Below are 65809 nucleotides of genomic sequence, written 5' to 3' on the forward strand. Positions count from 1 at the left end.
AACAAGTGATTGAATGGGCTTGACTGCCACCTGGTGCCGCAGGATCGCATTGCAGCACACTGAGCAAGACGAGTGCAAGATGAATGAGCTGACTGATGGGAAAGAGTGGACGAGCCAGAGGGGTTCGAGCCAAAAAGAGAGGTCTGGGAGAAGCAGAAAGAGAGAGAGAAAGAGAGTGGAAGAAGATAAACAGACAGATAAAACACTTAATGAGACTTTAGTACATCACCGAACGCACCGCTGCAGAGCAGAGCGCGCCGCTGGGAAATAAAACAGAGGAAGGTATAGCGGAGAGAGAGAGAGAGAAAAAAAAGCATAACAGGGGAGGGGGAGGTGAAAGTGAGCAAATGAGGATATATGAGAGAGTAAGAGAAATTGAGGGAGAGAGAGAGACAGGGAACTGGCGAGAGAGGTAGAAAAGAGAAAGAGGAACAAGGGAATAGCAGAGGATCAAAGCGTGCATTCATCTTTTGGGCAGCCACATGCCCTTCCCTCCTCCCCCTCTTCTCTTTCTCCTCCGCCTGCTTTTGTGTCTCTGATTGCCGGGTGCATTCTGTCACAATCGCTCGCCCATCTTTAACTCGTCGCTTTTCCGTTCGGTTATCTGTCCAATCCATCTTTCCCCCCGGTCGTTCTCAACCCCGCTCTCTCTGTTTCTCTCTCTCCTCTTGCTTTACCTCCTGTCCTGTGTCTCTCACTCACTCTCTCTGTCAGTGTCTCTCCCTGTCTGTCTCTCTCTCTCTCTCTCTCTCTCTCCCACCCACACCCCCCCACACACACACTCACACACTGTCTGTCTTTCTGTATCTATTTCACCGCTTCACTCCCTGTCTCCCTTCATCCATCCCCCCGCTCTCTTTATAGTGATAGCAGATAGATACAGGCAGAGCTTCCTCTTACTATAGGGTGCAAAACATTTCCATGAATAGAGCATTGAAATGCATGGTACCGGTGCTGCTGCACACCGAACAGCAATCACATAATTCTACAAAATCCCCAATCCTCAGGCACACGTGCCCCCGCATCCTACTAACAGGGAAGTATGAAAGCACATGCAGCCTCACGCATACAAGCATGCTCACTGCATAAAACCCTTTAGTGCAGCTGAAGGGTTTCATTCCCAAAACACTCTGTATATGCAATGATTATGTAACGATTACCCGATATCAGTGTTTCGGAAATAAAGACGATTGCATATCTTCAGTAATAACTTTTACTTTCATGTAAGTGGTCGTTGCATCAGAGAGGGTGTCAATTTCCAAAATGAAGTGCATATCTTGATTTCGGAACGGAACTCTTTAATTACAATTTAGGCATTTGGCTGAAACTCTTATTCAAAGCGACTTGCAGCCAACAGTGAGAACAAGCCTGCGTTTATGAATCCTGTAACTGCAGCTCAGACAGAAGCAAGTGCAAGGGACTCTATCATATCTTGCATAGGCGGTTTGATCCGAGACACTTACATCTCTATTTCTGACATAGCGGAAGATCATTTGGCCACGGCGCCGCAGCCAGGATAGGCTACTCTGTTCAATATTTGCCGATGATATGAGCCTGCATTGTGATGTGAACCCGCTGGATGCTGGGTCTCTCATCCCTCCCTCCCCTGAAGTGATAACAGGTGGGAGCCAGCCAGCTAACAAGTGTTTCAAACATCCACCTAGTGTGCTGAGAAATCCCAGTGCAGCAGACAGCCAGGCAGGTGCTATTCATAGAGTCTGGGAGATAATGAGGGGAAAACTGTGGAGAGAATAATGCAAGAGTGTTACTGTGTCTCTGTGGCGGTGTGTGTGTGTTTGTGTGTGTGTGTGTGTTGGAGGGAGGGAAGAGGGGAGGGGGGCAGAGAGAGAGGGTGTTTTTTGTATTTGTTAAAATGCACATTAAAAAGTAAAACCAGAGGCTTAATCAATAAGAAATTCTAGTACAAAGCAATCTGCTGAGGGACACGATAAGAACAGAATTGCTTTCTCACGGCTCTCTTATGTCTCTCTTATGTGGCAATAAGAGATGATGGTGCAATGATGGCGTATGAGATACCCATAAAAAGGTAGAGAGGTTAAAGAGAATGAGCAGCAAATGGAGACTGCCGCACTGTATGGGAAGTGGGATCTTGATTTACCCTTTATCAACATCTACAGAACTTCAACGCTGCAGAAGTAACTCTGGAGTTGTGGTGCAAGTGTCGGAGATAGAACGCTAAAGAAGCAGTTTAGTGAGCATAATTGGTGCTTAGATATAGGGTAGAGGATGTAGGGCAAATGCAAACCTGTGCGGAACAAAGCATCTTTAGAGAAGAGGAAAGGTAGCAGAACAAATGCGTTGCCGGGAGGTGGAAGCAAGGTGTACTGAAGCAGTGTCAAGCTCAGCAGGGGAAACGGATGAACTCAGCACATGTAGAGGGGAAGGGGCTTTGTTGTAGGGAACTGTGGACGATAGTTGCGTTTTTGGGATGATATTCATTAATGGAGCAACCTGTGCAGTGCTGCCAACACACCGAAATCTCAACCGGCAAAGACTCCCACAAGAACCTCAGTGTTCAGACACAGCAACACTTAAACATGTCCTATCAACATGCGAGGTAGCTCTTTCCCAAGGTTGATGCACTCAGCAGCAAACCAAGCGCTGAAGTACTTAGCAGCTGCGACGAGGGAACTGAAACAAACAAAAAATGCATTCTTTACCTGTTAAGGAGACCGAACCCTACACATCAAATTGGTTTTGTATGCGAAGAGGAACAAGTCAGGAAAGACTTATTACTGAGCAAGCACAAATTAGGGCGGCTGAGGGGCGCGAGGGATTGGGAAATGCGAGCGGATGTAGACCAAGAGCTTAGAGCGCCAACGGAGATAGTCGGCATCGGCCCAAGACCTGAACTATTACGTGGTCCGATGCTCAGTGGCAGTCTGTTTACTTTACAGAACACGCTTCGCCGTGCCATGGGAGGGGGCGGCCGGCGAGGCATGAGGACAGAGCGGAGAGGAAGAGGCTTAGATACACTGGAAAGCCTGGCTGCACCCCGCGGAAGCCGGGTGCCATGGATTTGGAGCCACATCCACTAACACTCAGTTATCACATTTTATTATTATGACTGCTGCTACCACTACTGCTATGACGGCACTACTACACTACGCTGCCTCAGACCCCACTTGAAGTCGCTCCATGAGTATTATTGTAACTCAGCAGGTCGGCCCAGATCAACCCAACACCCCCCCGTTTCAACCACCATCCCGCTCACCCCCCAGTGTCTAAAGCGTGTCAGGAATCAGTTACATCAAAATGACTTTTTAAAGAGGGTCCTTTGAAGCCGTGCCTCTGTTAGGGACCAGACCAGACTCTCATGTGGCTTCGCGGCATGACAGCAGCGAGAGCAAAAGAGAGAGGAGTAAGAGAGAGAGAGAGAGACAGGGGGGGGGACTTATCTGCTTTCCATTAGGTTGTTTTCACCCCATGCTACTAAAAGTGAAATTGTGTGTAATCCTCTTCGGTTCTAGAGGAAGCCGATAAGGCCAGTTCTCACATTTTAATCTAGAGGAAGAAGAAGAAGGGGATGGGAAATGATGACTATGAGAGACAGAGGGAGGCCAGGGAGGGGAGGGAGGAAAATATGGAAAGGGGGAACCGAGCGAAAGAGAGGCAGAAGAATCAAAGTGAGTTAGATATGGCAGATAGGCAGAGAAATTAAAAAAGAAGGATGGACAGACAGTAGGGATGAGAAAGTGAATAAGAGAAAATGCAGACATAGTAAGAAGGGAAGAGACAATAGAGAGACGCAAGGAAGAGATTGAGAGAGAGAGGGAGAGAGCAACAGACAGTGAGACAGAAAGAGAGAGAGAGAGAGCAACTGCGAGCAAGAGAAAGAGAGCAGACAGCATCGCGAGAGAGGGAGAGGAATACGACTGGGCGTTTTGAATTGAAAAGAAATGGGTAATGAGATGCTAATGTAACAACAAAGGGCTGAGTGCCCTCCGGGGGGAGCTATGCTACAGCAAGCCGCTCAGTATGAACACAGCAGAGAGGGGAATTGAATTTAAAAATGCCCTTTATTAAACTACTGCAATGCACACAGATTCATTCAGGTGCATATGCAGTGATTAAAGTCAAACCAGATTTACATCATCCTGCCTCTGGCCCTAAGAACAAATAAAAACAACAGGCACAGCCCTTGAGAGCGGGGGGGGGGGGGAAGAAAGATTAAGATGACAAAATGGAGAAAAAAAAATAAAAAGGGGGGGGGGGAAACATCAAAAAGAAAAAGACAATGTGCCGACATCCTTAGCTGCACACCACACACCCTTCTCCAGAGACTCTATGTGAGGCCTGAAAGAGTCCATGTTACCCTCCGGTCTATGATGTGCATGCTCTCTGAAACAGTTCTGTCATCATCAGGACATGGTCTACTGACCCGAGCCTTCAGAGAGAGAGAGACAGAGAGAGAGAGGGAGAGAGCGAGAGAGGGAGAGAGCGAGAGAGGGAGAGAGCGAGAGAGGGAGAGAGAGACAAGAATATGGATGAGAAGAAGATGGAGCTTTTCCAGAGAAATGGAAAGAAAGAGGAAGAAGACGAAAAAGCAGCAATGAGGCAGACCCACGTGGAAAGATAGAGATGAGAGAAGAAAAGGAGGAGAACGGCCCCTTTGCAAGGAAAGACAGGCTACTGAGTGGGAGGAGATGAAGCTTTAAGAGTAAAGGAGAATAATGGAGAGATCCATGGTGCAAAAGATGTAATTACACAAGGGAATGAGCGCTTGAGAGGAGCCATGCAGAGGATCTGTATAAAAAGAGTGACTGGGCAGTACTCAAGAGACCGTCAAAGAGAATACTAGAGGAAGCTGGGAGGAGCGCTACAGACAGATATAAGTCTAGAGATATTATAGGACACACTATAAAATATTAGAAAGCTGGAAAATCATTATAACAAGTCCTCAAGAGGATGTTGAGAATGAGCCAGTGCCAAAGCACAATGAAAGAAAATAAAAGCAAGCTTAAGATTGTGGGGAAAACCTTAAGGGATTGTGGGATATTTATGCTCTAAAGAGATGCGGCGGTATCGGAGGTGTGTTGAGATGGAATACTGTTATGTGAAAAGAGAGGAGGATTCATGTGACGGATTCGGCATAAGGAGCAGAAGAAAAAAAGAAAACTGTAATGCGCTCTCAAGAGAATGTTATTAATGAGTGAATGAGTACATTGAAAGAGAAGAAGAGAAAGAAAACACCTCCGGGGGGTTCACATCAGTAGGTGGAGCGGTATTGCAAAAGATGCAGTTTGCTAAAGACAGTGTACAAAAGCAGCATTTATAGAAATGAATTGAATGGGAAAAGGCTAACGCTGAGTGAGGCCACCAGAAGATGTGTGTTTACTTCATTTTCTCTCAGCTGGTGGGACAGAAAGACATTCAAACCCACCCGCAGCTGTCGTGTTTGCCCGGAGGTTATATCTGCTATAGCAAAATCTGAAATGCTAACATAGCCGGTTTTGTTTCTCTGGCATTTGCCTCAACATTTTTCAAACTATCGAAGAACAAAACCCTACATTTCATATGCTACATCTATTTTTTCACCCATATAAGAATGCCACAGCGTATCCAATGGCTAAATTCAAACGCAAACACTGAATGCTAACGCTAAAAAACGGGCTAACTCGGCTCATTCCGCTAACGTCGCTGTAGCTCGGAGGACCCGCAGGCTTCGGGCGCGCTAGCGGTGCAGCGGGCTAATTGGGTTTCCGTTCTTAATGAGCTCCAATTAATTAGGAAGCGCAGCTGCGGCCATGAGCGCTCCACCAGGTCATTTAGGGATTACAGAGAGAGATGGAGAGTGGCGGGAAGAGTAGAGGAGCGGAGGAAAGGAATCGAGGAGATGCGCGAACAAAAAAGTCACTCAAGAGGGTCTTTGTTGCAAAAAATACCTCAGGAATATACCCCCCCTTCCAACTTTATCATGACTGATCTGTAAGCGATTCATGAGCTGAGGGTAATTACCGTATTGTAACGACTGAATCAAATCAGTCATAGCCTATCTGTTGAGAGCCAGTGAACTGAAAACAGAGCCCGCTAATTTGCACAATCTCCCGTTTGACACTTTCATTTTCATTGTCACTGAACTGTCATGAAAAAAAAAAAGTGTGAAATGACAGAAGAGGAGAGATGTGAAATGAAATATGTGAAATGGGCAGAAGAAAAGAGCAAGGCAGAGGCATTCAGAGGCAGACGGCTGTAAAATGTGCTTTTCATTTGTCCAGCACATTGCTCTGATCGAGTGACACAACCTCCGAGAGCTTTCTAAGAGTTCCAATACCCGAGCAGGTACCAGTTCGCTTCAAACCACGTTCAAGTACAACCTTGCTTCATTTACCCGGCGTACTGCCCAAAACTCAGCCTTGGGTTTGGGTTCATGTTTACCAAAAGCGAGAACCACACTGCTTTCAATAAGGTTCAGGTTGGAGCAGGCTTAAATTTTCAGACCCGAGCCAAACTCTATGAACACAACCGATGACCACTGTACATGATTTCCCGTCAGATATAAATCTGTCCAAACACTCACCTCCACAAAGAGGAAGCAGGGCACGATGTAGGTGCTGGTCTTCTGCAGACCTCTGTCTCCAAGGTTCTTCATCGCTCTCCTCTGTCCTGATAGCCGACTGTCAATCATCTGTAGGGGAAAAGTTCAATCTTTTGTAAAGCTTCATTCTATTGGATTCGCTCTTTGTGTCAAATAGAAATGCTTGGTGTAGAGCTACTGTACAGTAAGAAGACAGCGCATTTCATATCACCCAAAAGCTAAAACTGCAGACCGCAAGCTTATAATTATTTCTATCTGGGTGGAGTGCAGTTCTGAGATATCGAGCATCAAACACTTGACATACCAATTGGAAAAAATGATGTATTTGCAATCTTTTTAAATATTTAACCCCAAAAAAAGGCTCTTCTTTATATAAAATGACACCCCACAAGCATAAAATAACATTCAAAGATCATGAAGATGTGGATAACTCCATTTTGCTAAAAAAAAAAGCCACATAGAGCCTTATAAATACAAGCTCAGGAAATGTCACCAAGAGACTCTTTTAAGAGATGCTCCATTATCGGTGAATGCGGCACCTACTTTGCTGACACTGTGACAGCAGCCAGGATGATATTCCAGAGCTAAGAGCACATTATTTGTTGTAGTGCCAACTAAGAAAGAAAGGTTATTTGGGTAAAAGGTCACATGTTATTTGTATAGTCCAATGTTGCTACTCAACCATCAAGTGACTATAATATGTCACTAGACAGTCTACTGAGTTTCAGGTGAAACAGTAGCCTACCCATTGTCTGGGTTAGGATTCATTTAGGGTTCGGTTTGAAATGGGATCAGTGTTAGGGTCACATCTGTAGAGAAGTGACTCATTGCTGAACATCTACTTTTTGTCACCTAATAGCTGAGTATCAACATTGGACTATCCAAATAAAATGGTACCGGCTAAAACACTGTAAGTAAAAACTGTGTAAGAGAACAAAGTAAGTCTCTCATTCTTTATCAATGGGCCAACTCAAGGAAATGTCGCTTAATGATTCACATATTGGAGGTCAATATGGCCATGTGTTGTACCACACAAGTACAGTTAATACTCTCTGAGGATCTTGTTTGTAGAGCATTTATCTGGAGTGGATAACGTGTCATCAGTTCATTAATAAACCAAGGATCTGTCTTTAACACTACTGTTGATGCCCTTGCTTCACATAGTCGATTTTACTGATAAAAACTGTGTCAGAGCAGCGAGAGAGAATCCTTTTATCATCTGTCATGAGCAGCAGCACCACCTATTTTTGTGCACACACACACACACACACACTCACCCTGACACAGAGGTGCCCACAAAGATACATGTACATTCCACATCATACTTCAAAAAGTTGCACACACACAACACTCACAGGCACATGCGCACACACGCACATACACACCTCAGTACTGGTAGACAATCAAAAGAATAGGGGGAAAATGAGGTTGAAAGGAGGAGAAGCAGAGTGGAAACAGAGCAGCGATGATCAAAAACAAAAGCATGACAGAACGAGATAAGAGAGAGACAAGTCATGACGCAGATGTTCGGAGACTCTTCAGAAGTAAAGAGGGTGGGGTGGAAGCAAGCAGACTCAGCAGTGGGAATAACAGCAACTGGGGGAATACAGGTGGAAGTTGCAGAAAAACAAAGCCAGTCCCCGAGCTGAACTCAACTCGAGCTCGCCGGGCCGAGAACCAAAGAAAACTGGCATGGGAGGGAAAGATGGAAGAGGGTGGGTAGGAGGGATGAGGAGGTGAAGAAATGGGAGGCCAACTCCGTGAGATGCCCAGGGGGGGTTTCGGACACACAGCGGGCGCCAACTCGCACTCAACAGCGTCGGCTTGTGCTCTTGCGAGTTTTGGGAACACGTCAAAAGTAGTTTTTATTCCGCTAGACATTAAGTTTGGGTTCAAATGCAGTTCCTCTTTGATTCAAACAGCAAATGTCATTTTTCTCAATACCGTGAACTTGAAAATTGTGCTCTTTGTCAGTCATAAAGAGAACGCCTTTAGCAGTGTTGGAGAATTCAATAGTTTAATTCGATTCATTCAAACAGCAGCTTGGTTCGCTCCTCAGATATTGAGCCTATTCCCTCATCTCCTTGACAACAATTATCTCGCTGACTTTATGGCTGAAGGCAGTTCTCTGCTGCCTTGTCAGCCCTTTCCCCAAATCAATGGCCGTTAAGGGTGAAAGGAGAGGAAGCCAGTTCACAAGGTTGGAATGGGTCCATTCCTTCATAGTACGCTCAGAGACCTTTCAATGATACCTTCAAACGTTAAATCTATGTTAAGGACGCAGTGAATGGAACCACACTGTGAATGTGGGACTAAAGCCATTCCTTCAAAGCACTTTTTCCAACCAAAAGTCTTCAAGTTGAATTATTCATACCTGTTAATCAAAACACAAAGAAAATATTGTTATTTAAGATGAGGATCCAGAGTGTATAATTGTATGCAGGACATTTTAAGGAGAGCAGGGAGAGAAACCTATTAAATATTGCTGGAACAAGCCTTATAGAGCGCTATATGCATTAATGACTAAAGCATTAAAGATGTAATACTCCCAAAAATTTAATTCACAAAGTATTACTCCAACATTTCATCTCATCTGGAACAGCTTAATCAAACAACATTTTTTTTTTTACCTCTTACACATAATTGAATTGTTACTAGACTTCTGAACTAAGAACAAGCCTAAATGTACAAAAATGAGAAATCTATGAACTAAGACATTTTACACCTATTCTTACAAATCGATCGGTAGCAAAAAATTAGAACAAAAAAATGGTTGATTTTACAGGATAGCAGGTGACTTAAAATAGTCGGTTCCTAAAATGTCCACACTCCTACAGACCAAGGATGCAAGGCTCGTCTATATTTTAGAGACGCTGAATGATGATCCATCCAAATTTAACATGTAAGATTTTGGAATAGAACTCTTTATTTCTGGAAATATCACCCGGGGTGCTGTCACAGCGTCCACAAACTTGGATTCCCATTATCTGGCAATGGAGCCCCTCCAGGCAGTGACTTTTCCACGTCATAGACTTCTCATCACGGCTCTCTATTTATAGCGTAGCGTGAGGCGTGTTTATGGCCGCAAATGGCTGAAACGTCCAAGAATTTCTTTCAAGAATGCTCTTTCAAGGTGTCTTTCCACCATACACATCTACACATGTGCACATACAAGCACGCACGCACACACAGTTCAATGGCTGGATTCCTGTCTATGCGTCATGCAATGTAGAGCTGAGTGTCAGCAGACACACACAAACACACACAGCTTCACAGGCTACATGCATTGTGTTTAAGTGTATTAATTATTCATGCTGTGGTTCATATACTCGTTTTCACCCCCTCGTTCTCCACCGCTGCCTGTCTTTTCTCAGGGGAGACACTATCCCACTATTCCACTATAACTACAGGCTTCTATAGTAGAGCCATAGCCTCAGCATGGAGTGTGTTGGTAGGTGAGAGAGAATGAATGTGTATGTAGGTGTAGGAAAGAGAGAATGCATCACACTGTAAGGTTCTGTGTGAGAGACTTTGTAGTCTATCGCAGGAAAACATGCACGCACACACACACACACACACACACACACACACACATACACGCACAGGCGGTTGTATGCTGTATATATACAATATAGACCCATCTCACTAAGCGGTGAGAAGCAACCAGGCATAAGGCTGGCATGACTGATTGTCTCTTGTGTTGCTGTCCATGCCGTTCACTATGATGTGCATCCTGAAGCTTCGCGCTGACACAACGGCAATAAACGACTCAAAGACCTGCTCATTCCCACTCGCTCTCTCACTGACACACACACATGCACACACATGCACGCAGTGACACGCACACATACGCGCAGGTGCATGTGCACGTGCACGCACCTGGCTCAGGCTCAGTCGTCTTACATGCACATACAGATAATGACCCAGTACTCTTTAAATGCCAACCTAGATGTCAGTCCAACAAGTGGTGTTGCACAAGTGATGCATGTAAGAGAGCATGTGTGTGTGTTTGTGTGTGTGTGAGAGAGAGAGAGAGAGAGAGAGAGAAAGAGAGAGAGACTGAAGAGAGAGAGAGATACTGACAGAATCCTGCTGTGCTGCACCTCAGGTTCAACAATGTGGGTCAGGGAGATGCGCGCACACACACACACACACACATACACACACACACACACGCGCACACACACACACACACACTGACAAACCCCTTTGAAAAAGAACCAGAAGAAAGAAAGAGCACTAAACGCTTTGCAGAAGTCTCACCTTAAATCTCTGTATGCTGCAAGCTGCTACTCAGTGACCATCGCCTCCTCCAAGCCCCCGGTCTCTATGATGACTTGCTCCTCCAGCAGACTCCCATTCTGTGGCTTCGTTGTGGTCTCTGCTCCGCTCCTCTCTCTTCTCCCCCTCTCTCCTCTCCTCTCCTCTCCTCTCTGTCAAAGCAAACCACCCCGCACTTCCGCTGCTCCGCCGGTAAGAAGCCCTCGGCGGTGAGTGTGAATAGGGAAAGATAGAGAGCTTGCCCACTGCCAGGCACCCAGCCTCCAGCCAGCCTAGTCTATATCTGTCTGCACTCTGCCGCTAGGTCGCTAAGCTAAATATGATGATCTTCAACAGCACTTCAAGGCTAATTAGTCAAGTGATGGGATCCACAGGCTTGGCGAGGGAGGCTGCCGCTCAGCGCAGTTGCCGGTGGATACGGGGAGAGGAAGAGAGAAAGAGAGAGAGAGAGAGAAAGAGAGAGTGTGCGTGCGCGTCTGCGTGTGTCTGTGTGTGTGTGCGAGAGAGAGAAAGAAAGGAGAGGGAGAGAGGAAGAGAGAGAAAGAGAAGGAGAGGGAGAGAGGAAGAGAGAAAAAGAGGAGAGTGGGATCAGGGGATAAGAGAATGAGACAGCGGGAGACTGGGAGCAGAAGACCCGGCGTGTGTGTGTGTGTGAGGGAGAGAGAGAGAGAGAGAGAGAGAAAGAGAGAGAGAGAGAGAGAAGGAGGGACTGTATGTGTGTCAGAGGAAACAGTGGCTAAAATAGTAGACACAGTGCACTTTAGTACGCTCTACCCCAGGAAACCACTTTCATACTTGAGAAGGCAGACATCAGGGGCTCTGTGAGAGTGTGTGTGTGTGTGTGGGTGGGTAGGTGTGTATGTGTGCGTGTGTGCAATTATGGGAAAATGGAAAGAGAAAGTGGGAGAGTAAAAGCCATAGAGAGAGGAAGTGAATGTGTAGGTACAATATACGTGTGTGCGTGTGTGTGTGTGTGTGTGTGTGTGTGTGTGTGTGTGTGTCTCTGCACTCTGCATGAATGACAGTGTGAGCTCAGGTGAGCAGCGAGCTCTGCCAATCCACCTCAGCCCCCGGACAGCAGACAGTGGGTTAATGATGCATCGCCAAGCGGAAAAGTGGGACGCATCAGGCACCGGCACACGGCCCTATGTGGGTCAGAGGCCCTCAGGTGCAAACTCACCAGCAGCTTTTGGCACTGTGTGTGTGTGTGTGTGTGTGTGTGTGCGTGCTTTCAATGCATACTTGCATATGGTGTATGTGCATGTGTTTGTGCAGGTTTATGTGTGCGCGTTTGCCTTTAACAAAAACTTCCCTAAGGACTATATCTGACCATAGGCGGTGTTTGTGTGTGTGTGTTTTTGTGTGTGTATGTGTGCATGTAGGTGATGGTGTGTGTGGTTTTGTGTTCATGCATGTTGCAATGATACCAGTGGACTGGACATAGGCAAATTCCCTAAAGGCGTTGTTGCAAAATTCTTTCTGTATTTGTGCTGCAATAGAATACAATACACAATGCTAACAGACCTTGGACACATCCAAGCCAAATCCTACTCACAGTATATACTATATTCATTTGAAGATCACAGCATAGAGATGTATGCCTTCAATATCAATGTGCTAAATATGACACTAATTGGAATATTATACAATGAGTGTAAAACGTGTCCATGTGTTAACATGTTAGGAATGTAAATATAATTTCTTTACACATTTTATAAATTATATGCAAAACATGGGTTAACCAGAGAGATGACATCCTCCTCCCCATCCTTTTCAAATCCTCCTTTGAATAGAGGAATAACTGGTATAGCTTAGTCAGAGAGTGACATTGGGAACAGAAGGACAGGGAAGAGGTAGGGCTTACCACGTAATTTTCAAGTCAAATGTGAGAGGAAACACCGTTGTAATTCCCCCCCTACCCTCTTGCTGAAAGCTTGAGAGGAACCACGGACCACTCAGAGGAAAGTGTTGGTTTTTTTTTTTATTGAGACTGATGGATAAAATCATGAGGCCGTCACAGATTTCATAGTTCCCATGGTAACTCTGCATTCATGGAGTGGAATGACAGGCGAGGAAATGCACATACACAGAAATACACACACACACACACACACACTCAAACATGCACACACACACGCTGGGTGAAACAAGTACCACTTAAAGAGAATGGCCTTGCTCACAGACTATTGAATTCCCCAATACCTGAGTGACACCCTTCTAGAAAACCTCTCACAAGCTCTCATAAAAACACTCCTAATGTAACCGTCCTGTTCCACTGCTGTCTGGGGGGACAAAATAAATCAATCTGCAGAAGTTGAAGTTGAAGACTAAATCATACGGAATTAAGCTAAAAAGTAAAAGCCTAAAATTTACTGTCTCAGTGCATGATAATTATAATTAATCTACATTCTGATCTACAAAACCTTAGACTGAGATAAGTCTCAGTCTAGTATCAAATGTGTTATGGTTATACTTTGATGTCTTCTTCTTCTTCTTCTTCTTCTTCTTCTTCTTCTTCTTCTTCTTCTTCTTCTTCTTCTTCTCATTATTACAATTATCACTACTACTTGAATCGACCCTGGAGCCCATAAAAGCCATTCCCCAGTGTATAGTTTCAATAATGCAAAGCCATAAACGGGAAAATCAGCCGCTTTGTATAAACTCCGAAGAAGGTTACATTTTGGAGATACAAGGTTATGATGCAACGGCGGCGATGACCTAAACACCACCTGGTTGCTGTGAGGCGATAGAAACTACCGCAGTATATTTTAGTGACTACATTAATATCTGTCTTTTACAGCCTCCCAAAGGACAGCTATATTATCCGCCCCATCACTTTAACTCGTGCTTTGCAGGTGTGCAGTTTTCAATACCGTGTCGTCCGTGATGGTGATGCCTTTAGATGTGCCTGTCTGGTCCTGTAGAATAATGTATACGATAAAATAGCTCAGGTGGCATCATGCATTAAGACTGTAAAGAATGAGAGGAGTTGTCAAAGTCAAGGACAAAACAGGGAAGGTATAAGACACCGTAGGACTCTGTAAATAGAGCATGCACACAGGGGTGGGCGTGTGTAGCCTGCAAACAGATACACACACACACACACACACACACACACACACACACAAGTGCGGTCATGCACACACACACACACACGCATGCACACACATATCTAGCATTCCTCTCTCCTCTCTTGACTTTCTTTCACACACACTCCTACACATATGCACGCAAACATACACATACAAGTGTGCTTGCATTTTCCCATTCACTTATTGGGGCGCCAGTATGGCCGAGTGGTTAGAGAGACAGGTTTTCAGCTGGAGGACAGGAGTTCAAGCCGCCTTGTCAACAAGCACCTGCCCTGTTTAAGTGTCCTCCAGCAAGGCATTAACTCCTCAGCACCTCGAGGGCTGCTGCTCTGTAGCCGAGCCTGACCTCTGACCTCCCTGGAGGGGGCGGATAAGAGAATTTCCCTACGAGGATCAATAAAGCGTCACATTACCATCATATCGCTCTCATCTCCTCTCTAGTGCTCTGCATGCACACACACACACACACACACATACAGAACACACTCTCTTTTTCCTTCACACACACAAAAGCACATACAAATACAGACACAAAGCACTGTTTAGGAGGTGCTCTGCTCATACAAACACACACACGTACGCAAGGACACACACTATTGTCAAGGAACGGCTGGTATACACACACACACACACACACTGGCACACAAAGAGACAGAGATTCACACTATTGTTGAGGGGAAGGCGTGTGATATGAGTGCTGTGAGCTTGCAGCATTTGGCTGTTCATGTGAAGACTCTCTCTTGTCTTGGGGAATCAGAAGTAGGCCGAGTCAGTGGATGTGCTCATTTCATACACTATCACTATGGATCACAGCCAAGGACATTCTCGCTTTAAATTGCCATGCTAGGGAATTTCAGCCGTAAAGAATTAATCAGATTTTTAGCAAAATGGGATTATAAAGAAGATACAGCACAGGTCAGCTAAGCTGTAATTTATGTGGCTAAAATACTGACCATCTCTGAAGACATTGTTACTCTAGTGCTCTGGGGGTACATATCCTAGATTTGGGCGAATTAAAAAAGCAATTAAGAGCAAGAAATTGAGCCTAGAGTATATTGTAGTATAAATGAAATATGAGTAAGCTATAATGAAATATACATAAAAATAGCTTGGCCTAGTTTATTTTGTGAAGCTATAGTTGATTATAGACTTGTGCCTTTGCTCTGTCCTTCCTTTCACTGTTGAACAAAACTTTGTATCCTTCCCACTATAGGGGTGAATTTAGGGAGAATGGGACATGAGGTGGTATGGGACATAATTTTGCTTATTTTTTGGTCTGAGTGGTTCCCCATGAACTCCTTCAGATTAAAGATTCCAGAACGTTTTAATAAATAAAGTAATCTGATAAGGTGTGTGCTCACATGAACCAAAGCATGTAATGAATAATGAATGAGAATGAATACACAGCCCTTACATTTGTAATAATTGTTGGTTAATATAACAGTGTGATGTTATTACATTATTACAAATCATTTTTCAAAGTTTCTAAACAGACTAAGTGGAAGAACACGCTAAGAATATGACGTAGCTATTCCAACCAAAGAAAGTAGTCGGTTAAAGCGTTTACAAAGCCACTAGCCAATATTATTTGTCCTCCCACTAATATTAGCCACTATAAAGGTTCATGCCATCCCTGTCACACTCAACAAAATGTTGTTCAAAATAGACACATCTATTCCTTTTGAGGTGGTTGCATGAGGCATTTGTATTCTGATTGGACTATTAATCTAATTATGTATGGGACATTAGGCTCCATGCAAAGGCAGCTACCTACCCCTTGCACAGAAGATTCATGGTGAAAACATCACCAACACACGGGCGTGGCAAAAAGCAGACCACGTTGGCACAGGTTTTAACTAGATTGATTTTAAGGTTATAGATCGATTATTTGCACCTACTTATGACTTAAATATGCATATGATGTGTTGTAACAAAATAAAGAATCAGTTGTCACTTGTATACTATCAAAACGAATCATTTGGTCATTTTGAGTGTCCTTGTTTCCTAACACAGCTTTGGAATAGTACAGCATGGTTTTAGATACAACACATTTTGACATTATGAGGGCTTTTGTGCAAGGAAGCAGTTAGGATAGTGATTCATTCTGTTTATTACACCTACATCAATGCAGAGTTCTAGTTCCAGCCTAATTTTCGCAAAAGTGTTATCTCCAAATTAGCTTCGAAGCCAGCCAGCCTACAGCCTGCGGCGCTCTTGTTAATATTACTGCTGACGTTGGTGTAGATTGGAGGAGGCAAAAGTAAATGTAAATATTAACTGCTTTAATTATTTTCCCGCATATGTTGCAGGGGAGAACGATAAACACTCGGATAGGGAGAATGTGAGATGGTCGGTGGAAGGGAAGTAGAGAGCAACCTGTTGCTTTTGAGGAAAGGCCATTTATCTGCTCTGCACCTCCAGTCACACAGAGCGACAACAACAGGAAACATTTTGGCTGCGGCTGCTGTCTGACGGAGGGCTGGCCTCACGGTAATGACTGGAGTCAGGTAACCACCGGCCAGACCGAGTCGAGCCCTCCTCGGGAACGGGTTTAGACACGAAGGGAGGCGGCGAGAGTGCCTTTCCGAAACGGTTTCACTTCGTCTCCCGGTAATGCCGCGACTTTCTCTTTGAAGCAAAACTTTATAGATCCATAAAGTTTGATAAACATTTACGACGTCGCGCGCGAACTCATGTGACGAGTTTTGCGTTTCGAAGCCAGCTCGCTGCAGAGGCTACTCAGGTGTTCAGTACACAGTGGGATTAGTGTTTTTTTTTTTCTTTTGCCACATATTTCATCGAGCTGGAAGAAGGTTTTCTATTTTTTTGCGCTGTTTTTGGTCTTGTTTCACCTTAGCGTACTCGCTACGCTTTCGTTTTGAATATTTTATTGGACTTGCAGTATCAAGTGGCCAAGTTAGAACAGGTAAGTCTGTTATGCTGTTATGTGTTATGCTAGTTCAACCAAACTTTGTCATCTCTGCCTCAAGTTTGGTGTGTTCTGGTGGGTTGACACCTTTTGACAATGGGCCAACTGGTGGAAGTGATCCCAGCCAGAGAGCTGAACAGCCTCACCAGCTGTTGACTTGCCTGACCTCTGTAAAGCATTACAAAAACCAAGGGTTATACATTAATACAGCTACACTTTGAAACACCGTATCACTGCTCTGAACGTTCACTTCTGATATATCTGAACCTTGATTGAGTTTTGCACCAAGGTCGACTCAGCCTACAACCTTCACAAAAATCACTATAAAACTCCCATAGGGACTCAGAGTGTCTGTGGTACTCAATAGTGAGTTCATACTTGATGGTATGTTTTTTTGTATCTCCCAAGGTATCACTGCGCTGAGATATGTGCATAGTACCCATCTGACATTTATTACAGGAATACTATAGTTCTTTTTTGTGAGGATCTGTCAGTACTGAACCTTTTGAGTAATTATCACAAGGCCAAATAGAGGCTCAGTGTGCGGGTCTGCCAACACGTTAGGCAGTTTTATGATGCAGTGGTTAAGGTTTGCATCTGATAGTGATGTCTTGCTAGCTGCAACTCCCTCACCACCAAACACACACACACGCGCACACACACACACACACACACACACACACACACACACACACACAGGATCTCAAGTTCTGCATCTCACATTAACCACACATTTGTTTGCACACTCATACACACATACAAATTCACTTCTCATGCAGCACCACACAGAGTTACTTCAGCATTTTAAACCCACAGCTAGGGCAGGTCACCGCTTGGGAGACAAATATCATATTCTGTTTCAATGTAAGAATGCAAGCATAATGAATTATAGAGAAAGGTATTTGCCAAAGTATTATTTAAACCACCCAATGTTTAAATTGATTTTGTTATTACAATTAGATAAGCCAAAAGTTATTTGTAAATTAGGTGCCTTTTTGAAGAATGTTCTTCCTTTGTTTAAGTAACATTTGCTGTACTTTAGCCATGCCGTGTGCTATCGTTTTGTTATTATTGTATGTTCTGTTTGTGCTCCATGCCATGTGATCATGGTCTTGAGTCACAAATAAAGAAAGAAAAGAAAAGCTCAGTGCTGTGTGACAGCTCACCATACGCTCACTGTGTTTAGCATGCAGCCCAGCATGTGGTGGTTAATGGGCAGAGATCCCAGCATGGTTCTTCTCTACCAGCCTGAAGAGCTGAGGGGCTTGAGGCCATATACAGGGGGTGTTATTCACCTAATTGCACCTCTGGCTTATTCGACTCTCAGGACTTTCTTTAAGGTTTGTTAACAAGGTCACTTATGCCTGAAGTTTTAAAGAGAAGTTGCACTTATGTAGGATCACTGCCCAGGTCACATTACATGACCACATTAACTTCACAATGGCCAAAGGGGCAACAGGTTCCAGATCAGTACTGCTGTTTTAAGATGCTTAAAGCACATCCCATGCTTCAAAGAAAAGGAATACTGATCTAGGAGGATCACTGCCCAGGGCAAATGATGACATAAACTTCAGCGAGGCCAAAGAGCTAAGCTGGCACTCTTAAATGAGCGCTGCTGTTCTAACATACTCAGTACTAACAGTCCAAGGATAAATCAAGCTTAATAAATCAGAGGACTTAGTTACTTGTGTTACCGCACTTGACCTGGGCAGCTTTGTAGGAACTTTTGCACAGGGGTTTAGTTATCAGTTGTGTGTCTGTCACTGGTTTTATCGTTCAGTTTAGGTGGACTGGGATTCAGATGAAGACATGGTGGACTGTTTTTAACTGTTTGAATTTTGTGCTGACTGCTGCAGCCTTCTGTCAAGGGCCGCACTGCAGCCTGTCTATTCCAATGCTATTTCTTCTTCTTTTAGCTGTTCCAATACACAGGTATACGCCCCCTAGAGGTGACGTTGAAATGGAATTCTATCTTGCAAATCACATTTGGTAAAAGTATTGAACATTTAGAAAGTTTAATATTGAATTCAGTCTTTCACTTGAACGTAGCTTGATCTGAAGCCAAACGAGATCAGATCTCTCCTGCACAAGAATCAAGTTAGATTGTAACTAAAGCCGCTGATACTTTATACATACAGGGTCAGGTGTTTAGACGGAACCAAAATCAAGTACAGGGAAAGCAGACCAGTTATTCAACTTCTCCCTCCTGCCTGTCTGTTGCTGTTTAGCTGAAAAGTTTTATCTCTAATGGTGCATGGGAAATGTAGCATGGAGCGCAGGTCGATACAAGGGAATGCGCTTGTCATTTGCAAATCAGTTTGGTTTTGATATGAGTCTGCAGAAATCTGTCCTCATGTGCAAGAGGAAGAGAGAGGGGAAGAGTGGGTGAGATAGCTGCAAAAGACAGATAAAAGGGCTTGAGAAACTGTGTGGTCGTCAGCACCACCAATCAGCTGCAGTTTTATCTTTTTAAATCATACTGAAGAGAGCAGGAGAGTCAGACATTGACAAGACAGAGGGAGATTAAAAAAACAGAGAGATAAAGGGGAGGAGAGAAAAGGGGGACTGGGAGTGATGAAACCCACCACTTCTTCTCCTGGCGAGCTGGGTGATGGATGAACGTTCAGCTGGAGGGAAATTCCTCACTGCCACTATCGCCCCCAGCGTATCTCTCTGTCTCTCTTTCTGTCTGTCTCTCTTTCTCCCTCTATCCTCAGTTAAGTGATATTGGATTATTCAAGTCTCTCTCTCACCCACCATGTCTCTCCGCTTCTCTCTCTCTCTCTCTCTTACATAACATCATCATCAGAAGTCTAACCCCCCTGCGACTGTGACAGGTCCATTTTTCGCTATTGAGAAATCTGTAATGGAGACATCAAGTGCTACATTACAGCCCAGTGGACAAATCTGATATCTGTTTCTGGAGTATGTCACCATGTCAATTCCCAGCATACCTGAGCTGCCAGCCACGCCCAGGCCTTTATCTGTGAACTAGTCTGAATTTCACAGGAACTCGTCCTTTTATTTGTCCCTTTTCCTTGGGTCTTTTGTGTATGCGGAGAAGGCAGGATTTTGAGGCGGAACAGTTTACATCATTGTGTGTGTGTGTGTGTGGTATTCTTTTCATTTGGAATAATCTGTTTACTTACGCCTGTGAAATCCTAGCTGACAGTTGGTGAGAGGAGGAGGATATAAAAACATTTACCATCTTAAGTTTACTCTCTCCCCCTCTCTTCCTCTCGTAGGCAGCACACGCCCCTTTCTCTTACACTGACACCACCAACAATACATTAATCTAGTAGACAAGGATTAGACAGTTAAGTAATGTCTTATTGGTGTGAAGGTAATGGCCTGAGGAGATAACATAAAGAAAGAAATGAGCCCTCTCTGACATGATGATGAAGTTCGCTTCTTAGTTTTCCAGCATTTGCCCAGCTCTTTATCATGGATTCCCTTAAAAGTCTTGTCTAAGTGCGGCCCCATTAAGGAAGCTGTTCCCTGTGCTTTGGTGGCCTTTGCAAATCATAAATCCATGTATCTGTCTAACTCTCTTTGTTGTCTAACAATGATGGCAGTAGCTGTCCACACTCTTCTTCGCTTCATGGAAGCAACTTTGTGAATTATATTTTTTAAATTTGATCAGTGAGTGTTCCCTTATTTCCACCAGTTACCGTGGTACTTTGGGTTGCCATGGGGTTCCCAACCGATCTTTGCCTCTTTAATAGCCTCCCATACTGTGATGATTTTTAACGATAGCAAATTACACACTTTTCTTTGTGGATGGTAGAAGAAACTCTCTGTGAGTCATGCCTGCTTTTATCTGTGTGGTTTGAATAGTATTTGCATTACCAGTTATAATTTGTTTGATTTTCATGCGTTGGTATCTAGCACAATTAATCACTGTATGCAGTGTAAAATCCAAATCCAGTGTTCGTACTCTATCCGTACTCTATCCATACAGTGTGTAATGGAGCCTTTCAGCTTTTCCTCACACCAGCCAAATTTGTCTTGTCTTGCTTCCTATTTGAAATTAGCAAAATGCCTGTTAGGTGATTAAGTACTTCTGTGGTTTTTAAGTTGTAGTACTTTTTTGTTGCTCTGGCCAATGTTGGACAATCCTAACCCTAATCCACTAATACCGTTTGCCTACCCAGGTCAATAGAGTGTATCTTGCCTCTCTGAGATGTGTTTATGACCTTGGTGTGTTGATCAAGTTGTGGAGAATACTTTAGGTTGCCCAAGAGAGATGAAGGCATTCCTTTGTACCAGCCTGCTGACCCTGGTTTAACCGTAGTGGTGGTGTGATAGTGCTATTGACCTAGTTGTTATTGAACCCCACAGTGTTGGGTCCTGGGAACTATCCAAGACCTTTAACCTTGATAGGGAATCAGACACGGCTGAAAAATGAACATTAGTATATGCTTTATTTAGCTTCCCATAGACTTGAACAGTCTCAAAGGTTGTAACATTACTCTGAGGATCAGATATATCAGGTTTTCCTTGCCACAAAGTTCTGTTTGTCCACCTGAAAATCCTTGAAAGTGTCCATAGTGTCCTAGAACTTAATTTCACATATTACAAAGTAGTAGACTCATGCATATGATGGACAGATTGTGCTATAATTTCCAATTCCCAAACCTGGTTTTCTCTGGGGGATGATGATGGTAGGCCACTTGAACTGCTTCAGAACTCCTAAGCATGAATACACACAGTATTTGTATTCATTCAAGTACTGTGTATATTCATGCAGCATTTGTATTCCTTCAAGTGCCTTGTGCAAGGAAAATGCAAAACAGATTGGATGTTTTACATTCTCATTTAGATGGCAAAGAAAATCTTAGGTTAGCTGCCTAAGGATAATAAGAAAAACCTGTCCACACCTCAGCCCCGCTGACAATGAGCTAACTGCAACAGTGAAGTAGAATCATTGTACAACTGAGAGCTTGGCCGATATTGTATGAATTATGCTTCTAGGAATGGGAATGCTGTTGTTTCTGTTTTTTGTCTTTTGGGGTGAATATGATTTTGATCTTGATCAGGAGTGAATAAGTAGCCTACTCATACTCAATGAAGTTTGATACATGTGGGCCCTATAATCCTTCCTCAATACCAGCAATGCAACACCTAACTTTTCTTACATTTTAAGTTCCACGAATTTCAGAAAGTCATTTGATATGAATTCCTCCCGTCTTCCTCACGGCTATAATCCCAGAGAGCGCGGGAGGGTGGGGTGTGTGTGTGTGTGTGGATGGATGGATGGATGAGTGTATTATCTCTAATTTCCTTCTTGGCGGGCTGGAATGTCAGCTTGTTTGTCCGCCACGATAATGAGGAAGGAGGCAAGTTAAACATTAGATTGTCTGATTTGAGAGCTACAAGGTGACTAGGCACCCTTGCAGAATAGATTTACACATAGGCCTATGCTGTGAAATGCTGCGATTTGGCATTGCAAGGTCTTACCAGCTAGTGCTGAACGAGTTATTATCTCTCCTACAGATATTTACATAATTCAAGGTAAGACTTTTCAGGCTACGTCATATCTGTTGACAGTTCAGATTAGTTACCATACAGATTGTCTTTGTAAGGTTGTACCATGCTGCCCTACTGTAGTTTAATTCTGAAATAAGCTGCTATGTGTTATGTGAGATGATGTGTGTAATCTTGGCTGAGCTACGAGGCCCAGCGGCACACAGGCCTCCAGGCTTTTGACTCCATGACAATAGTGAAAATGAACCGAGACCGGATTACACCAGTCCTGCATTCCTCTCCAAACCTGTTTGAGACTCACACACACACACACACACACACACACACACACTAATCCTGTGCACACACAGACAGACAAACCACTGAAGCAAGCCGTTACATGTCACACACACTCTTGCTCAAAGTGCAGAGAGAATACTTAACAACTAGAGGAGTGTCTGCGTGCGTGTGTATATGTGGGGAGTCAGAAAACTCATTAGTAGAAAATCCTAAAATAGTTCTACCAAAAAGAGGCCAAATGACAGAACAAAATCCGTTGTGCTGGTATCAGTTCTGCTTTTTGATGACACCTCGCCGTTGCTGTGCATAAAGTTGTGAATATCACTTAAAAAAAAAAAAAAGACAGGCATGAGGGTGTACTGTAGGTGCACCAGTGCTGCAGAAGTTACTTTCACATCTTGGATACTTGTGAAATCTCTCTGTGTGCATGTCTGTGTGAGCATTCAAGATACTGAGAAATGGAGAATGGCACATAGAAGCTGAAGAACATCTTTGTGGTGTCTCTCTGTGTACTGTATGTGTGTCAGGCTGCTAGGTTTGACGCAGACGCTGACAGAATGTTTATATTGTGAGACAGCCTGAGGTGCCTTGTCAGGACTTGTCAGAGCAGGTGTCTTAAACTGTGATCCCGCTCTTCTCTTCACATCACTTCCTTTAATGCATGCTCTCTCGTTCGTCTTAACGTCTCTTGTTCCTCGCACCATTTTCCCAGTGCATAATGTCTCTCTCCCTTGCTGTCTGGTCTCTCTCGTCAGGCTTTGTTTGAACAGCGACTCGATGAACAAGGCTGCAGTGTTGACCTCTCACTTCTTTCTCTTTCCCTCTTCCTCTCTCTGTCTCGGTCACTCCGTCTCACTCTGTGAGTTTGGTCAAGTTGGCCATAAATGCCAATCTTGGTTCCAATTTCTCATTTCCCCTTTGAGGATTAAAGTGAAAATCTACCCTAAAACAGAAGAGGCATTTGTTATTCATGTGAGCTTAAGCTTTGGGTTTTGGGCCCCCATAAAATAATTGGACTGGCTCTAGAAAGTGTCTTTTGATACCATCACATAATCGAGACTTGACTCTCTTGTTTCAAACCTAAAAATACTTTCTCTTGTAAACAGAGTTTGCCAAGATTACAGTACATGTTTAACATTTGTGAATTATTTTCACTTTAAATCAACTATTCTGTTAACATTTTCAGGCTGGAGACACACATATACATCACACATTACACTTCCATCATTTATTTAACTCAAAGATAAATAGGAGAGGCTATAATGACCCAGCAGTTCAGGGCAACTTTGCCTTCAGTCACACTGTCTCTGTTTCCCATGCAGCCCCAGCTAGCTTGTAATCTTAACTCCAACAGAATACCACAAACTCATTCAAACGCATTCCACCTCAGTGTTAAAGACCGGTGTTACCTCACTCATCATGGACACTAATACATGTCTTTAAGCATTTATGTTCAACGCTGAAGGAGATAAAGCCGTATAGGAGAGTTCATGAATGCCAAAACATGAAACCACCGTGATTAAGACCGTCTGATGGGAGACAGTTGATAACCTATAGCTTCCTGCCTTGGAGCCAGGCAAGGTTGTGACTACAGTATACGTACATGTGTGACTATATTTTCAACTGGGCCATCAATCCAACATATGTTTATTTTATATTTGTGCGGAAATCCTAATCACAGACGTTTGAATTGGATTGAGGATAGTATGTTACTAATCTTGTTAATGGGTAATGTATGTAAATATAACAATCATAAAAACATAATAAACATATGTTAACATAGTCAGTGAGTATATGTACATCCAGCCTAATAGTACATTATTAACTCTTATTACTCCTAGTCCAAATGAACTGACTGCATACAAACATCTCCAGAGTGGCGCGACCTCACTGACCCCAAAGTTATTTTGATGTAACTGATTCACACTTCAACTGTGATTTCCACACTTGAACTAATGCAACAATCTGACTTCTTCACGGTTGGATTAAATAGATAATCCTGCATGTTAATCAAACTCAGAGAGCCAAGCTTACTCACCCAAGCTGCATAGCGCCTGTTATTCTTCAGCCTCACCATGCATATGTTCTGAATGACCGTGTTAATCTCTACAGCCCTCTCTGTTGATTGGATGATTGGATGACAAGGTTTTACAAAGGTTTCATCATCCTGTCATGTTTGATCTGCTGTATGGATTTAATGGCTGTGGAACCTATTTCTCGCCCGAAAGCCTTCCTGAATTAATATTTTAAAAGTGAGCGTTAGATAGTGATTTTGACATTGCTTGGGATTAGAGGGTTGCCTTCATTTGGAACCAACATCAGCAATATGCGACTATATATTTATGTATATGTAAGCTTTTTTCCAGGCTTTTACGTTTGATGTGCTATATTAATGGCTGCACAAACTATGGAAAACGATTTCATTTTTATCCTTCTAATAGTGTAGAATTTTTCACTAGAGACTTGGTAGACAAAGATAATCATAGTCAGTCTTTGTAGAAGAGCTCCTATAGCCGGTTTAATCCAGAAACGTCCATGTCACAATACATACTGGATCAGCCCATATGGAGAGTCTAGAGGTGAGGGACCGGGTACAGTGTGTCTGTGTGTGTGTGTGTGTGTGTGTGTGTGTGTACATGACTGTTCCATTACTACACGAGGGGAAGGATACTGCGGGTAGAGTGGGGCGAAAGCTAAGACCAGCCTACCCCCTTCTAAACAGAGTCGCTATTGGTTGTGTGTGTGTGTGTGTGTGTGTGTGTGTGTGTGTGTGTCGTGCGTATCTGTGTGTGTGTGGTACCTGACAGAAGGCCATTGATCCCTCCCAGCCTTCTTATGGCTGTAAAACATAGAGGACGAAAGAGAGCGAAGGAATTTGCTCCTTTGGGTGCTATTGTTACATCATATTCTCCTCTCCTAATACGATTTACCTGAATTGTCAGTGCATTAAACTTTCTTTATTCTAGATTTCTTTTGATATTCTGTTGCGGTGATGCCTTTGATGCTCTGAAGCGCATGTGTTCTGGTGTGATCATTTGTGCGGCTGATACTCTAAATGGGATTGGTAGGTTGATGAAGGCTTTGATGCTTTGAAGCGCGCACGTTATTTGAACTTGTGCCGTACTTCAGAAGTTAGGCAGCGGTAGGACTGTCATGTCAAGTGCTGCAGTGATAAATGACTTGGAGTAAATCTGTGATGTATGTTGTTGACTTTGATAATCTCTGACACACTCCCAAGTCTATTATACTGTTAGCACTGTGAGGGAGACACACACACCCACACACGCACACACACACACACACACACACACACACACACAGAAGAACAGCGGAATGCAGTGTTTTCATTCCCCCGACCCGGACTGTCAGTCAAAGAAACTTTGCTGTGTGCTGTTGGAGCTGGCCCGTCCAAACCCCTCAAATTCCACTCATACCACACACATACACACACACACACACACACACACACACACACACACAAATTCACCCCACCGTGTCTCAGATTTATTTCTATCCAGATAAGCAGGATATCCATCTCCAATAATGTGATTTCTGCAGCAGAGTCCGGAAATGGAAATCGATAGCTGATGAAAAAGCACATTACAACAGTTCTCTCTGTTCTGTTCATCCCTCACGCTGGAGAGTGATTGCCTCTTTGATTGCCCCATCTCTGATTGAAGTTCTATCCAGGAATTTGTTTTTACAACTTGTTAGCCGTCTGTTTCAGTTAGGCCCTTCCTGAGCGGCGGCAAATGACGACAGCGGGGGATGCGTGAGGTCAGAGATCAGGGTCATTGCGATTGGATGTTCTGTCTCCTATCGTCTGGAGGACAGCAGTGTTTGTTCTCTTCCTGTTCCCAAACATATGGAGGGAAGGATATTTCCAATCTACAATGGCCTTGGAGCACTGACTGTCTGTCTGTCTGTCTCTCTCTCTCTCTCTCTCTCTCTCTCTCTCTCTCTCTCTCTCTCTCTCTGTATCTAATAATTTCAAGTAGGGCTGCAACTAACGATTATTTTCATTGTTGATTAATCTGTTGAATATTTTCTTGATTAATCAATTAGTTGTTTGGTCTATAAAATGTCAGAAAATGGTGAAAAATGTCGATCAGTGTTTCCCAAAGCCCAAGATGACGTCCTCAACCACAACCCAAAGATATTCAGTTTACTATCATAGAGGAGTAAAGAAACCAGAAAATATTCACATTTAAGAAGCTGGAATCAGAGAATTTTGACTTATTTTTCTTCAAAAATTACTGAAACCGATTATCAAAATAGTTGCCGATTAATTTAATAGTTGACAACTAATCGATTAATCGTTGCAGCTCTAATTTCAAGTGGTATAGGTTTTTCTAAACTCTCTACTTCTTTCCTCTTATCTAGTACAGTTCCACCATTAGCTCCTAGTCTCACATTTCTACACTGGCTACACTGCCGCTGTGCTGGTGCTCCACTCCACAAGAAGAAGTGACTTGAAAATCCTGCAGTCCTAATGCTGGATAGACGCGGGTTAAGGAGACATGCAGAGGCTGCAGCATGCAGCCTTGTAAACGAGCCCCTAGCAGTTGAACTGCACTTCCTAAGCAAAGACGATTCCAACCTACCCGTTACTAATGCAGGTATTAGAAATTAATGAAACCATTAACGTTAGTACATGTAGTGCAGCGATATCAGAGTGCTTTTGTAATTGCACACAATCTGATACCCCCCAACCCCCGTTTGCCTCCCATTTGCCTCTCTCCCTAGAATAGTCGCCACCCCCCCCCCCCCCCCCCATCTCCTCCTCTCTGAGAAATGGAGCAGAAACATCAAAGTGCCGTGAAGCAGGGTGGCCAGGGGTCTAACAGCAGTGTAATTGCATCATCGCACAAAAACAGAATGTCACTGGATGGCCTTTTTATGACCCACCCCCCTCCACTCAACCCCCCATTAGTCCTGAAGCTGTTTTAGCAACTCTGTGTATGCTGAGCCATGTTGCGTGTTCAGTGACTAATATTTACAGAATCAACACTTTTCGGAAGACTGCTGCTCTTTGATCTTTTACCATGCCCCCTTGACAAACAGTACATCCTAGCTTATTTTAGGGGCGGATTCAGACAAATCAACGCTTTGCCTGCCCACCTCTCCCCCTTGTTAAGAGTGAGCAACTTGTCCACTGTCTTTGATCATATAATGACTGGATTATTAAAATTGATTCTTGGTCAGAGAGGTTTGTCAATGATTGACCCCAGCTTGGTGATACCTGTGTCCGCGGGGTAATATGCGTACAGCTGCAGTCTTGTTAGTGTCATGACTGAAAGGTCACAGGTTTCGATCCCCACTGTAGTGTCCATCCCTGTCAAAGTGTCCCTGATGCTGAAATGGCAGACCCTGCCCTTTGACCTCTCTACTGAAATGTGCTCACATATCCATGCCTGAGTGGAATATTTGAAGAAACCTGTTCCTAAATACTTAGTGTGAAATATAGTGGAAAAAAGTGCTCTAAATTCCTGAAATACCTGTGTTAGACCTACATCACCATTGGTATTATATTCTCAGTCAGTCAGTGGTAATACAGAGCTAGAGGAGGCAGAGACTGTATGTGAGTGCTACCCATCAATTACACTGATTGTACCTTAGCCTTTTCCATTGTTAATGGGTGTGTTGGCGTTTCTTTTCAGGGAACTTCTTTTTAAGCACTCAGAGAAATGAAATGCTAATGCTTTGCCTTGTTTGGGATTTGCTCTGTTTGAATATAATGAAAAGGCTTTCTCTGATGTGCACTGTGATTTGGATTCTGCTGATCACCATAATAGTTTGTTGAGAAGGTCTTCTGGAGCACCTTTTGATTAAAAAAAAAAAGAAAATGCAGCCTCTTGCAATTTGTGAATAGTAGCGCTGGTTGCCATCTCCATTTGATATACAGAGAATTGTGCATGCCCTACTTGTGTGCACTACCTGTGTGTGTGTGTGTGCGTGTGTGTGTGCGTGTGCGTGTCAGAGAAAGCCGCAGGCACTGAGCTATGATACTAAAGGATTCCGTATAGTTTTTCATTCCAGACTCCCTACTGTTCCTCCATCTGTTCGCGCAGAGCTAATGTCACCACACTAGCAGTCGGCATATAGACTTCATGGCACCCCACTAGGCAAATACACATTCTTATATAAACACACACACGCACACACATACAGACACTAGGCAAATATACTTTCTTTTCGCACCAAGGCACGAGGAATGTTTGCAGTGAAACCATGCTGACCGTCTGCAGTCAGGCTGACTGACGTGAGAGGCTGCCATAGCAGTACAGAGTTCCTAGCCTCTTCCCTATCAATCACTCATAATGCACCAGGTAGTTTTACGCGTTCCTCTTCTTTTCTCTTTCGACTTTCACCATAGCTGCTCCACTGCACGGTGAGAGATAGAGACAGAAACTGGGAGAGACTGGGAGTGTGGGAGGTCATACCAGAGAGGTCAGACAACCTCCTGCTTGCTCAACTGGCAAGCGTCTATAGGACCGGAATTGTTGCCGTGAAAAACAGAAAACCGGCTATTTTAATGGAATTGAGTCTCGTTGCAACACAGTCAGCTGGGCTGGCAGGCAACAGGTGTTACAGTGAACTGCTGTCTGTAATTAAATGGCAGCCAATGAGCTGTGTTTATGGCTCTATGCCGTGTTGCTGTTCTGCTACTGCTGTTTCGTTCCCTGAAGTGCCTCGGGAATAGTGTGAATTGACAGAGGCAAGGGTGCAGTGAACAAGTGCAGAGTCTGTTCCGTCCCACGGGACATTTCGTGGGGTGAAGTTCTTTCTGAATACCCGAGGATGATTGTGGGAGTTGTGTGAAAATTCGCAGCTAAGGTGCAAAGATTTATCGTTCAAGTTAAATTTGAACAATAATTAGACTTCCTCTAAGTGGATACCGCTCAATAAAGAACAGTAAATGATTTTCTCAAGTGCTGTACAACATGATGAAGTACAGATACAGAGGAATGTCTCAGCCCTGACTGACTGACCCGAATTTGTTTCTTGATCTTGATATTCTTGGATATAGAGCGAAATCTAGAACAATCTCTTATTTTCTGTCTGTCCCGCACCAGCTATTTTCTTGCCTTCTCCATTTCTGTGTGTCCAGTCACAGGTTGTGCCATTTGGTGGACGCTTTTTACTCCAAGTGCCTACATGAGTGCACAAGTGTATTTTGGGTAGCCTCAGCGGGGTATTGAATCCCGAACCAATCGCTCCAGTCTGTATCACCCCCTTGCTCTCTTCCGCTCCCTTTGTCTTCCCTTCTCTCTCCCTCTCTCTGCTCCGGTCCCCTTGACTTTCTCCGTCTCTTAACTTTTTGACTTTGCCTCCCTCTCTTCTCTACCCTCCTGTATCATGTCTAATTATCGGAGTCAGTGTGTGTCTACGGGGAGCTCCTCAATACCTCCTCATCAAAGCCTCTGTTTGTGTTTGCTTGTTTATCTCTGGCTGCTATTCTGGGCGCTCTCCTGGAGCCCTGATGAGACACAAGCCTCCACTCCCTACGGAGGCTTATACTGTAAGCTGTCATAGCACCTCCAGTCATTCAAAACACTGCCGAGATGAGATTTTTGTCTCTCTCTCTGCGTCTGTTCCTCTTGGAGGGGTGCAATCTCTCTTGCTTCTGAGTCGCTCTCTATCTATATACCGTATATATGTTCACATGTGCTTGTGCCGATCTGTCTCCCCACCTCTGTTCTTTAGAGAACTCCAGCGTAATGAAAGGCATGCCAGGGGTTGTTTCTCAATCTGTTTTTTCTTCCTTCATCCTCTTTGATCCTCCTTTCTTTTTCCTCCCGCCACAGTACACTGACATATTCATATTGTTTGTTGTGGGCCCTGTTCCCCTGTGACACCCCCCCTCCCCACCCACCACCCACCTCGTTGAGAGAGGTGAAGGAATCCTTCAGGTGCAGGTAAAGAGAAGTTTTCTCGCTATGATAACTAAGTCTCCCTCAGGCCGTGAGAGATCTGCCGCGTTGCAGCAGCAACCATCAGCTTTACTGTGTTGCTGCTTAACTGGTGCAGCCTGGCGGGGAGGAACGAGAAACCTCATTTGTTGGAGGGTTTGGGAGAAATGAAAAAAGCGGGCTGTGGATCGATGTACCAAAGATTATTTTGGCAGTTTGGTGGTGGGGAGAAGAAAAGGTGTCCTTTTTTTCTAGAATTGGAAGTGCGAGTGTTGCGACTGTAATAGGGTGGAAAAGGTAAAGTCACTGCTCAAGTTCCATCTCCCCATTGGTATCCTTAGGCACTAGCTTGTTTGTTAGTTTGTGCTGGGTTTGTATAAAAGAGGTGTGTGTGTGTGTGTGTGTGTGTGCGTGTGCGTGTGGTTACTGGTAAGCAGAGGGTTTGTTCCTCAAAGTTCTGTGATGGCGATTAGCGATGCTACCAGTGACAGTGTGACATTTGTTACACAAATGGGACCGTGTACTACCCACATCTTTCCCAATGTGAGATCTCGGTTGCTGTGGTGGCTAAATGATTTTTGGTGTAAGAAACAACTCCTTAAAGTCCACAGGGGATTGTCAGAGACTGGGAGTTTATTGCTGTCGTCGTGTGAAAAACGCCAATAAAGACAATGTTTTTACTATAATTGTTACTTCAGTTATGAAATCTTTTTTTGTTCACAAAACCCACCCTATGTAGAATTACAAAAATGCATGGGGGCAAACAAGTTTTTGTTCCCCTCAGTTCCTGAAAAGTTTTTTTTATTTAGATGTGAGGTTTTCCTCTAACAGCAGAGTTATGGTTTGTGATGGTGGGAACTCACTAATGACTGAGTTGCTTTTTGGGGCGCTGGTTGCTATGTATGACTATAGTCTATGCTCTCTCATGTACCTCTGAGTTTTTGGGAGCTCCAATATTGCCCCATTTAGTGTCAGCTGCAGGGGGAAACAAATGTGGCCCGTGCTCATTTGCTTGGAGACGCCTGAGGCCATGTCATGAGACTTAATGGGGTGAGAAGAGACGTTTTTGGTGAGGGTGGGATTACTGCGGAGGATTGTGGGTCATGGTGGCTCCGCAGACGAAGGCGCGTACTTGCGAGATACTTGTCCAATTACATGCTTCACAAATAGCCATGGCTCAAATCCTGCATCTGTCATCTTGTGCACCCACTCATCAACTCCATAGCCTCCATATCCTCTGATTTTAAGGACTAACCTTGAAATGCTGTTTGGCTCTGTTCTCCATACTGACTCCATTAGGCCTCCATTAGTCTCCATTAGACTCCAGATGCATTTTGTGCATATTTTACACTAGTAGAGACAGAAAAATAGTAGAGCCCAGACACCATCAAAAAATGGACTTGTAAACAGATGAAAATGTTAAGTAGGGTTTTAAAAGGATCACACCACAGATCACAGATTCATGTGAATTAATAGCGAGGGCTCGCTCTCTCTTGGTAAAAACAAATAACGAATAAACCCAATGCTGAGAGTAAATGGATCCACTTGATCTCTTAAACCTCTAATCTCTAACCTTTGACCCTGTCTTGTTGTGTCGCAGGTGCCAGAGATGGATGAGGCGGAGAAGTACCAACAGAGACTGCAGGCCATTGCTGTGAGTCCACCTGCCACTCTCTCTCTCTCTCTCTCGCTCTCTCTCTCTCTCTCCACCCCACATATACACACATTTATCTATGTATGTACTCGTACAGAAAGAGAGGGCTAAGGGACTAGGCTGTGCCCTGTGAGCTGTCCATAGCTCCTTAATAATTTACCCAGGGTGCTGTGTGGCGAGCCAGGGCCTGCCTGGTCCCACGAAAACAACACCAGAGGGTTGCCATGGGGACAGGTACTCTTCTCAGCGGCCGAGTATTATGGGATAGGTACCTGGTGTCTATGGCGACAGTGTCCTTGTGACAGATGGTTGACCAGGTGTCCCCCTCCTACTCTTTCCCACTGATGTTTTATTCACCGCTATCTCTTTTCTTTCTTTCTTTGTTTATTTATTTACTTACTTCTGTTCTGTCTCTCGGTCTGTCTTTCTCTTTCCATCTTTCTTTCCGTCTTTATTTGAATAAAACCTTACTCCTCTTGCTCACTCCCTCTCTACCACACTCTCAATCATTCTCTCTTTCTCTCTCTCTCTCCCTCCCTCTCCCTCAGGAGAAGCGTCGGCTGCAGGAGGAGCAGGACAGAGCCAAGAGAGAGATGGAGGATGAGAGGCTGAGACTACAGCAGCTCAAGGTCTGACACACATCATGCACAGAATACATGTTCTGTCACTCATTCACACGCACGCACACACACACACACACACTTTTCAATATGAGTGCAGCCGTCATTTTAGTTAGCCAAAATCCTCTGCGGACACATTCTAGCTTGTTAGCAAGCAGATACCCTCCAAATTAATTTCCAAGACACACACACACACACACACACACACACACACTCACTCTCTCTCTCTCTCTCTCTCTCTCTCTCTCTCTCTCTCTCTCTCTCTCTCTCTCTCTCTCTCTCTCTCTCTCTCTCTCTCTCTCTCTCTCTCTCCCTCTCCCCCCTCTCTCTCTCACACACACACACACACACACACACACACACACCCTTCCACACTTCCTGGTCCTGCCAGTCTCTGACAAGGTTAAAGGCAGGCCTTCCTTTGCTGAAATCAGTTTTTATGCGAGTGTTTACACACTCTGCGACGCACCGAGCTGCTCTATTGTTTTCACATCATTTCCAGATTGGCGTTCCCCCTTCCTTCTCCACTGTGTTACACGGCCCTGGGGCACATTCCTCAAATTGTGTGTGTTTGTGTGTGTGCAGGCATGTGCATTCAAGAGAATACTTTGCATATGCGTACCAAATATGTATGTGTTTGTGTGTCTAATTGAGTATCCGTATGTGAGTGTCTATATGTGTACAGTATATCAGTTTGTGTTTGGCACTACACAAGTTTATTGTATCCATGAGATCAAAACATCAAACAGTAACAGCCCTCGAGGAACCATTTTAATGATTAATCCGATGCTCGTTCTCTCGCGGGAGGTCTTTACATCTCAGCTTTTAGTACATTCATTAGCCTTGGTATTGACTGTTGCGTAAGCCCAGGGCTGCTGTTGTCAGATGTAGGGAGGTGATAGGAGGGAGCAGCAGCTTAGCTCCTGACCTGGGAGGAAGTTTAGGGAGGGCCGTGTCCAGCCAGCCAAAAGCACCGGGAGGGGAACAGAGCGGGCGCTTGTTCTGCGCCGCAGGAGAGAGCACAGAGAGGGTTTTTGTGACGCTTATAGGGTTAGGAGTTATCTAGTGGCTAGCAGCTAGCACGATTTTGGAAACATAGGGCCAGGGGCTGGAAGGTGGTGTGGGTTTTCTGATGCTTTCAGCTCAGCAGTTAGTGAGAAGCTTGCAGATATCACCCAGCTTTGCACAGCAGAGTGGCTGCTATGCATGCTTCGCACTGGATAGTAGAGCATATGTCGCATGATTATGAGTGAAATTATAATCCTGGCTGTTTTTGCTAGAGGAAATGTAAACTACTTTAATGATCCCTGCAGAGAGATTATCTTTCCTCTTGCCCTCCTCCACAGGGAGGTCAGAGGTCAGGCTCAGGGATTCACTTGCTCAAGGACACTTCAGCAGGGCCGACAGTTGCTGACACTGGTGTTTGAACCTGAAGGATAGTCGCCCAACTCACTATGCCATCCATACTGCCATTATGATCAAAATTGTTGATCACAATAATTAGTCTTGATGATCTGGGGAACAAAACTGTTTTGCATGTTTTCAACTACAGCAGACATTCTAAATGAAATGTTATACCATCGACATGATACCATCCCAAGTATTTTTTTTGTATCAAATTTAAAGCAGGTGAATGGATATGGCAAAATTATAAAAAATATCCTCAATATTGCCAAAAACTTTCCTGCTCACTTGAGGTGGAAATGATTTTGTCAGTAAAGAAATGATGCAATAAATAGCGATGGGTGCATTTGTTAAATGCATAATGAGATAAGCCTGGCATGATCTGCCTTATATGGTTCAAACTCATTGCAGAACAATTCAAAAGTGGCTTTTGACATCCTGAAATGTTGTCTGTAAAGTGTCTGTCCACCACAACCTCTCAGAAATGTCGTATCCGCTGTCTCATGTATAAGATGCAGTCGAATATTGCATTCTTTGTGTGAAAGCATGAAATATGGCCAACTTTAGCTGACACTCGAGAATGATAACAACTTCCTCGATATGCATCAATTCTTGAATTACTCTCCATTGGATGTGTTTTGGGTTTTTTTGACATTCAGGAAGCCAATTTATTCACTTCAGCCCAGGTGATGGGAATTTGCATTTTATGTTTTACTTTACAGTGGCTTGGAAACATTTTGGAGAATGAAATTGTGATATACTATCATACATGATTATATGTGCAGGTGTAGTAGAACATGAGTCTCTGCAGCAGCACTCAAGGCTGGATTCACTGATGGAGATAACCCATGTCCTTGAGCAGATCGTTTTTCTACCTTCCTCTCTCTCTCATAGAAAAATCATGTCCGTAGGGCTAGTCTTAATCAATATGCATGAAATAAACCCACAATGTTTCAAACAACATGAAATGTATTGGTACTGTAGTTTGAGATGGACTATCATGCTCGCAAGTGGGAACTCACAACATATACATCCGCACGGATCTCTCTCTCTCTCTCTCCCTCTCTCTCACTCTCTCTCTCTCTCTTTCCCTCTATTTCACACACACAAACACAACAGCTTTGAAGTCTGCGCTATGAGCCCTTTGGGGGTCTGATGTGACGAGACATTGGTGAGGGCCAGAATGTTTGAGGAAGTAAATGCCGGCTGCAGACTTCCTTTCCTGACTCCTCTGCACTATCGTTTGAGCGAGAAAGAGAAAGAGAAAATGAGAGAGAGAGAAGGATCTGAAGGAGAGCTAAAGAGGATTGAGGAGAATGGAAACGAGGGAAAGGCAACATAGGGAAGGGTTAGTCCCTTTATGTGGCAACGAGGACCAGGTAGGGAAATGACAAGGAATGGCGACAACAAAGGAAATGAGACGGATTTCCTTTTTTAAATGAGTATTAGAGTTAAAGGAATGGGATGGGACACCTGTTGAGTGTATGTGTGTTTCTGTTAGGCGCTTGAAACTGTTTGTGTCGAGGCAGCCAGTGAGAGAGTCAATTCTACACCTTATTGAGAACTTCTCCTCCCTGTAAAACATGAAAGCACCCGGTTGGTTTGGTTTACTGCAAGCATCGAGTAGTCAGAGGCAGCCCCGGGCAGCTTTTGTTCACTGGGTCATGTCTGTCTATTTACTGGAGAGTGGTGGAGGAATAAAGAAGGGAAAGAAGGAAAAGCGCACATGTAGGGCTGGGCGATATCGATATATATATGGCTCACTTATGTAAAATCACATGTTAAATAATCAAATTGATGTTCATCCCATTGAACCGAATGGTATTGTTAGGTGTCATGTCAAAATTATCAAATATTCCCAACATACTGATTTTGTTAGAATTTTAAATAAAATTTGTTTGCTATCATCAATTTTGACAGCAGAATTGTTTGTTATGATATTCCAATATCTAGGTCTCTCCCCCCCCCCACCTCCTTCCTCCCATCTTTCATTTGCTTTATCTCTCACCTCTCTATCTCTCCCTCTCTCTCCATGTCACTACTCCCTCTCATCTCTTCCTCTCTCCCCATCTCTACCTCATATTCTATTTCCCTCCCTCTCTTCCTTCTTCTTTCTTCTTCCTCTTCTCTCCATCCCACCAACTCTCTCTCTCTCTCTCTCTCTCTCTCTCTCTCTCTCTCTCTCTCTCACTCCAGAGGAAATCTCTAAGGGACCAGTGGTTGATGGAGGGCCCTCCCCAGTCCCCGACCTCCCCGGACGCCCAGAGCCCCCGCTCCCCTCTGTGGGGCTCCCAGGCCCAGGAGATCGAAAAGCGCATTGACAAGTATGGCCACTGCGTGTTTGTGTGTGTGTGTGTGTGTGTGTGTGTGTGTGTGTGTGTGTGTGTGTGTGTGTGAGGGTGTGTGTGTGTGTGTGCACGCAGGTGTGCATGAGTGAGAGAAAGACCAGGAGAGTTCGTGGCTGTTTGGGAAAGGGAGATGGTTAGTAAAGCAAACAGAGTATGAGCCAATTGTCAAGTCTTTGTTGTATTTTTATTGTCGAGGCTCAATTTATAATTGATAGTTACAGTGTTCCGGTTTCTATTTTAGTTTCTTTGTCATTGTTGCTGCTGTTGTACAATATGTATGCTTTGGCAAAGTAAGTTTTATCATGCCAGTACTACACTTGAATTGGAACTTGGAGGCCGAGTGAGAGCGAAACTGAGTGTGTGTGTGTGTGTGTGTGTGTGTGTGTGCATGCCCTGGTCTAGCGTGCACACTCACCAGGCAGGACTAGCCTTCTCTTTATTGCAACGGACAATGTTGTCAAGTCCCTGCAGACTGTACTCCTCGAACCGAGAACCAGGCTTTTTATAGCAAACAGCCACCGCTCTGCCTCAGTCTCCTCCAACTCTCCTCACACTCTACTGTAGGGCCTCTGTGGGCATGGAATATACTGTATGAGGCAAACACAAGCCTAGAGAAGTAGAACTTAGTGCGGGATTATAAAATATGGCTATGATCATATTTGAGCCTCACATTTGAAAATATGTTTACATAAATAGACTTAAATGTATCATAAAATATGAATGTATTGTAGGTATAGATTTGATGTGTTTGCGTTTTTGTGTGTGTGTGTGTGACTGTTTGTCTGTCTCAGGTTGCAGACAGAGAGTCAGCGGTTGGCAGAGGAGGAGGAGAAGCTGAACGAGCAGATGGAGGATGGCCAAACGGTGAGGAACTTGCGCGCGCACACACACACACACACACACACTCTCTCTCGCACACACACAGACCCACTCACATTCTCGCACACACACAGACACGCACACATTCACACAGTGGACACAAAAGGGGGTGGGAATATGTGTCGAACAAGCTTGCCCCATCACCTTCCATTAAGCAAAATTTTCCCACAATTTCTGTCTGTGGCTTTTTGCCATGAATAATGCATTTCCCTCTTAATGTAGCTTTGATGTAGCACCTCTTGTTCAAAAGCAGGAACTTTATGAATGTAAGCAGCCCTCTTACATAAACAATTCAGCACTTGATCCACTCTGGAATTATTGTTTCGCCTCAAGGCAAACGCAGGATTGTTTACCTCGCTTCATTGAAGGTCTTTATAGTAGAACAAAAGAATTCTCCCTCCCGTTCGACTGTGCGCTCCAGGGTCTTTTCTAGTGAGTTTTTTTTTTTTAGCTATCGTATATTCATCTTAACCTTGGCTTTTGGAGTTTAGCCTAAATCAACTGAAGTCGTAAACAATGGATTCCAATTTTAATAGCTATTATAGACAATTAGGCATGCTGGCTGTGATGGAGGTGACTTTAAACGTCTCCCTAAAATGACCTCATCCTCAGTCTGAAATACTTCAAACAGACCACGCAAACAAATCTTTGGTTTAGTGGTCAGGCTGAGAGTGACTGACAGCTAATTCCTGTCAACTCCATCAGGCACATGTGTGCATCTCCTTCCCTGATTCATCTGTTTATCCCTTTTTGAGATTAACCATTTTCAGAAGAGCCTGGAAATGTTAAAGGGGTGATGAGGTCACTGGAGTTGGGCTTTATTATAACAGGCACACATACCCACACACACACATACACACACACTCATGCCTACTGTAGGTCACCTTCGTCTCTCCAGATCTGATGTGGTTAACTAGGCATAGTACTGTACCAACCTGGGAAAAAGTATCAACTTCTCAAAGGTCAGGTATAGGCTTTGCAGCTCACCGACTCCCCCTAGTGGTTAGTAATTAATTCATTACCATTTCTCAGCAAAGATCGTCAAAATCATCTCAGAGCACACATTAGCTAGTTTTTCAGTCCTGTGCTTATCAGGGACAACTCAACAAGTTTAGAACATAGGATGGAGACGTGTTTAGACAGCTTGAGGCAAAATCAGTCATGGAAATATCCTGAATGTGTCTGTCTCCTCAAAGCTTGTGCGACTCACGCTGTAATATCCGCCCTTCATTTATTGTGTCTTCTCTCCTCATCTTCCCATCAAAATACACTGGAGGGGAAGAGTTATTGGCCCATATAGACCTAGCTTCTCTTTGGTACAGCTGGGTATCGAGAGAGGCTTACTGTTTTTTGGTGTTGATAATGATGTTTTGAGGCACTGAAAGGTAGTAAAAAGGGTAGTAGAAATAGAAATAAGGGTCGCTAGAATTACTGTTGAAAAATCTCTGATACTTTGCCTTGCTCATAGTAGTGCTGATGTAAGATCCTTGACTTGGTTCCCTTGACCACTTCTGTTTTAATAACCTGAATGGTAAAACTGACTCTGAATCAGCACTTCTGTGCTGAGATGCTGATGAAAGTCAGCCATGGTCTGCATCCCTCAGCCCTTCTACACTGAACATAGAGAGGGATAATGCAATTGAGCAAAGGAAAAAATTGTGACACACACACACACAAACACACAGAGCATTTTACCTGTCCCGCAACAGTATATTTAACCCCTCCCCTTTCTCTCTCATCCAATAGGAAGCAGTGAAGGTGGCAGAGGCCGCAGCAGGTGAGTGGGGTGAGATCAACAACACATTGGCCCTTAGAAATGTTAGAGGTAGAATGGACATTATATGGAATTAAGTTGACATTAGCTTTTTTCAGACAGCATGATGAACTGAAACATAAAATTGACATTATAGAATAGTCAACGTGAGCATTTTCATGCAATTTGACAAGCTCAAAAACATCCACAATATGTAGCAAAGAAAGAGTATAGTATCGCCTGCCACCTGTAACACTGTATAATGTAGTAATTATAACCTCCCTGTACAGACCTATTCTTCTTGGGCTGCCACTACCTGTTGGCCACAGCTGTTCTTCTAATGCTACTCTTGGTTAATTACATCAGTACATATTGATTAGATTTCATTTGTTTAATGTTTGGACCCCTTCCCATGTTTCTGTCTCTGCGAGCAAAGAAACGCACTGGTGTTATTGGACACCAAGAATAGAATAGATTGCCTTTCTAAGCCAGGACTTGGTTGCAGTCTTGCACTTGTGTGTAGATATTATGACAAGATAAAGTTGTCCAAAACAAGCACAGGTGCGTGGATATGCCACATGGTCTTTCTGTCTATCTGAGAGAGCATAGAGGACAGTGGACTCCATAAAAGACAGTGAGAGGTACAGCTTGGTTTGAGTAATTTTGTTTGAATGCATACTTAGCCAATGCTCCACTTAACACTGCATATGTGAATGAAAATCACTGCTACCTGCGAACATTACTGTAAAAACTAACTGTTCCTTTCACAGACGTAGTCCAAGGTGCTGTTGTGCAGAACGGACAAGAGAAAGCCACAGGATCAGGTGGGCACTGAGTCAACCCTCTGTACAGTTAGTGATGTCAGCATCCCTCTTGTCAGCCTGACTCTGAAAACAACTTATTGCCTCTCCACTCTTCCCCTTGTTAAACCCGATCAAAACACCCACTTATGTTAAACCCCGTAAAGACTCTGTAATCCCCTGTAGATATACTCTGTATGCATTGTACATACTGTTATTCAGACATTTGCATTAGAAAGGAAGGAGTGGCACCGGCATGCCTTTACTTCACAGAAAGTTCATATATGCTCTGATGAATATTTAAGCATGTTAAATGAGGATTAGCATATATATGTATGCTAATGACGGATCAAGTGCATAAATTGCGTTTTTAGAAGGCAGTGGGTACATGGACTTGTTGAAGTTGACGTGAGAGTTCTCAAAATGAAATGGTCCTGTCCGCTTGTGTTTGAATCATTGGGGCTATATGGGGAAACGTTCTTGCCCAGACTGCAGAATCTTTTATTCTGTTTCTACACTGTCTGTCTCTTGCTTTCTTCTCGGTGTCTGTAACATCTATTTCACCAGCCTTCACTTCTTTCTCTTATGATTTATCCTTGAAATGTCCTGTTTTTATTATTTTAACATTTCTCTTTCTCTTGCTTCTCTTGTGTTTTAGCTTGATTTTCCTCATGATGGTACAATTAATATCCACTCTTGCCAGGGTTTACAGTCTGTTTTATAACTACTGTAAAAGCCTCCGTTTGCTTAAAATTCTATCCTGTGTGTGTACTGTTCATGGTATGTGGGTACAACAGTCGCTTTATTAGCTTCTACATGGCAGAGATGAGTTACTTGGCTTGTTAACACTACCACAGACTCAGAACTGCTAGAACCTTTTGTTCATTGCATTACAGTCGAACAACTAGCAGTATTGAACTCAGACGTATTGGTAGCAAAGCAACAGGCTATTGCAATCAAATATATATATACAAAATGCCACAAATATTTCTCCTTTACTGACATTGATATTCATTTGATCTTTTATCTTCAGAAACAATTGAAGATGAAGTGAAGAAAAACCTCTCCCCACTACTGGATGGAATGGCCGCTGTCCTGACCAATGGCGCGGCAGAGGGGGAGATAGAGGCCAATCACGATGCCCCGGAAGAGAACGCTCCATCCAGCACCAACGGACCAATCGGAGCCCCTGAGGGCACTGTTACCATGACGTTCCTGGGTTCCTCTGAAGCGGAGCCTGATCAGGTTCCAAATGTCAAGATTAATGAAGAGGAGGAAGGGACGTTGGTGATGCGCGCAGAACGAGTGATCATCACAGAGGAAGGGGACGATGCACCCGAGGATCTAACTCCGCAGGAAGGGCAGCTAGAGGTCAGGCAGCCAGAGGACACCGCTCAGCCAAACTCAGACGGCCCCGAGGAGGGAGGAGAGACTGCGGAGGAGGAGGTGGCGAAAGCGGAAGCAGCTCCAGAAACTTCCACAGAACCAGAGGGACAAAAGGAGAGTGAGAGCGAGGCAGCTGCACCCACCGCAGAGGCAGACAAACCAGCTGGAGAGGGAGAGACAGAGGGAGACGCAAAGACAAGCGAAAATGGAGAGGCAGAGACAAAAGCTGAAGGAGAAGAAGACCGTTCGGAAGCGCCTGCCTCTGCGCAGCCGCAGTCCCCGGCCGATGCTCTAGAGGGCTCCGCAGTGGCTTCAGTGCCAGTCTATTCGGAGGCGCAGCCCTCCTCCCTCACCCCCAGGGCAGAGGCTGAGGGAGAGGGAGAGGCTGCGGCTGCACCGGAGGACGTGGCACCGGAGGGGACGGAGGCGGCCTCCATAGCCCCAGCCCCCGCATCCCTCCCCGGTCAGTTCCAGGAGGTGTCCCTGGCCGACCCCCAGGAAAACCAGAGGACAGAGGCGGGGCCAGGGGAGCAGGAGCCCCTACTGTCGCAGGGCAAAGCCCCCCAGACCCGAGTGGAGCCGGCGGCGGCCAGCGGCCCGGTCAGCGCAGAGACACACACCCCAACCAGGGCCAACCAGGGAGGGGAGATCGCGGCTCCCAAACGTAAAACCTGCCAGTGCTGCTCCGTCATGTGAACGCCACCTCTGACCCTGTGTTCGGTTCCCCTCTCCCTTTCCCGGTCTCTCTTTATCCTTCATTCTGTCTCTCTGTAACACTCTCCTTCCCCTTCTCCTCGTATTGGTCCCGCAACCAAATTTCACACGTGCAGTAACTACTCCCTCTCCCCTCTCGCCCTCTACCCTCCTTCCGCATGTTTGTCTTGAAACTCCCTTATCCCACTCCTGAGTGTTGATACTCCGAAAGGAAGTGAGCTCTCTCCAACAGGGTGAAGGGTGGGGAGGTTGTGGACCGGAGACGTCAGTGTTCAAGTGCCTTGTGGAGCTCCCTACCCAGGAATACAGCTTTAAATTCCCTTCACATAATAAGACCAAAGTTTGAACTTTGATTTGATTTTTCTTGGTCAGCAGACTAAATAACCAGCCAACCAATCTACACCGGGTTAAAGAACACACATGCCCGTTGTCGGCTGGTAGTACACAGTTACTGGAAAAACAGGGACCAAAGATGTATTACTTGCACATCTTGTATCTATAATTGAAAGGACATTTTATGATCTAAATGAGTGTCTTCTTGAGAGTCAACTAAAAAAAAAATGCAAAGATCCAGAAAGGTGATGAGAGGATAATATTGTTTAATTTCAATGATTTAGGAGCTGAATTATTTTATAGATTTGGGTCTTTTGTTAAAGAGAGAAATTTTTAATCCAATCCACGGCCAGAACATTTTTATTTACTCTGTATAGTTACCATACATACAGATATTGTCAGTCCACAGACTACTGTATGAAATGGTCTACCTTATAAACGGCATGATATACACCACTGAATACTGTTTTTTTTTGTGGACCATTGTCACTTTTAAAAGGAAAATTATTTTAGAATAGCTGTAACTATGAATTTTGTATTTTACCAAACGTACTTTTCAAGAGAGGCTCCATAGCTCCTGAGATTCCTCTGTGCATGGATGTACTGTATATAAAATAAGTATCTGGAATTGAGAGTGGCTGCGTTGTTGTACAGAAACATACTTTGTTTTGAGCTTGTCAATTTTGAAACGAGCAACATGGTTTAATGATTAAACTGACATTTGTGAAATATTGCCTGATGTTCTTCCAGCCTTTCTGTTCTGTGTATTTGTCTTGAAATTTGACCTGAAGCATGTTTGCTTTTTTTTCCAGTAACACTAGATCCTGACAGAAGCTTTATCTCTTCAAATGATTATTGTAATAACTCAAGCAGTTAATACAATATGTAAAGAAGTTTGTTTGGTCTTTGCACTGACTCAGATGTTTTCACCATAATAAATTGGCTAATATTGAGAAATAAATAAATGAGAAACAATCTGCAGCTTATTCATAGACCACTAATTAGTCCCCTCATTCTCTTGTAATGTGTCAAATATCAATAATTAAAGGACATAATATGTGCACATCTATAAAACCCTGGGTAACACTTTATTTGAACGGGGGTGAATAAGGCTGACATAACACTGTCACAACTATGTCATGACAACTGACATGAACATTAATTAAACGTTATGAATGTTTACGACTTGTCATTTGTCATTTGCTTGATAATGACACTTTCAATGCAAAGTTGACACTGTTCTACATGTCTCTGTCATGATAACTTGACATTAACCAAAGGCACATAAACATATGTCATGACAGACTTCATTATCAAACACAAATAAACCCTTTGGGTGTATGTGTTAACATTACATTAAACATGCATACATGGTTGTCTTTGACAATGGCTGTCATGAGACCATCATAACTGTGTCATGAGTGTTTTCCCTGACCTCAAGTACAGTGGTAGAATTTGGACATATAAAGTGTTATTACACCCTAAAAACTGCAGGGTTGAAAACAACCCAATCTGGGTAGTTACTACACCTACTTGCAGACCTACTTCAAAATACATTCAAGTTTTGGTAATGCAAGTCATACATACATGCAATAAAAAACACATTTTTAAACACAATGTTGGAAAAGTTTAGAAAAATATTTATTTTTCAAAAAGTAATAAAAATAACAATCATTAATAACAACAATGAATATATATATATATATATATATATTTTAAACACTGCATTTTAAACTCTTTAAAATTAATTACTTTTACAAGTTTTACCAGAGACACTATTAAACTGGAGTCAATAACAATATCAATAGTAACATTAAACAAGCCCATAAAAAGTCCATAACATAATGGCTTGACACCTCAGCTGTGGAGATACTCCACCATGTTTGTTCCAACCTATGATGAAGAGAAAGGAAGAGAGAAAAAGAAAGGATAAGATAATGTAAACATAAAGTAAAAAAAATAGGTGTTAGCAGTTTTCCCAGTTTCATATAACACCCAAAATGTGAGCGTTTTGAACATACTAGCATGCAGAAGTCATGAGAAAATGACCCTAGTGATTAAAAAGAGACTACGTGACTGGGTGCTGGCACTTTACTTGAGTATTTCCATTTTGTGACACTATACTTTTACTCCACTACATTTCAGAGGGAAACATTGTACTTTCTACTCTTACTAAGGTTTTACATGCAAAACATTCAATAAGCTCATAAAATATGTTGCATCTGTTGCATTATTTTAGCGTTAAAACTCCCTAACAGTATGTGGAGCAGTTAGACCTACAATATTAAATTATTAGTTACATGCATCAATAATTGAACACTCTGAAAGTGACCATTCTTCAGAATGAGTACTTCTGAGACTTAAGTACATTTGATACTTAAGTACATTTTAATACTTATACACGTTTACTGAAGACTTACTTTTAATGATTTTTTTAAAGTATTTTTCCATTATGGTATTGCTACTTTTACTTAAGTAAAGATTTGAGTACTTTTTCCACCACTGACCACCAGTATTCAAAACATTCCTTCATTTTGCAATCAGAATCCACAGGTCGATAAAGGACTCTGTTTACTGGTGGTGTTGTGAAACTGATAGAACTGGCACTATAAAACTGGACAAACCTCTTTATCAGCCCCATATTTAGTTAGACACTACAGTGCAACTGAGACTAGACATATATGTATGATGACTTCAGTGTACAGAGACATGTTTGCTCTGTGTACCACCGTTCTTCTCTACTTCATGTCTGTGAGCCATTCAGCTCCTCTGTCCTGTGAAGACCTGCTCAGGCCTTTGGATCAACTGGAACCTGGTCCTATGCAGGGCAGATGGGCTTTAGTTGCAAGCAGCCTGAGCCACCTGCCATCCCTGGAGAGCCTCAAATGTGTAAGCAGTATTACTATTGACGTCTCCGTCTCCAACTCCAACGAAACCTCCAACTTCACCTACACCCAAATCGACCGTGTTGGTGACAAGTGCCAGTATCAGCCATACAGCATGTCAGTAGAAGGCGGCGTCTTGACCTACAATGTGGGGGATCGGATGAACCTCACTGGAACATTGCTCCATACATCCTGCCGAGACTGTCTGGTGTTGCGCTGGGACATGGAGTCGTGGAATGGGGTGTCACTGCATTTGTACTTGGTCAGCAGGAGGAGGGAGGTGGGGACAAAGGAGATGGAGGAGTACAAGGCTCAGCTGGAGTGCCTGAATCTGCCTTCACCTGTCGTCATGGATCCTAGCAAGGAGCTTTGTCCAGAACAGACCCCCAGTGAACCAGCAGCAGCTCAGACTGGGGAGAAAACAGAGGAACAAAAGGCTTGAGAGACTTTGCTATGGTCACATAGTGTGAATAAACTGTATGCCAAAGTCAGTGTGTGCTTTGTGCAGATGGTAAATTATCTTTATCCCTTCATATTTACCTGGAAAACTTAAGTTAACTAGAGGAATGCAGTAAATAATTTTTGGCAATGAGTGATGTCGCCCTCAAATCACCTCTTGACCATTGCCAACAGAGCATGTCCTGTTTCAGTGTCAGTATTGGCAGACATATACCTGATATAATGCAGGAGAGAGGTTGAGCAATCAGTCTTTTTTAATTTGTATTGGAAACACAGACATGTGTTAACGTTTCTGTCATCATCGGTAGTGAATTTTTGGAAAAAGCAAAAGTTTTTCAGATCATTTGAAGCAAATCTGAATTTTATCCAACGCATTGTATCAATCATTGAGTTTATTCATGTCTGACAGCTGAGCAATTTAGACAGGGGGATAATGGCAGAAAGTTTGTGTGTCTCATTAGAGTCATGGAAACATTCACTGCAAACATTGACATTGTATTTGAATTAGATCATTTTGAATTTGTCATGCTCATGTTGAACAGTTGAATAAAAAAATAAACTTGTTGAATAATTGAACCAATTAAACTTTAATTTTAAATGCAGTTCACACACACACACACTTTGATTCAGCCAAACACAAACCATGTGGCACTGTGCCTTGCTCGTCACCTCAAGTTAAAATGGACTGCTGTCTAAAAGGCGTGAACATGTAGCCTACTTAGCTGATAGCTGTTAGCTAGGTAGTGATTAGCTTGTCAGGCAGCTAAATGTTTGGATAATGAAATGATTTCTTCTAAATCATTTTGTGTTTATCCTTAACTCTGGTAATAGTGCATGTAAACATAGCCTAGTTCAGTGATATTCTGCCCAATTGTTGCCCACTGCTAAATGTCCAAATGTGACGATGCTGCAAACAACTAGGCCCACCAGGCTTCAATACGCTGCTTTTAAACACTTCTAGCTGTCTGCAGGTTAGCAAACTGATGTATTGAGCCTTGTATGCACCTAGTTGCAGCATTTAGTTTCCTGGTGAGTAATGTTAACTTTATTACTCCATTCTCCATGGGCTCCTCATCCTCTCATTCAAGCACAAGCAGAGACATTGCTAACTTCTCTTGGTTTTTTACTCCAGGTTAGCTAGCTAATGCTAATTATATTTTTGCATAATAATAAGAATGATGTAACGCTCCTTGCACCCATTGCGCTCTTGCGCTTTCAAGTTACTAGCAACTCTCACAACTGCGCTTTCCATTTGAGCATTAGAAAAACGCTTCCTATGTGATCACGGCTGTTGCAATGGGGCGCTATAAGCTTTAAGGGTGAGTTGTATTTGGGGAGTTGGGAACTGACAGAAGCAGCCGATGTAACAGAGCAATGGATTCTTTAGCAGGAGTAGTGTATGGAAAAGTAACTTGTTACAGAGTAACTAAACCCCAAACCCAAATCTGAGCTGAAGCCTGACACCTAAGGCTGGAAACACACTTCAGTTTTATTGCTCTACACGTACACAAAGGGGTTGCGTTGTGAACGGCATTGTTCACATACTCATCTGTCTCATCTGTGTCATTTTTGTCCGACTGGAGGTTTTTGTGGACAAAACACCAGGCGTTAGTTTTTGAGGACGTGTACAAAGAACACTCTGAGCGACGCAGGATACGTGTGACAGCCATCTTGCAAACGCGTACGCGTAATTGAAGTTACATTCAATTAGAATTTCATTCAGTTTCTAGCAACTTTATTAATTTTAACTGAGGCTCACAAATTCAATTTTTGAATTCATTTATACAACAAATATATATATATATATTTTCAATTATTCAACTTTGCTGGCATTGATCTCTTTCCATACTTTTCATTGCAAGAGTTCAAAACCAAGTGTGCCAAAGAGGTGAGCTTTTTAAACTCCTTTTTTTTTTTTAAGTCATTGCACTCAGATGTTTTCACCACAACAAATTAGTTAACATACGATGAGAAAATGAAAGAGTTGACAGCTATTATTCACAGACCAGTAATTAATACCCTCTTAATGTATCAATTGTCAATAATTAAAGAATATCATTAAAGGAATATGTGCACAACTATAAAACCCTGGTCTCCAAAGTCTTGATCTCACTTTATCGTAACATTTCTGTTAGGAAAAAAGCAAGTGAAGGAATGATAAACAGAATCATAGAGTTCATACCCTGAAGGGAGATGCATGGACACTATTTCATCTCTAGAATCAATGAATTAAAGAAATACTCATGATCTCCATTAACCAGATTATGCATAACTATTGTTTGGATTTATATGTTTTTTTCTGTATGCATAATTATATTCCCAAAATGAGTTTCGGGGATATTATGGATTCACCCCACCCACCGCCACATCCGCAAATTTGCCATAAGGACCCTCAAGGTTTGCCTGGAAAATTTTTGAGATATTTTGAATTATTTGAAAAACACATTTTTACCATTTCCTCCGACACCATTTGACCACCAAAATCGATCATTAGCATCTATGGTCCAAGCTCTTTAAATTTTATTTATAAATTGTTGATATCTACTGTAGTTTTGAAGATATTAACTCTTAAAGTTGTGAAGAAGGCGTGGCCTATAGGCTAAATTGTTATAAATTTGTGATAGATGGTCCAATCATCATGAAACTTAAACAACATGTTCACATATAATGAATGAACATGTGTGCAAAGCCATTCAAATATTGACCAATAGGGGGCGCCACAAGGGCCAGAAAACTGTATCTCCTAATCCAATTGGTGAAATTGCACAAACTTCCGTACACATGCTCTCGGACCATGTCCTTGTCAAAATCTGGTGTTTGGGCATCATTAGTGAAAGTGGGCGTGGTCTATGACATTCTATTATTGCTGCTTTTGCGTTTTATTGTATGTAAAGCACTTTGTAAACATTGTTTTTAGAAAAGTGCTATACAAATAAAGTTATCATTATTATTATTATTATTATTATTTTGGCTTATAACTCAAACAGAATTTCACCAATCGCTATGACACTTGGTAATCATGTTCTAATCCATATGTCGAACATGCACACCAATTTCTATACAGATCCGACCAAAATTTGCCCAGCAGCAGCAATTTGAGTTGATGCTAGTGGCTATATTTAATTAGTTAAATTTATTATTGAGTGTTAAAAAAATAGTTAAGGTACATACCCTTTAAAATTGGGGAGACAATCCCTAGAGGATTATATCCATTTATTTTGGAGTGTTTAGGAGTAATAATAATATAATGAACTTTAGATTAGCCCAGAAGGAAAAATGTTATTTGGCGAAATAAAAATAGTTGGTACATACAACCAATATAATTGGGAAGATTAACAATGGAGTCTTATTTTGTGATTATTGAATGGCTTTTTTTTACATTTGACTTAATGGGAACTTTGAGGATTTGAGAATTTCGGGGATATACCTTTGCTGTCGGCCCCCGACAGCATCCTAGTTATTACAAGCAAATGCAATGAAAACTGGGCAGTGAAAATACTGGTGGTTCAGTTGTAGATGATTACCAGTTTAATCATTGTTTATGTACCCAGTTCATAGAGTTACTAACACTGAACATTTCTGGAAATGATCCTGTTCTCTTTCAATCCAGAACAATGTAAAACACCAGAATAGTGGTTTTATTTACAGTAAATAGTGAACCCACAACAATATCTCAGGTAAGAGAGAGACATTATTAATTAAGACCCACAGTTTTCAAAACATTCTTTCATTTCACAATCAGAGAATCCACAGGTAGAAAAAGGGACTCTGTTCCCTGGTACTGATAGTATTGCGAAACTGTGGAGTTTCCTGACATAACTAACCCTGAACCAACCCCATTCTTAGTGAGACAACAACTGAGGACAAGAAGAGATATCCTCAAAAATTGACCTGCATGCAATACAGGAGACAGTGTATGATGACTTCAGTGTACAGAGACATGTTCACTCTGTGTGCCACCGTTCTCCTCTACTTCATGTCTGTGAGCCATTCAGCTCCTCTGTCCTGTGAACACCTGCTCAGGCCTTTGGATCAACTGGAAGCTGGTCCTATGGAGGGAAGGTGGGCTTTAGTTGCAGGCAGTTTTAGAGACCCAGCGGCCCTGGAGGCCCTCAAACGCAGAGACAGTGTCACAGTTGACTTCTGCAACTCCAGTGAAACTTCCAATTACGCCTACACTCAAATCAACCGTGTTGGTGACAAGTGCCAGTACTTTCCTTTCAACATCTCAATAGAAGGCAGCACCTTCACCTTCGATGTCAGGGATAACATTAACTTCACTGGGACCTTCCTCCATACATCCTGCCCAGACTGTGTGGTGATTCACTTGGAGATTGAGGAGTTGAGGAAGAATAAGTCATTGGACTTGTACCTGATCAGCAGGAGGAGGGAGGTGGAGCCGAAGGAGATGGAGGAGTACAAGGCTCAGCTGGAGTGCCTGAAGCTGCCTCCACCTGTCGTGATGGATCCTACCAAGGAGCTTTGTCCAGAACAGACCCCCAGTGAACCAGCAGCAGCTCAGACTGGGGAGAAAACAGAGGAACAAAAGGCTTGAGAGACTTTGCTACATGATATCCGGTCACATAGTGTGAATACATTGTATGTCAATGTCAGATGGTAAATTATCTTTATCCCTTTATATTTGCCTGGAAATCTTCAGTTAATTACAGTTTTTGGCAACTAGGGATGCCGCCCTCAAATCACCTCTTGACCACTGCCAACACAGCATGGCTTAATGGGATTTGTTTTGTTTGCATGTCCTATTTCTGTGTTGTCATTAAGCAACAGTAAAGCAAGAGCAAAGTTGAGCAATCAGTCTTTGTGTCATTTTGTGTGTGTCACACTCTTCACACAGCCATGTGGCATGTCATTTTTGAACATGACTGCGGCTTTTTGAATTTGTTTTCAATGGTTTGGTCATGGCAGGTGCATGTTTCCTACAATCTGCCTCATGTTTTGGACATGGTGTGTTTTGGATGCTGTCCTAGGCACTCCAAGTTGAACATCTCTCAACATTAGCCGTGCCTCACATTATGTAAATGTCAGACAGAAAAAGAAAAAAGCAGTGCCTGGATGGCATATCCTCTTGTTGTTCAAACACAAGCAGAGCTTTTGCTAGCAATATTGTCCATTTTTATTTTCAACGTTATCCTTTTTTTTTTTACTTCAGGTTAGTTAGCTAATGCTATTAGATAGTTGCATATCAATGAAAATGATTTAATGCTCCTTGCACCCATTGCACTTGTGCTCTCTCTGTTACTAGCAATGCTCACATGAGCTTTGCATTTGAAGATGGAAAAAACGCGTCCTATGAGATCAAAGCCTAAAAAATGGTAAGTAATGACCACAGGCTCACTGCAAAAAATCTCCATCTTAACAAGTCATTTAGTCTATTATTGAGTCCTAAAATTGTAATTTTCTTGAAGTGAGTGAAAAAATCTGCCAGTGGAGTTAGATAATTTCACTTTTTTCCAATGCAAATCAAGTTGTTTCAAGAATTTTATAGAATCAAGTGTAATTTCCTTGATAGTAGTGCAGTGATTTTGCCTTATTCTGACTTGTTTCAAGATACTGACACTAATTTCTACAAAATTCCTAAAACAAGTGAAACTGCATTACAAACAAGTGGAGTTATCTCACCCCATTGGCAGAATTGTTCTCCTGGTTTAAGAAAAATAAGATTTGGAGGCTCAATATGAGACTAAGTGACTTGTTAAGATGGCTGTTTTTTGCAGTGCTGCCTTCCAGCAAACCTGTAGAGATAAGCTAGGAAGTCTGGAAGTAGTCTGCTAGTACTGGGCTGCCTATCAGGCTGTGCTCATTACTTAGCGCTCTTTAGGCTGACTTGAAGCTAGAGCTACCACTACTGGGCTGCACAGAAGACTCAGCACATCAGTCTTCTACCTTGCAGACAGCTAGTATTATTTTAAATTTCGCATTAGTTGGGTAACATATTGCTTAAGTATGTTAAATGTGTTATCACTACAATGAGGGGTAAAACATGGTAATGCTTTAAGAAGAAATTGTGTAAATTAGTATTTTTTCTATATATTTAGCTGCTCAGCAAGCTAGTTATGTCAGGAATCATTCATGTCATAGCTTAACCATTTATTGCAAATAGAGACGGCAATAGAGTTACACTTGGCGGTATGGTTCTTGGGCTCCCTGCTGCAGTAATACATAACAGCATAGTTAAACATAATGATAAATAAGATGCAGGAAGCACAGCGAATAATACTACAATGGGGATTAACTTAGAAATAAAGACCCTCTAGGGTGCATACAAACAGAGCAGAACCAAAGCAGGTGGAGGTTGGTGAGGAAGAGGCTCTTGCAAATAGCAGCAGCAGTAACAGTGGCAGAGCACATGTCAGCGTACAGAGTCAATATGAGTGTGAAGGCTTTTAAATAGACCGCCAAATCAGTGCAGTGAGATGCGATAGGTATGGCAGCAGTCATCTGACAGAGCATAGCATGACTTGAGGCTGATTTATACTCCAGCATCGAAGTGTCGCCATACGCCGTAAAAATGTAACTGCACATAGGGCGACGCAAGACTGCAAGAACTGTGATTGGTCCGCTGAGCCGCTTTTCTTTTTCGCCTTCCTTTGTTACAACAAAAGTAATAAAACTGTACACTGTTGTCTAGTGTTTCAGCGGTCAACACGCAGAACCACCAATGCAGAACTACAAAATGCTCACCACAAGTATGCTACAGTATCACTAAGACGCAGAACTATATTTCAGCCTTTAGTCCTGCCAGAATTAGGTAATTTTGCCATTAGTCACTACCTAGCCAACAGCTGTCAAGTAGCTTAACTTGGCCAAATGTTCAGGCTTTTTAGACAATGGTCAATTTTAGCTTGATTTATCAGGCTGACATGATGTTCCCAACACAATTGATTCATTCAGTAACATAACAAAATTTGCATCTTGTTCAACAAGTGGGGAGAATGAGACTCAAGACACCATGCCACGTGGCTTATGGTTGGCTAAGTGAAGAAGAACATTCAGGGCAAAAAAAGGCCCTTTTACAGAGAGGCATGTCTCTGAGAACTCAATCTGACTTGGAATTGGGAAAACTGAATTTGAAATTAAGGTTAAATTCAAATGTAATAATAATCTCATTCAGTTTCAGGCCACTTTATTCAATTTCAAATTGAGCCATACAAAATACATTTTTGAGTTGATGTATTCATCAAATTCATTTCTTTAATTCAACTGTTCAATATGAGCATGATCAGTTCAAAGTTCTGCAATTCAAATACAATCTGCGGTGGCACCGATCTCTTTCCATACTTTTCATTGCAAGAGTTCACAACCAAGCAGTTAATACACCATGCCAAACAAAGTGATGGTGAGATTTTTATTCTTTCTTTAGTCCTTGCACTGAGTCGTGAGTGAGTGATGTTTTCACCACAACAAGTTAGCTAACATACTATGAGAAAATGAGAAAGCGTCTACAGCTCTCATTCACAGACCGCTAATTAATACCCTCATTCTCTTTTAATGTATCACTTGCCAATAATTAAAGAACATTAAAAAGGGAACGTATGCACATCTATAAAACCCTGGTCTCCAAAGTCTTTATCTCAGCCTGTCACAACATTTCTGTTACACAGGGAAGAGCAAAAGCAGCTGAAGGATTATTCACAGAATCAGAGTTCACACCCTGAAGGGAGATGCCTGTACACTCTTTCATCTCTAGAATCAACAAATTAGAGAAACACTCATGATCTCCATGTTGATTATCAACCAGATTATGCATAACTATTGTATGCATACTTGTTCTGTATATTATTATGAACACAGGCAATGACTCTGAGGAGGTAGACTCTGTTTACTGGTGCAGTGACAGTGGTTCAGTTGTCAGCTTGGCCAAAGTGGGAGGTGATTATTGGAGATTTTATTCCAGTGTAAACAGTGAACATTTCTGTGAATTGTAAATTGTATGTCATTGTCAGATGGTCAGATGTCAGATCTTTAGTTTTGCAATCACAGAATCCACAGGTAGATAAGGGACTCTGTACTCGGGTACTGATATTGCGACACTGCAGTTTTCTGATACAGCTTGCACTATAAAACCGGCTAAACTTCTTTACCAGTCCCATTTTTAGTTAGACACTACAGTGCAACTGGGACTAGATATAAATATCCTCAAAGAATTTACCTGCATAAAATACAACAGACTGTGTGTTACCTCAATATACAGAGTCATGTTCACTCTGTGTGCCACCGTTCTCCTCTCCTTCATGTCTGTGAGCCATTCAGCTCCTCTGTCCTGTGAAGACCTGCTCAGGCCTTTGGATCAACTGGAACCTCCTCATTTGGAGGGCAGCTGGGCTTTAGTTTCAGGCAGCCTGAACCACCCGCCATCCCTGGAGACCCTCAAAAGTAGAGACAGCGCCACCATCCACTTCTCCAACTTCAGTGCAAACTCCACCGCCACCTACACCCGAATTGTCAGTTCTGGTGGCAAGTGCCAGTACAAGACTTACAACATCTCAGTCAAAGGCAGCACCTTTACCTTGGACGTGAGGAATCGGTTCAGTCTAACTGGGACCTTCCTCCATACATCCTGTCCAGACTGTGTGGTGGTTAGATGGGATGGGGAGTTGGAAAGGCAGCGTTCGCACCTGATCAGCAGGAGGAGGGAGGTGGAGCCGAAGGAGATGGAGGAGTACAAGGCTCAGCTGGAGTGCCTGGAGCTGCCTCCACCTGTCGTGATGGATCCTACCAAGGAGCTTTGTCCAGAACAGACCCCCAGTGAACCAGCAGCAGCTCAGACTGGGGAGAAAACAGACGAACAAAAGGCTTGAGAGACTTTGCTATGGTCACATAGTGTGAATAAACTGTATGTCAAAGTCAGTGGGTGATTTATGGTAAATGATCTTTATCCCTTCATATTTACCTGGAAATCTTCAGTTAACTAGAGTAATGCAGTAAATATTTTTTGACAATGAGTGATGCCACCCTGAAATCACCTCTTGACCATTGTTCACACAGCATGGCTTGATGGGATTTATTTTGTTTGCATGTCCTATTTCTGTGTTGTACCTGATGTAATGCAGGAGAGAGGTTGAGCAATCAGTCTTTGTGTCATTTTGTGTTAGAACAGACTAATATTTGTTACCTGTACATTTTTCTGTGTATGGCAATGACTTTTTGTATTCAAATGGAACCATCAGAGAAAAGCTGATATTTTTCAGCTCATTTGAAGCAACATTGCAAATATTAATTTTATCCAATGTGTTGTATCAGTCATTGAGCTTATTCATGCCTCAGAGGGGAATTTAATGTGGTGAGACAGGGGGATAGTGCTGGAATGTTTGTATCCCTCAGAGTCACTGAAAACATTCACTGGACACATATTTGGAAATGTATATGGAAATAAATTAGTGCCAGCATTATATTGGAATTGCGTAAATTTGAATTTGCAATGCTCATATTAACCAGTTGAATTTAAAAAAATTAATTTGTTGAATAAATGAATCCACAAAGCGAATTTGTACAACTCAATTTGTAATTAAATGCGGTTCTGGTACACACCACTCGGACTAACCGAATCAGTAGTCAGTACCTGAATTTTCAGGGAGTGAGTTCGGTTGTAGAACGCGGTTCTCTCCTTAATAACCGAACTGTGTGAACTTAACAGGATTAAGCTCCAATGAGGAGTGACAACCGTATTTAGTTGCGGTGTAGTGGCATTTAGTCCATAGGTGAGAGGCCATCTCTTAGTCAAAGATGCCCTCTAGAGGCCATCTCACGAAGCGACATCTCACTAAGCGTTACCTGACTGACTGCCTGACTGCCTGACCTGAATTTGACCAGTGATCCCTCGGCTGCGCCGTGGGAAAAGTAAATACAGAGCAGTACCGGTGGTTGTACCTGTTTTAGGAGTTTAAACTATTGGCTTGGTTTGGACCTTCGGGCCAATCGCCGTGCTTAAAAACGGAAAACTCCACTCAACCGGGAAGCCGGGACACATTAAACAAAAGTATAATCAAATGACAAGCACATACAGTTTAAACTGAGTCGCGGAGCTGACAGGTTGTGTCGAGAAAGAAGAACCTAGACATTATTTCCTATTGTCAACCCAATGACAACGTTTTATCACTCAAAGTGAGTGATAAAACAATGTGTTCAAGTGAATTTAACCAGAACTATAAAATGCTCGCACTGCTGTAGATACCACAAGTATGCTACAGCATCACTAAGACGCAGAACTATATTTCAGCCTTTAGTCCTGCCAGAATTAGGTATTTTGCCATTAGTCACTACCTAACCAACAGCTGTCAAGTAGCTTAACTTGGCCAAATGTTCAAGCTTTTTAGACAATGGTCAATTTTAGCTTGATTTATCAGGCTGACATGATGTTCCCAACACAATTGATTCATTCAGTAACATAACAAAATTTGCATCTTGTTCAACAAGTGGGGAGAATGAGACTCAAGACACCATGCCACATGGCTTATGGTTGGCTAAGTGAAGAAGAACATTCAGGGCAAAAAAAGGCCCTTTTACAGAGAGGCATGTCTCTGAGAACTCAATCTGACTTGGAATTGGGAAAACTGAATTTGAAATTAAGGTTAAATTCAAATGTAATAATAATCTCATTCAGTTTCAGGCCACTTTATTCAATTTCAAATTGAGCCATACAAAATACATTTTTGAGTTGATGTATTCATCAAATTCATTTCTTTAATTCAACTGTTCAATATGAGCATGATCAGTTCAAAGTTCTGCAATTCAAATACAATCTGCGGTGGCACCGATCTCTTTCCATACTTTTCATTGCAAGAGTTCACAACCAAGCAGTTAATACACCATGCCAAACAAAGTGATGGTGAGATTTTTATTCTTTCTTTAGTCCTTGCACTGAGTCGTGAGTGAGTGATGTTTTCACCACAACAAGTTAGCTAACATACTATGAGAAAATGAGAAAGCGTCTACAGCTCTCATTCACAGACCGCTAATTAATACCTTCATTCTCTTTTAATGTATCACTTGCCAATAATTAAAGAACATTAAAAAGGGAACGTATGCACATCTATAAAACCCTGGTCTCCAAAGTCTTTATCTCAGCCTGTCACAACATTTCTGTTACACAGGGAAGAGCAAAAGCAGCTGAAGGATTATTCACAGAATCAGAGTTCACACCCTGAAGGGAGATGCCTGTACACTCTTTCATCTCTAGAATCAACAAATTAGAGAAATACTCATGATCTCCATGTTGATTATCAACCAGATTATGCATAGCTATTGTATGCATACTTGTTGTGTATATTATTATGAGCACAGGCAATGAGCACGTTTACATGGACTACAATATTCCGATATTAACCTAATTAAGACAATACTCTGAATAAGAAACTGCCATGTAAACAGCATTTTCTGATTACCTTAACCCGAATAAGGTCATAGTCGGAGTAAGCAATAGTCAAATTAAGACATGGAGTATTCCGATTTTAGTCGCATTATTGAAGTGCATTGTAGACATGTATACACCTTAATCGAAATATTGTCTTATTTAGAATAAGGTCAATAATCGGATTGTTGCAGTCCATGTAAACGTAGTCAGTGACTCTGAGGAGGTAGACTCTGTTTACTGGTGCAGTAACAGTGGTTCAGTTGTCAGCTTGGCCAAAGTGGGAGATGATTATTGGAGATTTTATTCCAGTGTAAACAGTGAACATTTCTGGGAATTGTCTTTTTCTGTTTCAACTCAGAAGAAGAAAAAACTAAACCAAAATAGTGTTTGTATTTCCATGTTATTTACAATATGTAACAGTGAACCAAGTGAGTCAAGTAAACAAGTAAAGCTCCAATATAAATGATCAAGACCCACAGTGTTCAAAACATTCTTTAGTTTTGCACTCACAGAATCCACAGGTAGATAAGGGACTCTGTACTCGGGTACTAATATTGCGACACTGCAGTTTTCTGATACAGCTTGCACTATAAAACCGGCCAAACTTCTTTACCAGTTCCATTTTTAGTTAGACACTACAGTGCAACTGAGACTAGATATAAATATCCTCAAAAATTGACCTGCATACAATACAGCAGACAGTGTATGATGACTTCAGTCTACAGAGTCATGTTCACTCTGTGTGCCACCGTTCTCCTCTCCTTCGTGTCTGTGAGCCATTCAGCTCCTCTGTCCTGTGAAGACCTGCTCAGGCCGTTGGATCAACTGGAACCTCATCATTTGGAGGGAAGATGGGCTTTAGTTGCAGGCAGCCATAAAGACCTGGAAGTCCTGGAGGCCCTCAAACTTAAAGACAGTGCCACCATCCACTTTTCCAACTCCAGTGAAACCTCCACCACCACCTACACCCGAATCGCCAGTTTTGGTGGCAAGTGCCATTATCAGAGTTACAACATCTCAATCGAAGGCAGTACCTTCACCTTCATCGTGGGGAATCAGTTCAATCTCACCGGGACCTTCCTCCATACATCCTGTCCAGACTGTATAATGATTCGCTGGGATGTGGAGTTGGAGAGTCAGCGGTCATACCTGGTCAGCAGGAGAAGGGAGGTGGGGACAGAGGAGATGGAGGAGTACAAGGCTCAGCTGGAGTGCCTGAAGCTGCCTTCACCTGTTGTGATGGATCCTACCAAGGAGCTTTGTCCAGAACAGACCCCCAGTGAACCAGCAGCAGCTCAGACTGGGGAGAAAACAGAGGAACAAAAGGCTTGAGAGACTTTGCTACGGTCACATAGGAAAACTATATGGAAATAAATTAGTGACAGCATTGTATTCAAATTGCATAAATTTGAATTTGTCATGCTCAAATTAACCAGCTGAATTTGTTGAATAAATGAATCTTAACTTGAAATTCATTGAGATTGCTTACAAATGATTGTGTTAAAACTTTGTAGCTAATGGCTAACTAGCTTGCTAGGCAGCTAAATGTCTGAATAATTTACATGATCTCTTTCAAATAATTTTGTTTTTTATCCCTCAATGTTGTGATTATGCATGTAAACATACTTCTGTTCTGTGATAGTCTACCCAACCACCTAAATATCCAAGTATGAGCATGCTGCAAACAACTATTGGGCTGTCAGGTTGTAATACACTGATTTAATCAATTCTGGCTGTCTGCAGGGTAGTAAACTGACGTACTGAGGCTCCTGTGCAGCCTAGTAACTATCTCAAGACAGGATGTGAGCACCAGCACGTGTTTTTTAACACGGCTGCAGGTTTTTTCAGTTGTTTTCAATGTTTTGGTCATGGCAGGTGTACGTGCGTTGCGTTTTGGGGTAGCCTACATATACGGTTCCCAGTGAGTAATGTTAACATTAACTACAGTACTCCCTACAGAATGGGCCCCTCATTATTTATGCGCAAGCAGACCTATTGTTAACTTTCTCTTGTCCATTTCTGTTTTCAACAATGTTATGCTGTTTTTTACTTCAGGGTTAGCCAGCTAATGGTAATTAGATATTTGCAGGGGTGTGCTAGTGGCTCAGCGGTTTAAGGCACATATCACATAGACGCAATGTCCTAAGTTGGAATCCAGCCTAGGACCATTGTTGCATGTCATCCCCAGCTTTCTTCTCTTTATACTGTGACGCAAAAAAATTGATATTTCCATAGCAACAAGGATGATGTAGCGCTCTTTACACCCATTGCACTTCTGCTCTGTCTGTTATGAGCAATGCTCACAGATCCACTTTGCGTTTGAGCATGAGAAAGCATTTTTTCATTTAACTGCTCAAGTTGAGAATGACTAATTCAGTTTTATGCAATTCAAATACAATCTACGCTGGCACTGATCTCGTTCCATACTTCTCTTTAAAAGAGTTCATAACCAAGCGGTTAGCACAGTATGCCAAACAAAGTGGAGATGAGAATTCTTTTATTCTTTTTTTTAGTCCTTGCACTGAGTCAGATGTTTTCACCACAACAAATTAGTGAACATGAATGTGAAAATTAGAATGAGTCCACAACTCTTATTCATAGGGCACTAATTAATACCCTCATTCTCTTTACTTGTCAACAATTAAAGAATGTGTACATCGCTTTGGATAAAAGCGTCTGCCAAATGGGACATTGTAAATTGTAAAGAATATTATTCAAGGTATATGTGGACATCTATAACCGGCCTTTGATTTCTGTTACACAGGAAAGAGCAAAAGCCACTGTTGGATTTAGAGTTCATACCCAGAAGTGAGATGCATGTACACTCTTTCATCTCTAGAATCAACAAATTACAGAAATACTCATGATCTCCATGGTGATAATGAACCAGATTATGTATCCATACTTGTTCTGTACGTGTAATTACTATAAGCACAGGCGATGACTGAGGAGGTAGACTCTGTTTAGTGGCAGTGAAGATACTGGTGGTTCAGTTGTCGGCTTGGCCAAAGTTGGGAGATGATTAACAGTTTAGTCATTGTTTATGTCCCCAGTTTGTGGAGTTATTCCAGTACAAGCAATGAACATTCCCAGAAATTGTCCTTTTCTGTTTCAATCAAGAACAAAGAAAAATACCAGAATAATGGTTTTATTTGAATTTTATTAACAATATGTGACTAACATTGAACGCACAACAATATCCCAGGAGAGAGCTAACATGTAAAGCTCCAATAAATAAAGACCCACAGTATTTAAAACATTTAATTTCACAATCACAGAATCCACAGGTAGATAAGAGACTCTGTACTCGGGTACTGATAGCATTGCTACACTGCAGTTTTCTGATACAACTTGCACTACACTACAGTGCAACTGAGACTATATAAATATGGCAGGCAGCCATCTGCCATCCCTGGAGGCCCTAAAACTTAGATACAGCATTACCATGGTCTTCTCCAACTCCAGTGAAACCTCCACCATCTCCTACACCCAAATCAACCGTTTTGGTGACAAGTGCCAGAACCTGCCCTATAACATCTCAATAGAAGGCAGCACCTTCACCTTTGATGTGGGGCATCGGTTCAGTCTCACCGGGACCTTCCTCCATACGTCACAGCATCACTAAAATGCAGAACTATATTTCAGCCTTTAGTCCTGCCAGAATTAGGTATTTTGCCATTAGTCACTACCTAGCCAATAGTTGTCAAGTAGCCTAACTTGGCCAAATGTTCAGGCTTTTAGACAACAGTCAATTTTAGCTTGATTTATCAGGCTGACATGATGTTCCCAACACAATTGATTCATTCAGTAACATAACAAAATTTGCATTTTGTTCAACAAGTGGGGAGAATGAGACTCATTTGGCTGAGGAGATGAGCAAGACACCATGCCACATGGCTTATGGTTGGCTAAGCGAAGAAGAACATTCAGGGAAAAAAAGTCCCTTTTACAGGGAGGCATGTCTCTGAGAACTCAATCTGACTTGGAATTGGGAAAACTGAATTTGAAATTAAGGTTAAATTCAAATGTAATAATAATCTCATAGTATAGTTTCATTTCTTTAATTCAACTGTTCAATATGAGCATGATCATTTCAAAGTTCTGCAATTCAAATACAATCTGCGGTGGCACCGATCTCTTTCCATACTTTTCATTGCAAGAGTTCACAACCAAGCAGTTAATACAGCATGCCAAACAAAGTGATGGTGAGATTTTTATTCTTTCTTTAGTCCTTGCACTGAGTCGTGAGTGAGTGATGTTTTCACCACCACAAGTTAGCTAACATACTATGAGAAAATGAGAAAGCGTCTACAGCTCTCATTCACAGACTGCTAATTAATACCCTCATTCTCTTTTAATGTATCACTTGCCAATAATTAAAGAACATTAAAAAGGGAACATATGCACATCTATAAAACCCTGGTCTCCAAAGTCTTTATCTCAGCCTGTCACAACATTTCTGTTACACAGGGAAGAGCAAAAGCAGCTGAAGGATTATTCACAGAATCAGAGTTCACACCCTGAAGGGAGATGCCTGTACACTCTTTCATCTCTAGAATCAACAAATTAGAGAAATACTCATGATCTCCATGTTGATTATCAACCAGATTATGTAAGGGATAATGCCCTTCGAGGTGTCCATTATCAGAAATTAATGGACGACGGGGAGGCTGTTTCCGCAGTCCATTAATTTCTGATAATGGACACCTCAAAGGGCATTATCCCGCTTATACCATGGTCACTTGCCAAAGAAAAAAAAATAAGACCATTAATTTATATTTTAATGCGCTTTGTGATCAAAATCAAAAGTTTTTCCACAAGCCATAACCCAGTTTCCCTGGCAACACCTGAGGGTTTGACTAATACCTGGAACAATCATTGCCGTCCCATAAGGGTCTTATGCAATGGAAACGTTGTTCACTACTCCAGTAAATAGGACGAATCTTAGCTACGACTTGGCAGCGGGAGATATTTCTAGTCCGCTCAGCTCATAGAACCCTTTGGCTCAGCTATGAGCCAGAAAGCTAACGTTATGCTAGCAACATTCAAAGTCAATAACATTGCGTACGGTTGACAAACAGTAAATATAATTTGACAGTATGTTTAACAACAAGACTAGCTAGCTAGCCAGCCATGTCATTGTCCCCAAATCAATATCAAGATTTTCACGAACAAATGAGATAGGCCATGTGTTACTGTCGGCTGCAGCCTGAAGTAGCGAGTTGAATAGCGAATGGGATGTGAGATGATCGCTTACCGTATGTGATACAAAGCATCAGTAAGTTCAGAGGGGCAGTGTACTTCTTGCAGCTTGTGTGTTACAGTCGCCATCCTGTGGCGTTCAGAGGATGAGGACTATGCTATGGTTACTCATTTTAGATACTACGTAGCCAGCGCATTAATTTAGAACGGCGAACAGACAGTTTCACTGGAACTACTTAGTAGGTGTACATTATCAGGAATTAATGGACACCCTGCAGCCAATCAGAATCGAGTATTCACCCAGACCATGGTATAAGCATAACTATTGTATACTTGTTCTGTATATTATTATGAACACAGGCAATGACTCTGAGGAGGTAGACTCTGTTTACTGGTGCAGTGACAGTGGTTCAGTTGTCAGCTTGGCCAAAGTGGGTGATGATTATTGGAGATTTTATTCCAGTGTAAACAGTGAACATTTCTGTGAATTGTCTTTTTCTGTTTCAACTCAGAAGAAGAAAAAACTAAACTGTGTTTTTTTCCGGCAGATACAAAAGGCGAGGAGCGCTGCGGTGGGTCCTCAGTGTCGGAAGGATAGGTGCTCTTTGGAAGTGAGTGTCAATGCCGTAAGAAAAAAAGAAAAATTGGGAAAAAACCTCAGTGTGACATGAACAATAATCAAAAGGGAATCCCAAAAAGAAAAAGTCCATGGCACTCCATCTATTTCCAAAAGTTAAAAATCTTTTATTGGTTACATGGCTGGGAATATCAGAAACATAGAACCAACATGTTGCGGCCTCCTGGCCTTCATCAGGTGTTTTTTTCCATTTTAGTTACAATATGTTAACAGTGAACCCACAAAAATATCCCACGCATAGAGTCAACAAGTAAAGCTCCAATATAAATAATCAAGACCCACAGTATTCAAAACATTCTTTAGTTTTGCAATCACAGAATCCACAGGGGGACTCTGTCCCCTGGTACTGATAGTATTACAAAACTGTGGAGTTTTCCGACATAACTTTTACTATAAAATTGGACAAAACCCTGAAACAACCCCATTCTTTGTGAGACAACAACTGAGACTAGAGACACAAGAAGAGCTATCCTCAAAAACTGACCTGCACACAGTACAGCAGACAGTGTATAATGACTTCAGTGTACAGAGACATGTTCACTCTGTGTGCCACCGTTCTCCTCTCCTTCATGTCTGTGAGCCATTCAGCTCCTCTGTCCTGTGAAGACCTGCTCAGGCCTTTGGATCAACTGGAACCTCATCATTTGGAGGGAAGATGGGCTTTAGTTGCAGGCAGCATGAACCACTCACCATCCCTTGAGGTCTTCAAAAGTAGAGACAGTGCTGCCATCCACTTCTCCAACTCCAGTGCAAACTCCACCGCCACCTCCTACACCCGAACCATTCGTTCTGGTAGCACGTGCCAGTATCGGCTCATTAATATCTCAGTAGAAGGCAGCACCTTCATCTTCGAATCGAGAAATCACTTCAACCTCAGCTGGACCTTCCTCCATACGTCCTGTCCAGACTGTATAATGATTCGCTGGAATGTGGAGTTGGAGAGGCAGAGTTCGTACCTGTTCAGCAGGAGGAGGGAGGTGGGGCCAGAGGAGATGGAGGAGTACAAGGCTCAGCTGGAGTGCCTGAAGCTGCCTCCACCTGTCGTGATGGATCCTACCAAGGAGCTTTGTCCAGAACAGACCCCCAGTGAACCAGCAGCAGCTCAGACTGGGGAGAAAACAGACGAACAAAAGGCTTGAGAGACTTTGCTATGGTCACATAGTGTGAATAAACTGTATGTCAAAGTCAGTGGGTGATTTATGGTAAATGATCTTTATCCCTTCATATTTACCTGGAAATCTTCAGTTAACTAGAGTAATGCAGTAAATATTTTTTGGCAATGAGTGATGCCGCCCTGAAATCACCTCTTGACCATTGTTCACACAGCATGGCTTGATGGGATTTATTTTGTTTGCATGTCCTATTTCTGTGTTGTACCTGATGTAATGCAGGAGAGAGGTTGAGCAATCAGTCTTTGTGTCATTTTGTGTTAGAACAGACTAATATTTGTTACCTGTACATTTTTCTGTATATGGCAATGATTTTTTATATTGAAATGGAACCATCAGAGAAAAGCTGATATTCTTCAGCTCATTTGAAGCAACACTGTAAATATTAATTTTATCCAATGTGTTGTATCAGTCATTGAGCTTATTCATGCCTCAGAGGGGAATTTAATGTGGTGAGACAGGGGGATAGTGCTGGAATGTTTGTATCCCTCAGAGTCACTGGAAACATTCACTGGACACATAATTGGAAATGTATATGGAAATAAATTAGTGCCAGCATTATACTGGAATTGCATAAATTAGAATTTGTCATGCTCATATTAACCAGTTGAATTTAAAAAAAAACATGAATTTGTTGAATAAACGAATCCACAAATTTAATTTGTATGTCTCAATTTGTAATTAAATGTGATTGCTTACAAATGATTGTAATTATTATTGAATTTAACTTTAAAACTTTGTAGTTAATGGCTAACTAGCTCGCCAGGCAGCTAAATGTTTGAATAATTTACATGATGTCATCCAAATTATTTTGTGTTTTATCCCTCAATGTTGTGATTATGCATGTAAACATACTTCTGTTCTGTGATATTCTACCCAACTACCTAAATATCCAAGTATGAGCATGCAGCAAACAACTATTGGGCTGTCAGGTTGTAATACACTGATTTAATCAATTCTGGCTGTCTGCAGGGTAGTAAACTGACGTACTGAGGCTCCTGTGCAGCCTAGTAACTATCTCAAGACAGGATGTGAGCACCAGCACGTGTTTTTTAACACGGCTGCAGGTTTTTTCAGTTGTTTTCAATGTTTTGGTCATGGCAGGTGTACGTGCGTTGCGTTTTGGGGTAGCCTACATATACGGTTCCCAGTGAGTAATGTTAACATTAACTACAGTACTCCCTACAGAATGGGCCCCTCATTATTTATGCGCAAGCAGAAAAGGACCCTTGTTGCATGTCATCCCCAGCTTTCTTCTCTTTATACTGTGACTGTCCAATAAAGCAGAAACACAAACAAAAAAAAATAAAAAATTAAATGGATATTTCCGTAGCAACAAGGATGATGTAGCGCTCTTTACACCCATTGCACTTCTGCTCTGTCTGTTATGAGCAATGCTCACAGATCCACTTTGCGTTTGAGCATGAGAAAGCATTTTTTCATTTAACTGCTCAAGTTGAGAATGACTAATTCAGTTTTATGCAATTCAAATACAATCTACGCTGGCACTGATCTCTTTCCATACTTTTCTTTAAAACAGTTCATAACCAAGCAGTTAACACAGTATGCCAAACAAAGTGGAGATGAGAATTCTTTTATCCTTGTTTTTTTTAGTCCTTGCACTCAGGACCACAACACCACAACAAATTAGTGAA

General features: G+C 42.5%; 6 protein-coding genes across 7 annotated transcripts; all 6 read left to right on the plus strand.

Moving 5' to 3' along the window:
• Positions 1-16380: 16380 nt before the first annotated feature.
• Positions 16381-43566, plus strand: LOC139655562 (paralemmin-1-like). 2 transcript variants are annotated; one of them, XM_071532996.1, is made up of 8 exons: positions 16381-16858; positions 32141-32194; positions 32743-32823; positions 36415-36542; positions 37358-37430; positions 39192-39231; positions 39969-40022; positions 41032-43566. In XM_071532996.1, the coding sequence occupies exons 2-8, from the start codon at positions 32150-32152 to the stop codon at positions 42078-42080; spliced, it is 1470 nt and encodes a 489-aa protein (XP_071389097.1). In that variant the 5' UTR covers positions 16381-16858; positions 32141-32149; the 3' UTR covers positions 42081-43566. The 2 variants fall into 2 exon arrangements, with proteins under 2 accessions (XP_071389097.1, XP_071389098.1); XM_071532997.1 differs by having other exon boundaries at positions 16382-16858; positions 39192-39222.
• Positions 43567-45116: 1550 nt separating this feature from the next.
• LOC139655563 (uncharacterized) lies at positions 45117-45758 on the plus strand. The gene has a single exon (XM_071532998.1). It carries the CDS (start codon positions 45117-45119, stop codon positions 45756-45758), a length of 642 nt encoding a protein of 213 aa, XP_071389099.1.
• A 3933-nt stretch (positions 45759-49691) lies between these two features.
• Positions 49692-50330, plus strand: LOC139655564 (uncharacterized). Its single transcript, XM_071532999.1, has one exon. It carries the CDS (start codon positions 49692-49694, stop codon positions 50328-50330), a length of 639 nt encoding a protein of 212 aa, XP_071389100.1.
• A 3661-nt stretch (positions 50331-53991) lies between these two features.
• LOC139655565 (uncharacterized) lies at positions 53992-54594 on the plus strand. Its single transcript, XM_071533000.1, has one exon. The coding sequence runs from the start codon at positions 53992-53994 to the stop codon at positions 54592-54594; it is 603 nt and encodes a 200-aa protein (XP_071389101.1).
• A 3257-nt stretch (positions 54595-57851) lies between these two features.
• Positions 57852-58478, plus strand: LOC139655566 (uncharacterized). Its single transcript, XM_071533001.1, has one exon. It carries the CDS (start codon positions 57852-57854, stop codon positions 58476-58478), a length of 627 nt encoding a protein of 208 aa, XP_071389102.1.
• Positions 58479-63497: 5019 nt separating this feature from the next.
• On the plus strand, positions 63498-64124 carry LOC139655568 (uncharacterized). The gene has a single exon (XM_071533002.1). The coding sequence runs from the start codon at positions 63498-63500 to the stop codon at positions 64122-64124; it is 627 nt and encodes a 208-aa protein (XP_071389103.1).
• The last annotated feature ends 1685 nt before the right edge of the window (positions 64125-65809 follow it).

The sequence above is a fragment of the Centroberyx affinis genome, unplaced genomic scaffold (assembly GCF_046629955.1).
Source record: "Centroberyx affinis isolate AG114_WGS23_722 - 3 ecotype Tasmania unplaced genomic scaffold, CSIRO-AGI_Caff_v1 ptg002306l_1, whole genome shotgun sequence".
Lineage (NCBI taxonomy): Eukaryota > Metazoa > Chordata > Actinopteri > Beryciformes > Berycidae > Centroberyx > Centroberyx affinis.

Excerpts from the sequence above, each read along its gene's own strand:
- LOC139655562 (XM_071532996.1), top strand. The coding sequence starts at position 32,150 with ATGGATGAGGCGGAGAAGTACCAACAGAGACTGCAGGCCATTGCT. Across the intron at positions 39,232-39,968 it reads GGCCGCAGCAGGTGAGTGGG|ACGTAGTCCAAGGTGCTGTT; the intron begins GTGAGATCAACA and ends TTCCTTTCACAG. Across the intron at positions 40,023-41,031 it reads AGAGAAAGCCACAGGATCAG|AAACAATTGAAGATGAAGTG; the intron begins GTGGGCACTGAG and ends TTTTATCTTCAG.
- LOC139655563 (XM_071532998.1), top strand. The coding sequence starts at position 45,117 with ATGATGACTTCAGTGTACAGAGACATGTTTGCTCTGTGTACCACCGTT.
- LOC139655564 (XM_071532999.1), top strand. The coding sequence starts at position 49,692 with ATGATGACTTCAGTGTACAGAGACATGTTCACTCTGTGTGCCACCGTT.
- LOC139655565 (XM_071533000.1), top strand. The coding sequence starts at position 53,992 with ATGTTCACTCTGTGTGCCACCGTTCTCCTCTCCTTCATGTCTGTGAGC.
- LOC139655566 (XM_071533001.1), top strand. The coding sequence starts at position 57,852 with ATGATGACTTCAGTCTACAGAGTCATGTTCACTCTGTGTGCCACCGTT.
- LOC139655568 (XM_071533002.1), top strand. The coding sequence starts at position 63,498 with ATGACTTCAGTGTACAGAGACATGTTCACTCTGTGTGCCACCGTTCTC.